This window comes from Salvelinus fontinalis, chromosome 26 (assembly GCF_029448725.1).
Source record: "Salvelinus fontinalis isolate EN_2023a chromosome 26, ASM2944872v1, whole genome shotgun sequence".
Lineage (NCBI taxonomy): Eukaryota > Metazoa > Chordata > Actinopteri > Salmoniformes > Salmonidae > Salvelinus > Salvelinus fontinalis.
Window position 1 is genome coordinate 47214415 of NC_074690.1, and position 72089 is coordinate 47286503.

The 72089-nt window shown below is 43.0% G+C and overlaps 2 protein-coding genes across 2 annotated transcripts; one reads left to right on the forward strand and one right to left on the reverse strand.

Annotated features, from left to right (window-relative positions):
* The first annotated feature begins 242 nt into the window (after positions 1-242).
* Positions 243-29357, forward strand: LOC129824480 (uncharacterized). Its single transcript, XM_055884184.1, has 3 exons — positions 243-2199; positions 8446-9284; positions 28591-29357. Exons 1-2 carry the CDS (start codon positions 523-525, stop codon positions 9184-9186), a joined length of 2418 nt encoding a protein of 805 aa, XP_055740159.1. The 5' UTR covers positions 243-522; the 3' UTR covers positions 9187-9284; positions 28591-29357.
* An 18472-nt stretch (positions 29358-47829) lies between these two features.
* On the reverse strand, positions 47830-55795 carry LOC129824481 (protein-lysine 6-oxidase-like). Its single transcript, XM_055884185.1, has 7 exons — positions 54607-55795; positions 54396-54504; positions 53931-54062; positions 51325-51481; positions 51057-51152; positions 50742-50857; positions 47830-48479 (listed from the first exon to the last, which is right to left on the reverse strand). Exons 1-7 carry the CDS (start codon positions 55580-55582, stop codon positions 48473-48475), a joined length of 1593 nt encoding a protein of 530 aa, XP_055740160.1. The 5' UTR covers positions 55583-55795; the 3' UTR covers positions 47830-48472.
* Between the last annotated feature and the right edge of the window lie 16294 nt (positions 55796-72089).

The following is a 72089-nucleotide window of genomic DNA, read 5'->3' on the forward strand; positions in this document are numbered from 1 at the left end:
GGAGGAGGGGAAGGGAGGAAACGGGAAATGCAAAGCCAAGTGAGGGAGAGCGACGGGAAGCCTGCAGCAGCAAATAAGACTGAGGAACGAAACAGGAGAGGTAAAGAGAGAGAAGGAGAGAGAGAGAGAAGGGATAGGGGGAGGGAGGGAGGTGGAAAAGAGGGGCCACGAGCAGGAGAGAGGGCTGCAGGGTGAAGGAGTGAGAGAAAAGTTAGAAAAGTGAGAGGGGGTCAGGGGAAAGAAAGAAAAGAGCATAGAGAAAAACAAATATAGGAGAGAAGGGGAAACAAGAGGCAGGAAGAAAGGGGGAGGGAAGTCTTAGGTAAGAAAAAAAGAGCAGAGCTGAAAAAAAGTTTTGTTTTGCGGTGGAGTCAGTCATAGATGAGGAAAACAGAGTGAGTGGATGGCTAGTTTGAAGTTGGAGAGCAGCGTGGAGGAGGAGGGGAGGAGAAGGAAACCAGTTGTTGTTTAAGGAGTTTTCCACAGCAGCATATACTCTAGACGGACTGTTTTCATTCTGACATGTACTCAGACAGCACACGGATGGGACACTATAGATTCATTCATCAAAACACAGATGACTACTGCTACTGCCTTCACTGTGTCCAATACGGACCCACGCTGTACCAGGGAGGACCAGGGGGGTACAGACCACCACCCACACACCCAGACCACCCACAGTTGGACCTCAGAGGAGACATCAGCCTTCCTCCTTTCCCTGTGGAGCCAGAGGATATAGAACCTGGACTAGAGAAGTGTGAGAGAGGAGGTGAAGGAAGAGATGGTGGAGGGGGAGAAGGTGGAGAAGGAGGAGAAGGAGAAGGTGAAGGAAGTGGTGCTAAAGCTGGAGCTGGATGGGGTGTAAGTGGTCACAGTGCCCCACAGAGGAGGCCAGTGTTCACCGGGCCGGGTCAGTACGGTCAACCTCAGCCAGGCCAGTTTAGCCCCAGCCACCCCTGGAACTACAACCCTGCCCAGTGGACCTGCCCAGCGGAGCCTGGCCTGGGTCTGAGATTCTACTCCCCTGTGAAAGAACAGTGTGGCTATGTAGGACAGGGTGGAGGTGGCGCTGCTGGGACAGGGACCGGGACACACCCCTTCAACAGCAGCAGAAACGCGTCAGCCTCATCACTCCCCCTGGACCTGGCACACACACAGTTCAGGGGTCAGCGGACCAAACACAGACAGGCTAGCTACAGCTACGGTCCTGAGAAACAGATCTGGGATCAGTCAAAATACAGGCTAGAAAGACAGGCTAGCTATAGTCCACAGGAGCAACAGAGACAGGCTAGTCTCGGTTTAGAAAAGCAGGTCTGGAGTCAGTCGAACCACAGGCTAGAAAGACAGAATAGCTTCAGTCCACAAGAAATACACAGCCAGGCTAGCTACATTTACAGTCCAGAAGACAAGCTGACACACCGACAGACTAGCTACGGTCCAGAACAACAGGTCTGGGGTCAGTTGAAACACAGACAGACTAGCTACAGCTACCATCCAGAGGAACAGGTCTGGGGATGTCCTGGAGATGAACACGATCATTTGGACAGGTGTGTACCGCTTGAACAAGGAGATTTACACCCTCACATGCCAAATGGACATAGTGGTGGTGGTGGTCCCAGCCCCAGGCATGTGTACTCTCAGGGCGTGGGAGATAGAACTAACTACCAGGAGAGGACTACTAGATTAAAGGCTGGGGGAGCTGTAGGTGGGGCAGGAGTGGACAGCTGTAATCAACGACATGTCCCTGCTGGCTCTGGCTCTGTTCAGAAGACTTTCTTTTCCACTGAAGTCCCCCAGAAACAGTTGGTCAGCCAGCCCAGGCAGAGGAGTCATTGTGGGCCTGGCCTTGGCCATAGAACCCCAAGTCATGGAGCTACTGGCCCAGTGCATGGAGCCACTATAGGCAGGGAAGAGAGATTCAACCAAAGAGCCAAACAGCCAGCAAGCCAGGGGATCAACCAGAACCAGGGAAGAGACCCAGACTCAGACCCCCAGAGACAGAGGGGGAAGCAGAAGGAAGGTCAGGGTTCAGTCCGGGAAAACCAGGGTTCGGTCTGGGAGAACCAGTGTCATGTCCGGGAAAACAAGGGTTCTGTCCAGCAGAAGGAGGGCTCGGTTCGGGAGCAGATCAGACAGGTGGTGTCAGACCTGGAGGGGGTCCTGGGTGGTCTCAAACAGGTCCACGTGGAGATGAAGGAGGTAAGAACCCTTTACTTTAGATAGCCTGGTTAATCCAGAAAAAATTGAATTGAAAGCATCCCAGTGTTGTCTATTATTTCATACTTTAGCTTGTCCATTGAGCTTTTGTCAATACTGTATGTTAACCTTGCAGTTAGTCTGGTCCCAGATCTGTGTGGGGCCATACTTGGGAACTTTTGCTTAGACCATGGTTTAAACCGTTGGTATGAAATGGCTTGCTGCTAGCTTTTCTCATAGACCAACCTGGCCAAATTAGCCCCGGCGCTAAGGACGGCCAGCTGATTAGATAATTATATCCGTTAACAAATTCCATCTCAGCCAATTAAAACTACTCCAGGAATCCACTGAGGTGAAGCCTAGCATCCTCCTGGCTTCACAACTTATGAAACGGATGCAGTAAAAGACACAAAATCTGATTGTGCTTTCCTGTCAATTCTGTTCCCCATGCTATTGATTGTGACTGGCCTAGCCTTAATAGACATTCAGATCAACAATAGAGCTATCATCATTGTCATGGATGTGCTATTAGCTGGGTTAACATATATCAGCACCATTCTTCTCCAATGTTGACATAGGCAAGCCTAGCCCACTATAGGCGAACGTTGCACGCATCCACACCAGATAGCGTCTTCCTTGCTTTAACCTATTGCATTTGGGACTTTGGTGTAGCCTACACTTCAAATATTTATAGGCCTATACTTATTGTGGTTGTATTGTGAATCAAATCAAAATCAAATCAAATGTTATTTGTCACATACACATGGTTAGCAGATGTTAATGCGAGTGTAGCGAAATGCTTGTGCTTCTAGTTCCGACAATGCCGTAATAACCAACGAGTAATCTAACCTAACAATTCCACAACTACTACCTTATACACACAAGTGTAAAGGGATAAAGAATATGTACATAAAGATATATGAATGAGTAATGGTACAGAACGGGATAGGTGCAGTAGATGGTATAGAGTACAGTATATACATATGAGATGAGTAATGTAGGGTATATAAACATAAAGTGGCATAGTTTAAAGTGGCTAGTGATACATGTATTACATAAAGATGGCAAGATGCAGTAGATGATATAGAGTACAGTATATACATATACATATACATATGAGATGAGGAATGTAGGGTATGTAAACATTATATTAAGTGCCATTGTTTAAAGTGGCTAGTGATACATTTTTACATAAATTTCCATCAATTTCCATTATTAAAGTGGCTGGAGTCGAGTCAGTATGTTGGCAGCGGCCACTAAATGTTAGTGGTGGCTGTTTAACAGTCTGATGGCCTTGAGATAGAAGCTGTTTTTCAGTCTCTCAGTCCCTGCTTTGATGCACCTGTACTGACCTCGCCTTCTGGATGATAACGGGGTGAACAGGCAGTGGCTCGGGTGGTTGTTGTCCTTGATGATCTTTATGGCCTTCCTGTGACATCGGGTGGTGTAGGTGTCCTGGAGGGCAGGTAGTTTGCCCCCGGTGATGCGTTGTGCAGACCTCACTACCCTCTGGAGAGCCTTACGGTTGTGGGCGGAGCAGTTGCTGTACCAGGCGGTGATACAGCCCGACAGGATGCTCTCGATTGTGCATCTGTAGAAGTTTGTGAGTACTGCGCCTTCTTCACAACGCTGTCTGTGTGGGTGGACCAATTCAGTTTGTCCGTGATGTGTACACCGAGGAACTTAAAACTTACTACCCTCTCCACTACTGTCCCGTCGATGTGGATAGGGGGGTGCTCCCTCTGCTGTTTCCTGAAGTCCACGATCATCTCCTTTGTTTTGTTGACGTTGAGTGTGAGGTTATTTTCCTGACACTACACTCCGAGGGCCCTCACCTCCTCCCTGTAGGCCGTCTTGTCGTTGTTGGTAATCAAGCCTACCACTGTAGTGTCGTCCGCAAACTTGATGATTGAGTTGGAGTAGTCGATGAACAGCATTCTCACATAGGTATTCCTCTTGTCCAGATGGGTTAGGGCAGTGTGCAGTGTGGTTGAGATTGCGTCGTCTGTTTACCTATTGGGTCGGTAAGCAAATTGGAGTGTGTCTAGGGTGTCAGGAGGTGATATGGTCCTTGACTAGTCTCTCAAAGCACTTCATGATGATGGAAGTGAGTGCTACGGGGCGGTAGTCGTTTAGCTCAGTTACCTTAGCTTTCTTGGGAACAGGAACAATGGTGGCCCTCTTAAAGCATGTGGGAACAGCAGACTGGGATAAGGATTGATTGAATATGTCCGTAAACACACCAGCCAGCTGGTCTGCGCATGCTCTGAGGACGCGGCTGGGAATGCCGTCTGGGCCTGCAGCCTTGCGAGGGTTAACACGTTTAAATGTTTTACTCACCTCGGCTGCAGTGAAGGAGAGCCCGCAGGTTTTTTTTAGCGGGCCGTGTCAGTGGCACTGTATTGTCCTCAAAGCGAGCAAAAAAGTTATTTAGTCTGTCTGGGAGCAAGACATCGAAGAACAGGCAACACGTATTAAATGAATAATATGAATTGAGCTTCTTGGAGTCACTCAGACCAAAACACAGGCTATAGTATAGGCCTAATACAGAAATATGAATCACTACAATGAATGTAGGTGAAGTTACATAAACGTATACACTTAATTGTACAAGGATTTATATGCATTTTGATAATCGGTGACTTCGTCACATTTGCACTATTTTTACTTGAAGACAAGCAGTGGAAGGTTTCTCCTTAAAAATAATCTTGCCCCAAATAGGATTCGAACTCACAGCCACCATGTGCCGACACCGTGGAGTAGATCACTTCAGTGATCACACCACCACTCCGGGTTAGCAGTATTGGGTAAATTTCTGCTATTTGACAACACCACAAGAGTCATTGCCTTTGACTTTTACAATGTCTGAATATAAAGTTACATGTTATATAATCCTCCTACTTTTTTCAGTCAAAGTACATGGATGTTTGTTAAATGGATGAGCAAAAACTTTGGTCATATACAGTATCAGTCAAAATTTTGTAGGGGTTTTCTTTATTTTTACTATTTTCCACATTGTTGAATAATAGTGAAGATATCACAACTATGAAATAACACATATGGAATCATGTAATAACCAAAAAAGTGTCAAGAAAATCTAAATATATTTTATATGTTAGATTCTTCAAAGTACCCACCCTTTGGCTTAATGACAGTTTTGCACACTCTTGGCATTCTCCTAACCAGCTTCATGAGGTACTCACCTGGAATGCATTTCAATTAACAGGTGTGCCTTGTTAAAAGTTAATTTGTGTAATTTCTTTCCTTGTTAATGTGTTTGAGCCAATCAGTTGTGTTGTGACAAGGTAGGGGTGGTATACAGAAAATAGTCCATATTATGGCAAGAACAGCTCAAATATGCAAAGAGAAACAACAGTCCATCATTACTTTAAGACATGAAGGTCAGTCAATACGGAAAATGTCAAGAACTTGAACTTTTCTTCAAGTGCAGTCGCAAAAACCATCAAGCTCTATGACGAAACTGGCTCTCATGAGGACCGCCACAGGAAAGGAAGACCCAGAGTTACCTCTGCTGCATATGATAAGTTCCTCCAGATACATATACATATACAAAAAATACATCTGTTTAACTTTGTAAAGTAAAGGTGTGTTTAGAATTATTTTTGTTGTATTAATGCTATTTAATCTCTCCTCAGACTAATATTATTCTGTTTGTCCTGTGGGTACCTTTGCCACTGTTCCACCCCTTGTGTATTGCGCTGTCATGGTGTATTTGTAACGCCTTCCAGGCGTTACCAGCCTCAGAAATTGAAGCCCAAATAAATGCTTCACAGACTTCAAGTAACAGACACATCTCAACATCAACTCTTCAGAGGAGACTGAGTGAATCAGGCCATCATGGTCAAATTGCTGCAAAGAAACCACTACTACAGGACACCAATCAGAAGAAGATACTTTCTTGGGCCAAGAAACATGAGCAATGGACATTAGACCGGTGGAAATCTGTCCTTTGGTATGATGAGTTCAAATTTGAGATTTGTGGTTCCAAATGCTGTCTTTGTGAGATGCAGAGTAGGTGAACGGATGATCTCCGCACGTGTGGTTCCCACCGTGAAGCATGGAGGAGGGGTGATTGTGTGGGGGTGCTTTGCTGGTGACGCTGTCTGTGAATTATTTAGAATTGAAGGCACACTTAACTGCCATGGCTAACACAGCATTCTGCAGTGATACGCCATCCAATCTGGTTTGCACTTAGTGGGACTATCATTTGTTTTTCAACAGGACAATGACCCAACACACCTCCTGGCTGTGTAAGGACTATTTGACCAAGAAGGAGAGAGATGGAGTGCTGCATCAGATAACCCTGCCTCCACAATCACCCGACCTCAACCCAATTGAGATGGTTTGGGATGAGTTGGACCGCAGAGTGAAGGAAAAACAGCCAACAAGTGCTCAGCATATGTGAGAACTCCTTCAAGACTGTTGGAAAAGCATTCCTCGTGAAGCTGGTTGAGAGAATGCCAAAAGTGTGCAAAGTGGTCATTAATGCAAAGGGATTTGCATTGTTAATTTTTTTGTTGCATTTTGATTTGTTAACACATTTTTGGTTACTACATGATTCCATATGTGTTATTTCATAGTGTTGATGTCTTCACTAATATTCTACAATGTAGAAAATAGTAAAAATAAAACCCCTTGAATGAGTAGGTGTGTCCAAACTTTTGACTGGTACTGTATGCAAAAGCCGTTTTGAATCTTGTATGATGTCAGGAGCCTAGTTAAGGAAGTATATTGTCACACTCCACTTAGACCATGGGTAACAAATTATACCAAGCAGTTAGCCACATGGGCAGATTGTTAAATCAACAATCTGCCTCTGGTGGCTAAATTGGATGGTGGCTCTACCATTTTAAGGTCTCTGATAGGTTGTTTCGTTATTTTGTTACAATATGTAGTTATCTGATCAGCTGGCCATTCTCAGCATCGTGTTGAAATTATTAAGCCTTATCATTTTGAGTTCTGTTCATCTAATTTTCCATTGACTGTACTTACAAGCCCTTAAAGTGTTCCAAAAACACATGTGATCTCACACTGAGTATACATTAAGAACACCTGCTCTTTCCATGACATAGACCGACCAGGTGAATCCATGTGAAAGCTATGATCCCTTATTGATGTTACTTGTTAAATCCACTTAAATTAGTGTAAATGAATGGGAGGAGACGGCTTAAAGAAGGATTTTTAAGCATTGTGACAATTGAGACATGAATTGTGTGTGTGTGTGTATGCCATTCAGAGGGTGAATGGGCAAGACAAAAGATTTAAGTGCCTTTGAATGAGGAATTGTAGTAGGTGTCAGGCGCACCGGTTTGTGTCAGGACATGTAACGCTGCTGGGTGCGTGCTCAACAGTTTCCCGTGTGTATCAAGAATGGTCCACCACCCAAAGGACATCAACTTATTATTAGGAAGGTGTTACTAATGTTTGGTATAATCAGTGTATGTGAAATGAATGTGATCACTTGTGAATTGTTATAAGAACATGTTGTTTTCACATGATTTCACACATTCATCTGTAAGTGAGGACCCAGCAATCATTTTGATGGATATGTTTTTAATGTGTTTATGATGAATTGTAATGAAAGAATGGTATGAGTAAAATAGACATAGCATGACAACAATAGTGAGAGGAGTTGACTGTAATGTACTCAGAGATCAGAGGACGAGGCTATGTAAACCTTAAGTCCAGGTATACATTTCAGCAGGGTCTATGCTTACATTGACATTTGAGATAAAGCAGACACAGATCAATGGATATCCTCTCTTTCTCTTTATGTAATGGTACATGCCATTTAAATTGCATTTGCATTCAGCTTTGTTGAAAAAAAGTACATTGCAGGCTGATATGGAACAAGATAGCGTTGCTTGTGTTTCACATCATTTCTTGTGGTTGCATTGATTTAAAGCTATTCACATTAACCTTTTGGCTAAAACCTGCCGCTGGAATTGGCAGAGACACAAGCAGCACTTTCAAGAGCCTGTCTTGAGACAAGTTCTGAATTATGGTTTGCTTTTATGGTGTCCATATGCAATAGGGCTGTAATATACTGTACCTTGTAAAAAACATTTTGAAAGCCTTTCATGGTAAAATAACTCTTAGCTCTTAAGCGGCAATCAACTGACATGTCATATCATAATGTAGTATAATGTAGTGTTCATTAATGTAGTATAATGTATTAATATACAGTGTTTTAGTAATGTAGTATATTGACTATGTATTGTCATTTAGGTGGTCGAACAGATTGATCTGCTGACAGCTAACATTGACCTGGAAGAGGGATCATGTAACAGTTCCCCTCATGGTGGTGACGCCCTCCCCAACCCCAGAGACTGCAGAGGAGTCCTGATGTATCATCAGAAGAATAGTACTGGAGAGCAGATGTATACCCACAAGATAAGGACTGTTGACCTGAAGACTAATGGAGACCAGGGATTACTGTACAGGGACCCTGACCATACTGTCACCATACAAACTACCTCTCCGTCCCATGTCCTCACCGCATCAGTCATCAAAACCAACCGGATTGGGGTCACAGCCCTGAGCCCACTGAGACCGAGCCTATCCAAAGACTCCAAACAGGAAAGACGGGGGCTCAACAAAGATCCTACTATACCTGGCCCTTCCAGAGACATAAACCATGTGACCCAGACCCCTGGGCTAGAACAGATCCCCTCCCTACCCCTACCCTTACGGACTCACACCCCTATCCCCACAGCCATGGTTGGATACAGTGTCCCGTCTCGTAGGAGCCAGAAACCGCCACTGTACCCCCACCCCAACGGACGGGTGGAGAGGCTTAATACGGGTCGGGCTCCACCACCCTACCCGGCCCAGTCAGCCCTGCCGGTCCTGCCCCACCTGGCCCAGCCACCCTACCCTACCCACCCTAACCACCCTGCCCTGCCTCCCAGTGCCCTGAAGACACCCCCATACCTGGAGAAAAGCAGACCGAGCTCCAGCATGGTGTGAGGGGACAGCCTCACTTCCGTGGGGGCCGGGAACATATAGGACAAGGACAGACCTACACTGAGAGGTAGTCTGAGAGGGACTGACCAGGACAGCTCGTGGTAAGTGTGTTTGTGTGTGTGTCTGCTTATGTTGTCACTCGGGTTCTGGTGATGGGGGAAAAACTCTATAAAGTTATATATTGGGATATTATTTTTTATTTATTAGTATTTTTTTACCACTTTTTCTCCCCAATTTCGTGGTATCCAATTGATAGTTACAGTCTTGTCCCATCGCTGCAACTCCTGTAAGGACTCGGGAGAGGCGAAGGTCGAGAGCCGTGCCTCCCCCGGAACACAAACCAGCGAAGCCGCACTGCTTCTTGACACAATGCACGCTTAACCCGGAAGCCAGCTGCACCATAGTGTTGGAGGAAACACTGTTCACTTGGCGACCGTGTCAGCGTGCATTGTGCCTGGCCCGCCACAGGAGTCGCTAGAGTGCGATGGGACAACAACATCCCTGCCGGCTAAACCCTCCCCTAACCCGGACGACGCTGGCCCAATTGTGCGCCGCCCCATTGGTCTCCCGGTCGCGGCCGGCTGCGACAAAGCCTGGACTCAAACCAGGTTCTCTAGCGGCACAGACAGCACTGCGATGCAGTGCCTTAAACCTCTGCGCCATTTGGGAGGCCTCTGGGATATTATTTTTGATGATAGATCGTATTGTTTTGACTATATCGCAATATAATTTTTGCACTAGATTGCTGTACCTGCACTAAAACTCCAGTATTTTTTCTTCATAGCTTGTTCTCCATCTTCTTTTTTAATAAAGGAGCCAATTAGTTTTCAGCACTTTTATTTCCATGAATGATCAAAACTCGTTTTATCATGGCTTTGTCTTCTCCCTCTGCAGCAGACATAGGTGAGCAATAAAACCACCGTATTGAATTGAAATACATATAGAATTGTGAGAATTGCAATAAATATCATATCGGCACTTAAGTATTGTGAGAATATCATATCGTGAGATCCCTGGCAATTCCAGCCCCAATGGGTTCCTTCCTAATGGTTCTGATTCATGACTTCAAAGAAATAGAGAGCAGGCAGCTCGTGGATTACACAACCTGGCTGCTGATGTACAGATGTAGGATCTTAATTTGATCACTTTCCTGCAAAGCAGGAAATGTAAAACTAGTAGTTTTGTTGAGATCTAAAAATGCTTCTGTAGTTTGTAATTCCCACTTGGAAATTTCCAACTTGATTTTCCCTTACCAAAAATGTATCAACCTCTACAAAACTGTAAATGTATTATAATCCACATAACACATAACTGGCTCAAATTAAGATCGTTCATCGATCCGATATATGTACGTGATGCATGTACGTCATGATGGTAGTATAACAATTTGATTATACAAAATAATATTTGAGCAGCTATATTTGTGAAAATGCCAGATGATTGCTTGTATGTGTGTGTGTGTGTATGTGTGTGTGCCTGTGTGTTTGTGTATCTGTGTGTCTGCTAATGTTGATGTCACATGAGTTCCCACTTCTCATTACCGGTATATCTTAGTCATCATGACTCAGAGAAGTGGAGAGTAGGCTGGAGTTGAATCATTTCTTGTAACCAGACACTGCCATCTGAGATTGATAGTGGAAACAAATGTCACTAAGTATTTATAGGATAACAGTCATGACTCAATATATATCTGAGCATTGTGGGACTACAAAATATCTCCCTGACACATTTATCTTACTATCATTCACAGAGATAATATTTATAAAGATTGTGTTACACATGAAAGATCTAATTGACCACCATCAAACATAAAAAATTAAGAATTCCAGAACACGTGCATTGTCTAAATTAGTAGATAATGTCCCAAAAAATACAATATTGTTCGATTTGGTAGCGTGAAAATTGCATACTTTTATAATTTTTAACACTTAACAACACCTGATATAATGCCATTCATCAAAGCCCTGGGTCGGTATATAACGCCCCCTGTAGGCCAATTGTGAAAATGCATGTAGGGTACTAGGGGTAACTAGCCCCCTCTAAGAATATTGTCTAGTTGCTGACACAAAAAAGCGACGTTTGGGGGAAAAAATTGGTATGTGGATGAAAGTCATGCTTAGTCAAATAAACTACAAAGGGAAATACATGGATACTGTTTACACTTTTTTTGTTATTTCATAAAAAGTAGATTTCTTTTCAAGTACCGGGGTAACTGCCCCCCTCCCCCCGGAGGTGCCAGTTACCCCGGTAGAAGATTATGGCATAGGATTTCACACAAGTGTGTTAAAAACCATTTCATTCTTTAGTAAGTAATACTTAAAAGCTAAGTACAGTTGTCTTATTTTAATTATTTAAATAAAATATGGGGGGGAAGTGGTGTTGCACATGTCACCATTAATATTCGCACTATGGGGAGATTTGATGTAAAGTCCCTCTTTTTAACTCACCTGCACATTAATTTTCTTTGTTCTTTCTTTGTTGTTAATTTTCGATACAATCCATTTTGTACAAATGCACTAAATATTATTTGAATAATGCAATATTTTAAATCCCAGCAGTCTTTAAAATGATATTCAGGAGCAAAAGGATTTCAATAGTTGGAATATAATATTGGAATGGAATATAACCAAAACCATTAAATCATTTTTGGAATATAACATTTCATACAATAACTTAACTAATTAACTCAGTGTAGCATTGATGTGGCAACTCTCTTATGCTCTGCTATTGCACATTTCTAAAATGTACATAGGTCCCAAATAAAGCTATCCCCAGTAAAATTGGAGCACACCTCATGAGCCCACCAATCCAGTCCCCACCTGTGACTGAAAACAGGGGGAGAGATGCCAATTGAAAAGCTCTCTTAAAAACATAGCTAGCTATCTACCTACATGACATAAAATGCTGTGTAAAATAGCTAAAAGGTTATAAAGTAATATTAACTGTGAAGCTATCAGTCACTAGTGGAAACATTTACAACTGCAATTAAGTTATGTTATCTTTTGAATGTATTTTACCTCAGACGATCTGATAGTAAGGTTGCTAGCTAGCACTCCTAGCAGCTTATGCTAACTAGCTAGCTGGCTAGGATTTTCTGCTACTGAAGTTGCTAGCTAGCAAGTTAGCATAAACTAGCAATAACTGGGCTAGTCATTTTCTAAAAGACAGGTAGAAACACATTCGTAACATTCGTAACACACTGGTCACTATGTGGCCCTTAGGGGGTGTATATCATGGCTCCCCCCCTCTCACTCTCCCCCTGGTAGAAACTACCATGCAGTATTGAGGGAGAGAGTCTACCACAGGGCTGCCCAACCTTCTTCCTGGATATCTACCGTCCTGTGGGTTTTCAGTTAAACCCTAATTTATCACACCTGATTCCACAAATCTTCTGCTCAACAAGACCTTTCTAGCTGAATCAGATATGCTAAATTAGGGTTGGACTGAAAACCTACAGGACAGTAGATCTCTAGGAAGAATGCTGGGCAGCCCTGGCATACCAGAACAAAGGCCTTCTCTTAGTTCAAAACTCCTAATCCCCAAAATGGGAGAATTAAACAATATTTCTACTTTTGAGAATGTGGGAATGGTCCGTGGACACTTGACTTCTAGTTGGTCCCAATCCCGGATCCGGGAGCACCCTCATCAGTAAAAAAGCTGACTAGCATAGCCTAGCATAGCGCCACAAGTAAATACTAGCATCTAAATATCATGAAATCACAAGTCCAAGACACCAGATGAAAGATACACATCTTGTGAATCCAGCCATCATTTCCGATTTTTTTAATGTTTTACAGGGAAAACACAATATGTATTTCTTTTAGCTAACCACCATAGCAAAAGACTCAACCGCATATTTTCACCATTTTTTTACCGCATAGGTAGCTATCACAAATTCGACCAAATAAAGATATAAATAGTCACTAACCAAGAAACAACTTCATCAGATGACAGTCTGATAACATATTTATTGTATAGCATTTGTTTTTTTTTCGAAAAATGTGCACATTTCAGGTATAAATCATAGTTTTACATTGCACATCACAAATCTAACCAAAGCAGCTAGAATAACTACAGAGACCAACGTGAAATACCTAAATACTCATCATAAAACATTTATGAAAAATACACGGTGTACAGCAAATTAAAGACAAACATCTTGTGAATCCAGACAATATTTCAGATTTTTTAAGTGTTTTACAGCGAAAACACAATATAGCCTTATATTAGCTTACTACAATAGCCTACCACACAACCGCATTCATTCAAGGCAACGTTAGCGATAGCGAATAAACCAGCAAAATATATACATTTTTTCACTAACCTTCTCAAACTTCATCAGATGACAGTCCTATAACATCATATTACACAATACATATATGGTTTGTTTGAAAATGTGCATATTTAGCGGTACAATTTGTGGTTGAACAATGTGAATACGTAGCCAAACTGCACAAAATTATCCGGATATATTTCTGACACTCACATCATCTAATCAAATAACTAATCATAAACTTTACTAAAAAATACAGGTTGGACAGAAAATGAAAGATACACTAGTTCTTAATGCAACCGCTGTGTTAGATTTTTAAAAATAACTTTAGTACGACATACAGCTTACGTTATAGCGAGACAGCGCCCAAAATCAGGGTGGAATATACGTCTAAACATTTTCGACAGAAATACGAAATAACATCATAAATGGTTCCTACTATTTGATGAGCTTCCATCAGAATCTTGTACAAGGTGTCCTTTTTCCAGAATAATCGTTGTTCGGTTGTAGAATGTCGTCTTCATCTGTCGATTTAGCTAACAAAACTGGCCATGCGGCACAGAAGTGGCCAACTCACCATAACGCATAACAAAGAAAATACCGAAAATCGCAATAAACTGATATAAACTGATATAAGTCGGTTTAATATAACTAGTTTATGATGTTTTTAACACATATATCAAATAAAATCAGAGCCGGATATATCTAACGTCTATAATGAAAGCTTTTCAGAACGCAATCCTGAGGTCCCTCTCGCGCCAAGCTGAACGGTGAAAAGACTAGACCCACCGTTCCAAGAGGTCTTGTTCGGCCTCAGATAGAGCTATACACCCCATTCCAACTCTCACTGCCTACTGACATCTAGTGGAAGGCGTATGCAGTGCATGTAGACCCATAGATTCCATGCAAATTAATAGGCTGACCCTGGAACAGAGCCCCCGATTTCAGATTTCTCACTTCCTGACAGGAAGTTTGCTGCAAAATGAGATATAATTCAAATGGTTTTAGAAACTAGAGAGTGTTTTCTATCCAATAGTAATAATAATATGCATATTGTACGAACAAGAATTGAGTACGAGGCAGTTTAATTTGGGAACGATTTTTTACAAAGTGAAAACAGCGCCCCCCCCTATTGAGAAAAGGTTTTAAGGGACAGTTATGATTGTGTGTTTCATTTGGTGATCTCACGAAGGACAGGAAACACACATAACTGTATCTTTTAAAGTGTACATTTTCCCAGCTGTCAGGTTTACATCTAAATATTGTGAAACATATGTGATTAAACATGAAACTATTTGTGAAAAGATGTAATGTCATGTTAACCTTCTAAATCAGAGTATGGCTTTTCATATAAAGATGAACTAGCCAGTGGCCACACCCCGTGAGCCCAGACATCACATTAGGCAGAGTACAGAGTATAAAACACCATCCTACAAAATATGCATTAAGTCAGAGAACGCCGGGACAGAGTCCCCACGTTGGAACGGCTAAAATTTTATAGGCCATCGGAGACCATACAGCTGTAGTTATGGCTACACTTCTGGAAATGGTTCAACTCTGAGACTATCGATCACTACAGAATAAGAGAAAATCTTAGACATATAATTACTGGTCTGCAGCTAGAAATTATGTAAGTCTAGAACGAGAATACCGACAACCGCCGAAGCATTGATTCTATAAGAACATTTCCGAATGGTACTCTGAAGTATCCATTCTAACCACCTACAACTACGAAAGACATTGTGACTTCTGGGAATGTTAACCAGAGACTCTGATGAACTCTACAGGACAAACAATTATTTTCTACGGAGAGACAACAACAACATACGGGCGTAAATATATACATTTAAATTATTCTCGAATAAGCGGCCATTCATGTGCAAAGGATTAGCATTTCAATAATTATAATTATCCACTTGGTGTAGTGAATCCGTTTTGTCTTTCTCGCTCTCTCAGTCCCCACCCTTTTCCCTCGTCTACCAAGCCGTCATATCGGATTTGTCCGCTGGGACTTTTTCTTTGTCGTCATGTAGTAACTCAAATATCTACTGTTTGTTTGTGATGTAATTCTGTGTCATTATTTAGTTTGCTAGTAAATAAATAATAAGCCAATTGCTGATTTATTATGGAAACTAGGGTTTGTGCAGATATCCAAGGGTTTGCGACGTTCAGTAATGAGAACTGATGCGGTATTAATAATAATTCATTAATAAGCGACTGTTTTGATAAGATATGAAAATATCTGAAGAGTCAATTCGGGAAATAGAGACTCAATAAAAAAATCTGTGGTGCCCCGACTTCCTAGTTGTCACGCCCTGACCTTAGTATTCTATGTTTTCTGTATTATTTTGTTCAGGTCAGGGTGTGACGAGGGGGGGTATGAATGTTTTGTATTGTCTAGGGTTTTTGTATGTCTAGGTGTCTGTGTAGTAATCTAGGCATATGTATGTCTATGGTGGCCTGAATTGGTTCCCAATCAGAGGCAGCTGTTTATCATTGTCTCTGATTGGGGATCCTATTTAGGTTGCCATTTTCCAGTTTGGTTTGTGGGTTATTGTCTATTAGTAGTTGCATGTCAGCACTCAGTGTTTATAGCGTCACGGTTTGTGTTTATTCTTCTTTAAAAGAAGAATGTATTCCAATCACGCTGCGCCTTGGTCTCCTCACTACGACGAACGTGACACTAGTTAATTCAAGTTTACATGATTAGTTTAATCATGTAATAATAATTACACATAGAGGATTGATTTGATAAAATAAATCTTCACATTTAACCCTTGTGTTGTCATAAGGCTAAAAAATGACCTGCCACTATGTTTAACAGCAGAGAAAACCACCTAAATTATATTTTTTCAACTTGAAATTTGATGACTTTTCCTAGAGTGACCCCAACATTAGAAAAAGTGAAACATCGCCTTTGTCCATATTTCCATGAAAGCTGTACACGACCAGGGTACAAAGATTGTCTTAGGGTCATTTTTGATCATCATTTGATCATCAAAATCATTTACACACCACAAAAACCACAAAGACACACACACACACACAATGAGAAATGTAGATTGTGTGCTACTGATTGAACAAAACTAAAACTTTCTTGTGCATGTGCAGCATCTCCCCTCCACGACCCCACACATAACATAAGTTCACAGACAAAATAAAAAAAAATTCAGACTAAATAAACATTTCTTGAAAGCATTGTTTACTAATGGGAAATGCAGTCAGAGGCTATGAAGGTGCTGCAGATGACAGTCCTCCCAGTTCTCTCTTTGCTGAAGCCATGAGTGCACGTTTCAGTGCCCAACAGGTCGTAGATCAGATTTTTTCAGATGTCCAGGAGGAACAAGAGAGCAATGATTTGGAAGAGGAGGAGGTATCTGAAGAAGAAAATGGGGAAGAATACAACCCAGAGCATGATGCATCATCTTCAGATGAAGAAGAAATCCCCCCAAGCTGAAAGAGAAACATTTTTGTCAAAGAACAGCTAAATAACATGGTCCTTGTCACCATATGACAACCAGGGCAGGATGGCAGCACAAATGTCATAAGGGTGACTCCAGGGACCACAAGACATGCAGTTGCCCATGCCCAGGACATTGCCTCAAAATTCTACATGTGCATCACACCAGCCATTGAAAAAGTCATCCTGGAGATGACACATTTGGAGGGTTTCCGTAAACATGGAGATAACTGGAAAAGGATGGATGAGATTGACCTTGGGCTGCTAATCTTAGCTAATCTTAGCGAGTGTGTATATGTCCCTAGGCGAGGCTACATGTAGTCTCTGGGATGCAGATAGTGGAGGGGGCGATTTTCTGTGCCACGATGCCACTGAAAGTCTTTCACACTTTCTCAAGAATGCTACGATTTGATAACTGTGAGTCAAGACCTGCAAGACGTGTGAATGACAAACTGGCAGCCATAAGAGGTCTGGGAGAAGTGGGTGGAGTGTCTGCCATACCTCTACAACCCTGGGCCTGAAGAAACAGGAACAGCAACTGGTTCCATTCAGAGTTACATTTTTAATTTCATATCTGTAATGTAAGTGATTTTCACTGTTCATTTTATTATGTATTGCTGTAATATCATTGATTTATGTGATTGTTTTCTGTGACACTGATACTAATTACTGATAGTAATCTCTTTTGTCAAAAGGTCGCTGTCCTTTCCAGCAGTATATGCCCAGCAAGCCAGCAAAGTATGGCATCAAGATATGGGTGGCCTGTGATGCACAATCCAGCTATGCTTGGAAGATGCAAGTCTACACAGGGATGCCGTTCAGTGGAGGCCCAGAGAAGAACCAGGGGATGCGGGTTGTGCTTGATGTGACAGATGGACTGAGGGGGCACAATGTCACATGTGACAATTTCTTCACCTCTTATGATCTTAGCCAGCAGCTCCTGAAGCGGAAGATCACAAGGTTGGCAGAGTTAGAAAGAACAAGCCTGAGCTCCCCCTGCACTCCTCGCAACAAGGGGGAGAGATGCCTTCTCATCAAAGTTTGCCTTCACCCCCACCACCACTCTAGTTTCTTTCCTCCCAAAGAGGAACAAGAATGTGGTCCTCCTGAGCACACTGCACAAAACGGCTAAGATCAATGATCGTGAGGGCAGGAAGCCAGCCATCATCCTGGACTACAACCACAACAAAGGAGGAGTGGACAACCTGGACAAGGATTGGAATTTACAGCATCAGGAGGATGACTGCCTGCTGGCCCCTGGTTATCTTCCATAACATCATTGATGTGTCCTCATACAATGCCTTCGTGATATGGAACAAGATCAACCCTACCTGGATGCCTGATAAGCGGAACAAGAGGAGGGTGTCCCTGGAGCAGCTGGGAAAGGCACCTATAACCCTACACATTCAAAGAAGGGAGCGCCTCCCCCGCACACCAGCCTCTGCAGCGCTTGTGAAAGCTGTTCAGGGGACTGAATCCTCTCCTGATCCACCTGAGGCTGCAGCTGGGGCAGGCTAGAGGAGGAGTTGCCAATTCTGCCCCCAAAGAATGACTGTAAAACAAATACTATGTGCTGCACATGTGAGAAATACATATGCAAAATCCATGAACACACACTTGCATACTGTCCTACATGTGCTAATTAGAGTTGACTGATTTATGTTCTTTGCGTTTTTGTTTTGCATCTATTACCTTATTTTATTATATTTATTGTTGTTATTTATACACCTTGCGTAGGGGCAATGGTTAAAAAAATGGGAGAATACTTTTATTTTGTAGTTGAATTTCTCATTGTACAGTATATAAGAATATATCACTATGTTGCCAAAAAAGTTCAAGACTGCTATTGTTTCCCTTCAATAAAATGCATTCAAAACTACTTTCTGCACATTTCTGCTACTTCTTAGGCTAGTGCTATCTCTTGCTAAAACATGTTTACACCTATGTTTACACCTATGCAGTACCTTTAGCAATAATAATAATAATTGTAAACCTCTACTTTAGTAAAGAAAGCCCAGATATTCACAAAGTTTGTGATGAATGACAGGTTGTTTCTTCATGCGAAATAGTTTTGTGGTTTAAAATTCAATTTAAGCGGCTTTATTTTAGGGGTAGAGCGAAGGCGGGTCATTTTTTAGTTACCCCCTAGTACCCTAACTTTATTGATGTTTTGGGTCAACGCTTCCCCTGTGTTTGGTTTACATGGCCCCTAAATAGCTTGAAAGTGTTGTATTGGTTTGGGGAACACATTCCATAAACCAACACCATAAGGCTTTTTTATTGAATTTTTACTTATGGTCGCAACTGATGAAAAACCATAAAAAATTGTAGTAATATTTTTATATTTTCACTGTCACGTGTGCTCCCTCTCCGGCCTCTAGATTACCAGGCTGCTCGTTATGGCGCACACCTGTCCCCATCATTACATGAATCAGCGCATAATGACACTCACCTGGACTCCATATACCTACCCTACATATGTCACTCCCTTTGGTCCCTTCCCAAGGCGTCATTGTGTCTGTTCTTGGGTCATGTCTGTGCGTTGTTTGTGTTACATGTTTGTTTAATTTATTTATAAAAAAACTCACTCCCTGAATTTGCTTCCTGACTCTCAGTGCACATCGTTACATTCACTTTCAAAGTTGTGTATTAAATACAAAGTCACTTTTTACACTTTTACACCCATGGAGCTGGTTGGCCATTTTGTAAAACTGTTATCCTAGAGTGTAATAAGTTAAATCTGTAATGACACTAAAGCTGGATATATTTATTTGAACATATCCTGGCTTTTTGTAAAGGTTTTGTGATCTTAACATAAAGGGATTTTGTTAAAATGGGTTATCTCTCTCCCTGCTGGACACCAGATTTCATGTCACATTTCTTAAAAGTGACATAGTATTTAAATAATATATGATTGTAAGCCGTATGAAACTTTGTATTTAATACACCACTTTAAAAGTGAAAATATCAACATTATACTGAGTTTTCTGATAGTTTTTCATAATTGTTGCGATCATGAAGGAAAAAACAAAGGCCATGTGCTGTTGGTTGATTGAATGTATTCCCCAAACCAATGCAAACATTTAAAGCTATTGTTGGGGCCATGTAGACCCAAAATGTCAATACAGGTAAATGCATACTCACAAAGGGTGCTACAGGCCAACCTGAGGCTTGGCTAAAATGGCAATATATGAGTTTTTTTTCAGCACGAAAAGTTATGTGTCAGTTTTCACGCTTCTATACCAAATTGAACAATTTTCTAGCTTATCAACTGGACTAAAAAGAAAAGAATGAGAAAGAAAGAGAGAGTGAGTGAAAGTGCCCTTTTGTGAAGATACTGTACTTCCCTCTTGTGCAGAATATGTGTAACTGCAATCAAAAAAAATTCTGGCACGTGCCTTGCGTCTGTGAGTTGGGCAAGCACAATCTGGTTTTAATCATAAAGCCTTTGGACAGATGTCAGAGCAGAAGGAGGCAAACCAAACACTAGCTTGTTATATTTGAGATGGTCACATAAACATGAGCAGTTCTAGACATTGTTCAACATGGCGAGAGTCAAAGACTGTGGGGATATAAAGAACAGCTTCCAGGGAGAAAAGGCCTGTGACTTCTGGTTAAAGCTTTGAAAATAGGCTTTGAAATAATGGAGAAGTAGATAGATTTTTTTGTAGAAATGGTTTCATGTAAATCGCTTGTAAGTACACAACTATGGTTATTTTCTACGCAATACAGTTTGCAGTGTTAAACTAACACTTACAGTAAAGAGTGAATTTTAACACCATCTCAGGCTACATATGGTGCTAGTCTACAGTGTAAAAAGTATTCTGATTATAGTGTTAATGTTGAGTGTTAACATAACACTCTGCAATGTAAAAAATGAACACTGCAGTACACTTGCCAGTGTTACTGAAATATAACACTATGGGGTAAGTAACACTCACAATGTTATTTATATTCAACACTAGTGTTGATCTAAAATTAACTCCTAACTCCGATAGTCATTATAGCCAAACAGTTCTATTTTTGTTTCAACAGACCAGAGGACATTTCTCCCAAAAGTACAATCTTTGTCCCCATGTGCAGTTGCAAACCATAGTCTGGCTTTTTTAATGGGGGTTTTGGAGCAGTGGCTTCTTCCTTGCTGAGCGGCCTTTCAGGTTATATCGATATAGGACTCGTTTTGCTGTGGATATAGAAACTTTTGTACCTGTTTCCTCCAACATCTTCACAAGGTCCTTTGCTGTTGTTCTGGGATTGATTTGCACTTTTCGCTCCGAAGTATGTTCTTCTCTAGGAGACAGAACGCGTCTCCTTCCTGAGCGGTATGACGGCTGTGTGGTCCCATGGTGTTTATACTTCAAATCAAATTTTATTTGTCACATACACATGGTTAGCAGATGTTAATGCTTGTGTAGCGAAATGCTTGTGCTTCTAGTTCCGACAATGCAGTAATAACCAACGAGTAATCTAACCTAACAATTCCACAACTACTACCTTATACATAAAGGGATAAAGAATATATACATAAAGATATATGAATGAGTGATGGTACAGAACGGCATAGGCGAGATGCAGTAGATGGTATCGAGTACAGTATATACATATGAGATGAGTAATGTAGGGTATGTAAACATAAAAGTGGCATAGTTTAAAGTGGCTAGTGATACATGTATTACATAAAGATGGAAAGATGCAGTAGATGATATAGAGTACAGTATATACATATACATTATATTAAGTGGCATTGTTTAAAGTGGCTAGTGATACATTTTTGATCCATTTCCATCAATTTCCATTATTAAAGTGAGCTGGATTTGGGTCAGTATGTTGGTAGCAGCCACTCAATGTTAGTGGTGGTTGTTTAACAGTCTGATGGCCTTGAGATAGAAGCTGTTTTTCAGTCTCTCAGTCCCTGCTTTGATGCACCTGTACTAACCTAGCGGGGTGAACAGGCAGTGGCTCGGGTGGTTGTTGTCCTTGATGATCTTTATGGCCTTCCTGTGACATCGGGTGGTGTAGGTGTCCTGGAGGGCAGGTAGTTTGCCCCCAGTGATGCATTGTGCAGACCTCACTACCCTCTGGAGAGCCTTATGGTTGTGGGCGGAGCAGTTGCTGTACCAGGCGGTGATACAGCCCGACAGGATGCTCTCGATTGTGCATCTGTAGAAGTTTGTGAGTACTTTTGGTGACAAGCCAAATTTCTTCAGCCTCCTGAGGTTGAAGAGGCGCTGCTGCGCCTTCTTCACAACGCTGTCTGTGTGGGTGGACCAATTCAGTTTGTCCGTGATGTGTACGCCGAGCAACTTAAAACTTACTACCCTATCCACTACTGTCCCGTCGATGTGGATAGGGGGGTGCTCCCTCTGCTGTTTCCTGAAGTCCACGATCATCTCCTTTGTTTTGTTGACGTTGAGTGTGAGGTTATTTTCCTGACACCACACTCCGAGGGCCCTCACCTCCTCCCTGTAGGCCGTCTCGTCATTGTTGGTAATCAAGCCTACCACTGGAGTGTCGTCCGCCAACTTGATGATTGAGTTGGATGGCCACGCAGTCATGGGTGAACAGGGAGTACAGGAGAGGGCTCAGAACGCACCCTTGTGGGGCCCCAGTGTTGAGGATCAGCAGGGTGGAGATGTTGTTACCTACCCTCACCACCTGGGGGCGGCCCGTCATGAATTTCAGTACCCAGTTGCACAGGGCGGGGTCGAGACCCAGGGTCTCGAGCTTGATGACGATTTTGGAGGGTACTATGGTGTTAAATGCTGAGCTGTAGTCGATGAACAGCATTCTCACATAGGTATTCCCCTTGTCCAGATGGGTTAGGGCAGTGTGCAGTGTGGTTGCGATTGCGTCATCTGTGGACCTATTGGGGCGGTAAGCAAATTGGAGTGGGTCTAGGGTGTCAGGTAGGGTGGAGGTGATATGGTCCTTGACTAGTCTCTCAAAGCACTTCATGATGACGGAAGTGAGTGCTACGGAGCGGTAGTCGGGAACAAGAACAATGGTGGCCCTCTTGAAGCATGTGGGAATAGCAGACTGGGATAAGGGTTGATTGAATATGTCCGTAAACACACCAGCCAGCTGGTCTGCGCATGCTCTGAGGACGCGGCTGGGGATGCTGTCTGGGCCTGCAGCCTTGCGAGGGTTAACACGTTTAAATGTTTTACTCACGTCGGCTGCAGTGAAGGAGAGTCCGCAGGTTTTGGTAGCGGGCCGTGTCAGTGGTACTGCATTGTCCTCAAAGCGAGCAAAGAAGTTATTTAGTCTGTCTGGGAGCAAGATATCCTGGTCCGCGACGGGGCTGGTTTTCTTTTTATAATCCTTGATTGACTGTAGACCCTGCCACATACCTCTTGTGTCTGAGCCGTTGAATTGCAACCCTACTTTGTCTTTATACAGACGCGTAGCTTGTTTGATTGCCTTGCGGAGGGAATAGCTACACTGTTTGTATTCGGTCATGTTTCCGGTCACCTTGCCCTTGTTAAAAGCAGTGGTTTGCGCTTTCAGTTTCGCGTGAATGCTGCCATCAATCCACGGTTTCTGGTTTGGGAATGTTTTAATAGTTGCTGTGGGTACGGCATCGCCGATGCACTTTCTAATGAACTCGCTCATCGAATCAGCGTATTCGTCAATGTTGTTGTTGGACGCAATGCGGAACATATCCCAATCCACGTGATCGAAGCAGTCTTGAAGCGTGGAATCAGATTGGTCGGACCAGCGTTGAACAGACCTGAGTGCGGGAGCTTCTTGTTTTAGTTTCTGTCTGTAGGCTGGAAGCAACAAAATGGAGTCGTCGTCAGCTTTTCCGAAAGGAGGGCGGTGAAGGGCCTTATATGCGTCGCGGAAGTTAGAATAACAATGGTCCAGGGTTTTACCAGCCCTGCAATCGATATGCTGATAGAATTTAGGGAGTCTTATTTTCAGATTAGCCTCGTTAACCTGTTGGGGATGGGGGCGCTGTTTAGACTATTTATGCTAATGTGGCTAATTTTTTAAACGGCTTCCCACAAAATCCTTGATCGTACAATATGCATATTATTATTATTATTGGATAGAAAATAGTCTATAGTTTCTATAGGAGTTGAAATTTTGTCTCTAAGTGGAACAGAGCCCATTCTACAGCAATTTCCCTGACATGGAGTCAGATTTGAGAAACGTTGGCCACTTTTCTGAAGTCATTTAAACGGGCACTGTCGTTGCTATGACTATACGGACACTTCTTACGTCTTCCCCTGGATGCCTTTACGTGATGACGATTCCAACGGGCTCGATTGCTCGTTCACAGGCCCTACAAATGAAAAAAACCTTTAGCTAGCAAGTCTTTTCTTGCTGCGTAACGCGCGTGGAAGACACCGACCCTCTCCTGTTCCAAGCCTTAGTTTAGCCTGTTATATTTCTCCGGTCATCTTTTCACTCGTTATAGGAGTTACAAACATCACAAAGTAGTTAATTTAAAGCGTTTTATAGCAATTTATATCCGTTTAGTGCGATTTTGGGACATTTATTTTTGCAACGATGTGAAAAGTTGGAAACGCTTTTCAGTTCATCCCGAACGTAGTTGACATTTCCACATGGCAAGAGGACAGCTTTCCACCAAAAGACGATTGCTCCCAAGAAAGGATCCTTTGCCCAAGATACTGATGGAAGAACAGCTCAAGGTAGGACATTTTTATTATGATAAATCGTGTTTCTGTCGAAACATTTTAGTGGCTTAGGACGCCATGTTTTTTGACGTAGCTTCGCTTGGCGCAAACTGTATTGAAAAGTAAGGATAAATTAAAAAATGTAATAACGCAATTGTATTAAGAATTAAATTGTCTATCAATCCCTGTCCACCCTATATTTTTTAGTCACGTTTATGAGTATTTATGTATAAGAGTAGATCACTGTCTAAGTGGCGCAAGGACGTTTTCTTTACCAGCTTGTCTACATTTCACATTGTCTAACCATGATTTTGGTGGCTAAATATAAACATTTTCGATCAAACTGTATATGCATGTTGTAATGTGATGTTACAGGAGTGTCATCGGAAGAATTCTGAGAAGGTTAGTGAAAAAATTAATATCTTTTGGCGATGTTGACTTTTATCGCTCACTTTGGCTAGAATCAATGCTGGGCTGCTAATTGCTATGTGCTAAGCTAATATAACGATTTATTGTGTTTTCGCTGTAAGACACTTAGAAAATCTGAAATATTGTCTGTATTCACAGGATCTGTGTCTTTCGATTCGTGTATGCTGTGTATTTTTACGAAATGTTTGATGATTAGTAGTTAGGTAAACACGTTGCTCATTGTAATTATTCTAGTCCATTTGTGATGGTGGGTGCAATTGTAAACTATGCCATATACCTGAAATATGCACTTTTTTCTAACAAAACCTATCCCATACCATAAATATGTTATCAGACTGTCATCTAATGAGTTTTTTTGTTGGTTAGGGGCTATAAATATCTTAGTTTAGCCGAATTGGTGATGGCTACTGGTGTTGGTGGACAAATAAAAGATGGTGGATTATGCTAATGTGTTTTTAGGTAATAGATGTACATCTTTACATATTGTGTCTTCCCTGTAAAACATTTTAAAAATCGGAAATGTTGACTGGATTCATAAGATCTGTGTCTTTCATTAGCTGTATTGGACTTTAATGTGTGAAAGTTAAATATTTTAAAAAAATATTTTTTTTGAATTTCGCGGCACTGGTTTTTCAGTGGGGGGGGGGGGGGGGTGCCGCTAGCGCCACGCTGATCCTAGACAGGTTAAAATCCCCAGCTACAATGAATGCAGCCTCAGGATATGTGGTTTCCAGTTTACATAGAGTCAAATAAAGTTTGACTCTGTGTCAAGTTTGACTCTTTGACTCAGTTTACATAGAGTCACTTGCATACTATTGTTTGTATAGATGAACGTAGAACCTTCAGGCTTTTGGAAATTGCTCCCAATGATGAACCAGACTTGTGGTCTACAATTATTATTTTTTTGATGTCTTGGCTGATTTCTTTTGATTTTCCCATGATGTCAGGCAAAGAGGCACTGAATTGGAAGGTAGGCCTTGAAATACATCCACAGGTACACCTCCAATTGACTGAAATAATGTCTATTAGACTGTCAGAAGCTTCTAAAGCCATGACATAATTTTCTGGAATTTTCCCAGCTGTTTAAAGGCACAGTCAACTTAGTGTATGTAAACTTCTGACCCACTGGAATTGTGATACAGTGTAAACAATTGTCAGTAAGTAAACAATTGTTGGAAAAATGACTTGTGTCATGCACAAAGTAGATGTCTGTGGAGTGGTTGTGGAGTGGTTGAGAAGCTAATTTTATTGACTCCAACCTAAGTGTATGTAAACTTCCGACTTCAACTGTGTATCATAAGGCCTTACTTTGATAGCCTAGCTTAACCCTAGTGTTAACAGTGTTAGGAATCTCCTGGTTTACATGCCACATCAAGCCTGCTAGTCACATTATGCTGGCTTGCAAAGTGGTCCTATTGGAATCTAACCAGAGTTAGAATATCCAACAGTTGGAATTTTAATCACAAGCAGCCTGCACTTAGAAGGACTGTCAGACCACTTAAACTGGAACAACCATTTCACTAACGGGTCCAAAAAAATCTAATTGACTAATTTGATTTGTTTAGAAAAATTAATGTTTATTTATCTTTGTGTAGTTTTTGATTAATTAATCAATGTACTGTAAGTGCAAAAACACAGATATGAAAAACAATCCCCCAAAATAGACTTGCAGTAAAGCATGCTGGGAAATATGATAATGATGAGTCTAACAAAAGTAGCTATTTGGACATAAATGATGGACATTATCGAACAAAACAAAGATTTATTGTGGAACTGGGATTCCTGGGAGTGCATTTTGATGAAGATCATCAAAGGTAAGTGAATGTTTGTAATGTTATTTCTGACTTCTGTTGACTGCACAATATGGCGGATATCTTTTTGTCTTGATTGGGCTCTGAGCGCCGTACTCAGATTATTGCATGGTTTGCTTTTTCCGTAAAGCTTTTTTGAAATCTGACACAGCGGTTGCATTAAGGAGAAGTGGATCTAAAATTCCATGTATAACACTTGTATCTTTGATCAACGTTTATTATGAGTATTTCTGGAAATTGATGTGGCTCTCTGCAAAATCACCAGATGTTTTTGGAACTACTGAACATAAAGCGCCAATGTATACTGAGATTTTTGGATATAAATATGAACTTTACTGAACAAAACATACATGTATTGTGTAACATGAAGTCCTATGAGTGTTATCTGATGAAGATCATCAAAGGTTAGTGATTAATTTTATCTCTATTTCTGCCTTTTGTGACTCCTGTCTTTGGCTGGAAAAATGGCTGTGTTTTTCTGTGACTTGGCGGTGACCTAACATAATCATTTGTGGTGCTTTCGCTGCAAAGCCTTTTTGAAATCGGACACTGTGGTGGGATTAACAACAAGATTACCTTTAAAATTGTATAAGATACTTGTATGTTTGAGGAATTTTAATTATGAGATTTCTGATTTCTGTTTGAATTTGGCGTCCTGCACTTTCACTGGCTGTTGTCATATAGATCCCGTTAACGGGATCGCAGCCATAAGAAGTTTTAACACCCCTTGACTTTTTCCACATTTTAGTGTTACAGCCTGAATTTAAAATTGATTAAATTGATATTTTTTGTCACTGGCCTACACACAATACCCCATAATGTCAAAGTGAAATTATGTTTAATAATTTTTACTAATTCATAAATAATGAAAGGCTGAAATATCTTGAGTCATTAAGTATTCAATCCCTTTCTTATGGCAAGCCGAAATAAGTTCAGGGAGTAAAAGTTTGCTTAACAAGTGACATAATAAGTTGCATGAACTCTGTGTGCATTAATAGTGTTTAACATGATTTTTTGAATGACTACCTCATCTCTGTACCCCCACACATACAATTGTCCCTTAGTCGAGCAGTGAATTTCAAACACAGATTCAACCACAAAGACCAGGAAGGTTTTCCAATCCCTCACAAAGAAGGGCACCTATTGGTAGATGGGTAAAAAAAAAAAGAAGCAGACATTGAATATCCGTTTGAGCATGGTGAAGTGATTAATTACACTTTGGATAGTACAACAATACACCCAGTCACCACAAAGATTACAGGCATCCTTCCTAACTCAGTTGCTGGAGAGGAAGATTTTTTTTCTCACAGAGTTTAATGGCTGTGATAAGAGAAACCTTGTTGTTACTCCATAATACTAACCTAAATGGCAGAGTGAAAAGAAGGAAGCCTGTCCAGAATATTCCAAAACATGCATTCTGTTTGCAATAAGGCACTAAAGTAAAACTGCAAGAATGTGGTTACGAAATTAACTTAATTAATTATAATTAACTTAACTATGTACTGAATACAAAGCATTATGTTTTGGGAAAATCCAACACAACACATCATTGAGTACCATTCTTTATATTTTCAAGCATTGTGGTGGTTGCATCATGTTATGGGTATGCTTGTCATCGGCAAGGACTAGGGGGTTGTCTAGGATAAAAAATAAACTTAATAAAGTTAAGCACAGGCAAAATTCTAGAGCAAAACCTGGTTTAGGCACTGTATATCATTAATTTAAATTACCATTGACCATTAGTTTTATTGTAGATTGCAATTTTAAGTGCTGTGTTGTTGTCTTCCTCAGGAGCCCTGACGTGGTGAAGAGGTGACTTCAGTCAGTGGTGGACACAGAGACAGAGCTTGGCCTGAAGATGGGGGTATTTCCAAGGGTGAACGCTCTAGACAGACAGGAGGGGAAGGGGATTCCACATTACAGAATGAGATGCACAGACCTGAGACACACAGTATGCAGCAAGCACTTCAACCTAACATATATAACTTAAAACAGCAAAAAGACACATTTCTGATACAAGTTGGACAATAAAGTAATATATTCATAACTCAACCCTACTTGAATTATACACCGAAGGTTATCAACCAAAGAATCTGTAGAAAAATGAGAATCGATGTTGGAAGTTATATGATTATACTATCTATATTCATGTTTATAAATGTTTATTTTAAAATGTTCATAGATATTAGAAAATTGTACTGTCCGAAACATCCAAATCGAAATACTTCATATTGACAACTGAATGTCTTACATTTGTTACATTTGTGTATGGATTAAAAGACTACAATGACCTAATAATGGACATTGATTTTGATTTGAAATGTTTTATGTTCTGTTATGGCACCAATGGTAGTCTGTCTCAGTATGTTTCCTCTCCACTTGACTCTCTGTATTTCATGGCACTAGGGTCTAAACTGCCTTTGACTACATCCCAAATTACACCCTATTCCCTATATAGTGCACTACTTTTGATCATAGCCCTATGATGGGAGTCATTTGGAACGCAACCTGTATGTCTCTTGCTGTCTTTATGCCATGGCACAGACTACTGTGTGTTGGAGCCGTCTGCACGTAGGCCTGCTAACCTCTCTGTATCTCTGTTTATTTAAGTCTTGTCTGAGAGTTTCACCAATTCTCTCCCAGATACTCCGCCCCTACTTTTAGGTTTCTACAGTACATCCCTCTGTCTGTGTCTCAATATCAGACCTGGGTTCAAATGCTACTTGCAATCTTTCAAATACTTCTTTAGCCATTTGCTCTAGCCTAGCTAAAGTCCCAGATGGACGGGTTTTACAGTTTTGAAACTATTCTGTTGGGCCCAGTAAGCCAGGCCAGCTCAATCAAGCACAGATACAGTGTTTGAAATGATTTCGAATAGTATTTGAATCCAAGTCTGCTCAGTGTCCAGCTCTCTCTGTGGTTTACAAACCCTGTTTCCTCCTGTCACTCCAGTCTCCTCCACCCTCACCACAGAACAGCTCTCTTTCTCCTCTGTTGACGTCAAGCCCTGTTGACCGATGACGAATGTACTGAGTGTGTACCACTACAAACTGTTAGTCACACCCGCAGGAACGCCACACGGCACAGTCGTTACGGGTCTCTGGCCGTGTCTCAAACTCTGTGTCCAAAATGGCACCCTATTTATTCCATATGTAGTGCACTCCTTTTGACCAGGGACACAGGCTCACTGTCCTGGAAAGAGTGATTGCGTGGTGATGGGGCGAGAGGGGTGAGGTTGTGAGTAGATGCTAAACCACTGAGGATTAGGGAGAGCCACAAGGTCAAAGACCCACAAGCATCTGTTCTAAGGTACCATAGCAGAGGTAGCCTACTTTTCGTCACTTGCGGGCAAACCTTTTGGATGTTCAAATTAGTTCGAAACTAATGTGCACTGTTCAACCACATTCTATATGGTTTTCTTATCATTCTAGCGCTTATGCAAAAACAGAATTACAATGTAGAAATCTTCCAAATAATACCTCTCATCCTATTCAATAGCTAAGCATGTTTGGGCATTAAGTTGCTCTCATACGTCAAAATTGTGTGACTTTTCTAGTTCTCCTCATCTTTTGCAATGTTTGACACAAATACATGATTTGATTTGTAAAGACAGGCCATGGAGGCCCAGTTCAGAATAAAACATTTACATCTCCTCTTTGAAGCCAAGTTGACTGACTTCTCTGCAGTGCTGGTACAGGATCTTGATGTGCTTGATCTAGATAATACCACAGACACATAAAGCCCCCGGAAGCTTTGAACAAATCACTCTACTTGGATCGCTCAGCCAAGGCTGTCTGCACACAGTATGTCTCCTCTATTCATCTCCTCAGACACATGGCACTAGCCGGGACGCTGTCGACTGTTGGCTGTGCCTCCTCTGTAAACAGTCAAAGGACTCTGGTATGTCTGACAGTGGCTGGAACCAAGAACAACACTACTCGACTGTCCTACTCCCAGATGGCGCCCTATTCCCTATAGTGCACTACTTTTGACCAGAGCCCAAAAAGCAGTGCACTACATAGGGAATAGGAATAGGGTGACATTTGGGACGCACACCTAGACTCTCTTCTATAACACCTACTGACACCTCCTGTTGGACTGTTGGCTGCTTCCACCCAGAACTAATACAGGATTAGGATGGATAGGCATACCAGCATACCCTATAAGCTATTAATACTGCAGGTGTGGATAACCAGGAAGGTATTCTTACTTCTTACTGTCGGCTGTGTCTGGTGTCTGGTGAGGTTCCAGACTTCCTGGGTAGTTCTGTGTTTCTGCCGGCTGGCCGGTCGGTCGGTCCGTCCGTCCGTCCGCCTGCCTTATAGGGTCAGTCCGGCTGTCCGACTGCCTGTCTTATAGGATATGTCTGTCTGTCTGTCCTGAACAGCAGCTGTGTGCTAAACCACAAGGTTTGACTATGGTATAGACTCTTCCACGTGTTGTTGTTTGTTTCACCTTGCATCTAGCCATTTAGTTCTGGAAACTAAGGCCATACTACACTGCTCAAAAAAATAAAGGGAACACTTAAACAACACAATGTAACTCCAAGTCAATCACACTTCTGTGAAATCAAACCGTCCACTTAGGAAGCAACACTGATTGACAATAAATGTCACATGCTGTTGTGCAAATGGAATAGACAAAAGGTGGAAATTATAGGCAATTAGCAAGACACCCCCCAAAACAGGAGTGATTCTGCAGGTGGTGACCACAGACCACTTCTCAGTTCCTATGCTTCCTGGCTGATGTTTTGGTCACTTTTGAATGCTGGCGGTGCTCTCACTCTAGTGGTAGCATGAGACGGAGTCTACAACCCACACAAGTGGCTCAGGTAGTGCAGTTCATCCAGGATGGCACATCAATGCGAACTGTGGCAAAAAGGTTTGCTGTGTCTGTCAGCGTAGTGTCCAGAGCATGCAGGCGCTACCAGGAGACAGGCCAGTACATCAGGAGACGTGGAGGAGGCCGTAGGAGGGCAACAACCCAGCAGCAGGACCGCTACCTCCGACTTTGTGCAAGGAGGTGCACTGCCAGAGCCCTGCAAAATGACCTCCAGCAGGCCACAAATGTGCATGTGTCAGCATATGGTCTCACAAGGGGTCTGAGGATCTCATCTCGGTACCTAATGGCAGTTAGGCTACCTCTGGCGAGCACATGGAGGGCTGTGCGGCCCCACAAAGAAATGCCACCCCACACCATGACTGACCCATCGCCAAACCGGTCATGCTGGAGGACGTTGCAGGCAGCAGAACGTTCTCCACGGCGTCTCCAGACTCTGTCACGTCTGTCACATGTGCTCATGTGCTCAGTGTGAACCTGCTTTCATCTGTGAAGAGCACAGGGCGCCAGTGGCGAATTTGCCAATCTTGGTGTTCTCTGGCAAATGCCAAACGTCCTGCACGGTGTTGGGCTGTAAGCACAACCCCCACCTGTGGACGTCGGGCCCTCATACCACCCTCATGGAGTCTGTTTCTGACCGTTTGAGCAGACACATGCACATTTGTGGCCTGCTGGAGGTCATTTTGCAGGGCTCTGGCAGTGCACCTCCTTGCACAAAGTTGGAGGTAGCAATCCTGCTGCTGGGTTGTTGCCCTCCTACGGCCTCCTCCACGTCTCCTGATGTACTGGCCTGTCTCCTGGTAGTGCCTGCATGCTCTGGACACTACGCTGACAGACACAGCAAACCTTTTTGCCACAGTTCGCATTGATGTGCCATCCTGGATGAACTGCACTACCTGAGCCACTTGTGTGGGTTGTAGACTCCGTCTCATGCTACCACTAGAGTGAGAGCACCGCCAGCATTCAAAAGTGACCAAAACATCAGCCAGGAAGCATAGGAACTGAGAAGTGGTGTGTGGTCACCACCTGCAGAATCACTCCTGTTTTGGGGAGTGTCTTGCTAATTGCCTATAATTTCCACCTTTTGTCTATTCCATTTGCACAACAGCATGTGACATTTATTGTCAATCAGTGTTGCTTCCTAAGTGGACAGTTTGATTTCACAGAAGTGTGATTGACTTGGAGTTACATTGTGTTTTTTAAGTGTTCCCTTTATTTTTTTGAGCAGTGTATTTTAACAGATTCTTTTTTTTAAAGGGAGGGAGCAAGCGAATAATTTATTTTATATGAAAGTGGACCCCTTATGTAAAATCCTATTACATTTAAATGTTAGTCATTTAGCAGACGCTCTTATCCAGAGAAACTTACATTAGTGCACTCATCTTAAGATAGCTAGGTGGGACAACAACATATTACAACCGTATAAAGTACATTTCCTTCATCAAAGTAGTTATCAACATAGCAACCTTTGTTCAAAACGTAGCGATCAAATCAAGATATTTTAGCTTCTGCGGAGACTAAAAGAGGCATCGTTCAGACATAATCCGGGAATAGGCTGTGTATCTCTATCCTGAAAGTTTGAGGACAATATTTTTGCTATAATCTTACAATTTTTCACTACTACTTTTCTCATTTTTATATAATAAAAAAAATGTATGGGCTAACTCCATTATTTAGTTTATTATAGGTCAAATTCAGTCATTTTTATCTCAATATCAACATATCTCTGGGTAACAATTAAAGGGGAATTTCACCCTGGCTTTGCCATGGCATACAATCATTACTATATTAATGTCACGCCCTGGCCTTAGTTATCTTTGTTTTCTTTATTATTTTAGTTAGGTCAGGGTGTGACATGGGGTCTGTTTTTGTCTAGTCTAGGATGTTTGTATTGTATAGGTTTTTTTGTAGAGTTCATGGGGTTGTGTTCAGTGTAGGTGTTTATGTAAGTCTATGGTTGCCTGGATTGGTTCTCAATCAGAGACAGCTGTCTATCGTTGTCTCTGATTGGGAGCCATATTTAAGGCAGCCATAGGCATTAGGTAGGTTGTGGGTAATTGTCTATGTGTAGTGTTTTGTGTCAGCACGATTTGTTTATATAGCGTCTTTGTTAGTTTGTAACATTGTTTGTTTCGTCTTCATTATTAAAGAAGATGTATTTATATCACGCTGCGCCTTGGTCTCCTCACTACGACGATCGTGACAATTAACAACATCAAGTTTTTGCCATAAAGATCAACATTATCCAAACCACAAGCTAGAACGAGCGCATTTTCATTTCACTGGTAGAATCGTGAAGTAGTTTAGACTTCAAATCAAAATTTATTTGTCAGATGCGCTGAATACAACAGGTGTAGTAGACCTTACGGTGAAATGCTTACTAACAAGCCCTTAACCAACAATGCAGTTTTTTGAAAAATAAGTGTTAAGTAAAAATAGATAAGTAAAAAATAACAAATAATTAAAGAGCAGCAGTAAAATAACAGTAGCGAGGCTATATACAGAAGTTACCGGTACAGAGTCAATGTGCGGGGGCACAGGTTAGTTGAGGTAATTGAGACAATATGTACATGTAGGTAGAGTTAAAGTGACTCTGCATAGATAATAAACAGAGAGTAGCAGCAGCGTAAAATAGTTGGTGGGGTGAGGGGGGTGGGAGGGACAATGCAAATAGTCTGGGTAGCCATTTTATTAGCTCTTCAGGAGTCTTATGGCTTGGGGGTAGAAGCTGTTAAGAAAGAAGCCTTTTGGACCTAGACTTGGCACTCCGGTACCGCTTGCCGTGCAGTAGCAGAGAGAACAGTTTATGACTAGGGTGGCTGGAGTCTTTGATAATTTTTAGGGACTTCCTTTGACACCGCCTGGTATAGAGGTCCTGGATGGCAGGAAGCTTGTCCCCTGTGATGTACTGGGCCGTACGCACTACACTCTGTAGTCGGAGGCCGAGCAGTTGCCATACCAGGCAGTGATGCAACCAGTCAGGATGCTCTCGATGGTGAAGCTGTAGAACTTTTTGAGGATTTGAGGACCCATACCAAATCTCTTCAGTCTCCTGAGGGGGAATATGCATTCAATCTGGCTGTGCTAATTACAAAAAAGCTTGTGTTAACTAAGGCCAGTGTGTGTCCTTGTTGATATACCACACATTGGTTGAGGCAACTTGCCATACATAGCACTAAGTGCCCTAGCCCATCAATACTACATACACTGTGCTGGGCTGTTCTGTGCCTGTGCATCTTCCACTTTATTAAACCACCTCAACTGGAATCCTACCTGTCTGTCGTCTTTGCCCATACCAGTATACAGGAGTGAATACATAAAGTAAAACCTAACCTAAAGAATATACAGTCCACCAAGTCCTCACTTACACACACTGTCAATCAATTTAGCCTATGCCATGGTTGTCACTGCTAGACTGTTGGGGCGGCAGGTAGCCTAGAGGTTAAAGCATTGGACTAGTAACCGCAAGGTTGCCAGATCAAATCCCTGAGCTGACAAGGTAAAATCAACTGTTCTGGCCAAGGCAGTTCACTATTCCTATGGTGTCATTGAAAATAAGAATGTGTTCTTAAATGACTTGCCTAGTAAAATAAAAAAATCAACTAATAGCTACTTTACCTTCAGCATAGCAAACATAAGCTAGCTAACGTTAGCGAATAAGAGTAACTCAATCTGGTAGCCATCTATTCCACCATTGTCTGGAAAACTCTCTGTTGCTAAAAATAGAATTGTCGATATAGCTAACTCACTCTAGGTGTGTTGGTAGTAATGATGAATGTGTATAAATAGTCTTTGGTTCTCAGCTCAATCTTGCTGCCAATTTAGTGATGCTAACTAGCTGACATTATTGCAATGTCCATGTTAGGTGTGCAAAGCTAGTCAAAGATCAATACAATTAGAGGGGTGGCCCAGAATTGAATTGGCCCAGAATCGGTGCCGGACTCGGAATCAAAATGAATGATTGAATCGGCCCAGAATCGGGTGTTGGACTCGGAATCAAAATGAATGATTGAATCGGCCCGGATCAAAATCAATGACTGCCCAGAATCGGCCCAAGTGCACCAGGCCGTTTCCGTCTACCGGAATTCAGCCGACTTTGCCGGAATCTTACCAGAATCCCCCAGAAGCGGCCCGGTGCAAATTTAAATAAATGTATACAAAATTACCCAATTTAGTAATTTTAAATATTACTATTATACATTTCATGCGTACAAATTATACCCATCCACCCCCCAAAAATGTGCCCGTGTCAGTGTGCATGCGCCTGGCCCGCTACAGCGCGATGGGACAAGGACATCCTCTCCTAACTCAGACGACGCTGGGCCAATTGTGCATCGCCTCATGGGTCTTTCGGTTGTTACCAGCACGGGTATCGAACTAGCATCTGTAGCAATGCAGTTTGCACAGTGTCTTAGACCGCTGCGCCACTCGGGAGGCTCCAGCCACAAAGTTTTTAATGCTTATCAATTGCTTTGCTCAAAGTATCAAAATAATAAAATACTATTTAATTTACATGTTAATTGTGTTTTTTGATCACAGAAACAATGAGAAAATATGGAAAAATAAATAAATAATGAAATGTTATATAAAGCAGCCCGTGCAAACATCTACCAGAGAGTAGCCCCAATCGGCCCGAGCCCCAATTAATACATTTGGGCCAGATAACTTACACCGGAATCGGCCCGAGCTCAATCCCCGCATCCTAGCCATAAGCAATACTGCCGTCGGCCGAGTCTGACTCTCAGCCGAGTGCCCGTACTCTCAGCTGCAATCGGCCCAGATCCACTGTGCTAGCTGGGTTGTATATTGTTGTATGTTTTGTTCTAGGTGGTACATAATCTGATTCCACCAGCATGTTTCCAACCCCAAGCTCTGCACAACGTGAAGGTAAGTTAGCAAAAATATTCACAAGCTGAAGGCTAAGATAGCTCGATTTACAGTACGCATAGCATAAATAGTGTAGTGTTTGTATGGGTTTGTGTTAGTGTTATGGGGTTACAGATGGTAGCCTGATGTCCACAGAGTACCTTCCAGACCATGTCATCAATTTAGTTTACCCCTTTTCTCTTTTTACCTTTTCTCTTTGTAAAACTATCTGGTGTCCTTGCTGAAAAATAGTCCCTGCTGGAGTCCCTGCTGAACAATACCCCAATGTGGCGGCATTTTGGGTACACAAGCATGAGGGAGGGGACACACCGTGCGATTATGGAGTACAACAAGTGGGACAAAAATGAGCAAGGGACACTGAAAGGTTTAAAATCAAGACAACAGTAATGACACAACCACCTCATTCTTATCTCTGCATATTCTAAAATTACAATACAAAGACAAAAATCCCCTGCTACTTTGATAAGAATTATCTGTCAAAGTTAATGGGTTGGGGGAGTTTTACAGGTAGGTCTTTGAGATTAGCAAGGAGTTTTTGGTTGTAGTTAGAGACAGTAAATGTATTGTTGTTTATTAGAACGATTCACAGCTGAGCTCTCTCAGTTTAGATGAATGCTGATGGGCTTTTATTTTATTTAGGGAGGCCAAATGCTCACTGGCTTCCCTTTCATTCAATGTTACGGGCGGCAACAATGTCATACTCTTTTCTGACCATCAGATAGATCAGACAGATACACTATACATACTGAGACAGAGGGACGCTGTTTCATTCAGCCTCTTAATTAATTGAAAGCAATGTATGAAACAGAGAGATGGGAAAGCCTTGGCATCAATAAATACATGCACCTGCACAACAATACATACTGTGTAAGAACTGCCTTCCCAGCCAATTCAATTTGTTGACTGATCTTGTCTAAAAAGCAGCTCCCAATGTCCCTAATTGTCCCTAAACAATACACTCTTCTGTCTCTATACACAGGTCGACACCTTTACAAAAAAAAAACCATGTTTCCCTACATCTCTTCCACAAAAAAGTGTAAAATGGTAACACAACAACCATATTCTGCAAGCGCTCAAACAGGTGGTGGTTAAGGTCTGCGAGCCCTACACCACTTCCGGCAGTCTTATCCAGCTTATCCAGCAGAGAGTACAAGACCATTCGTCAGAAGCACTCTTCTTCCACACACATATGGTAGACATTCAGATATATCCAAAGAATGTTTATCAAAGTCTAAAATACAGGGGAGTGTACAATATTTAATACTAACTCAAAAAGAGAACTGGGTATACAACAAGAATGTTATATGGTAAAAGTAACAAACAAAAAATACAGTATAAACAGTGTAATACAGTTCAGTGTGTCACAGGTGTAGTAAAATGCAGAGAAATGTAGCTACAGATTGTTACAACAGATGTCACGGCTTCCACCGAATGTGGCTCCTCTCCCTGTTCGGGCGGCGCTCGGCAGTCGTCGTCGCCGGTCTACTAGCTGCCACCGATCCCTTTTCTTTTCGTTTGGTTTTGTCTGTCTTGTTGCTCACCTGGTTCTAGTTTAGGTTATTAGTGGGGTATTTCATCTCACCCTACCCTCTTGGGTTCGTGCGGGATTGTTCGTGAGCTGTCAATTGTTTGGGTTGCGTTTTGGTTTGTTCTGTTAACAGGCTTTTTTTTCTGGACTGTGTTCCTGTCATTTTGTGGCTACTGTTGTGGTCCTGTTCCTGTTCTTTGGACTTGTAAATAAACGCCCTTTCTTGCAATTTGCTCTCTCCTGCGCCTGACTCCACACCCACCTCTCCTAGGGAGAACCTGACAGATAATGTGATTTAATCAAATATTTTTGGTATCCATTACTGGGAGTAACAGGACAGGTACTGTTTGATGTAGCACTGACAATTTTCGACCAACCTTAGCTTGGCGATGCTGTCTTCATCCTCGATTTGTGGAAACAGGAGTCTCAAAATGTCCGTGTCCAGTTACAGGAGGTCTGTTTGAATTTAGAAAATGCTCCATTATTAAAATAAACACTTTTTGTTTCAATCAAGAAATCATCTTATCTATTTCAAGTCTTCTCTCATTGATCGAGACAGGTGAGTGTCCATCCCAAAGTGCCGCATGTCATGATGACAGACACTTGTCTCGATCAATGAGAGATGACTTGAAATAGACAAGATGGCGGCATACACATTGTTGATTACTTCATGGACCAAAATAAGTATTTATTTTAATAACTGAGCAATTTTCTAAATTCAAACTAGTTGAACATACATGCATGTGCATAGGCATAGAGATTACTTTTAGAAAATATCTAGCCTAATAGAAATAAATATGGCATAATCCTCAACTTTTGCACAGTGACCAGTCCATTCCAAATGTACAGTTGAAGTTGGAAGTTTACATACACCTTAGCCAAATACATTTAAACTCAGTTTTTTACAATTCCTGATATTTAATCATAGTAAAATTCCCTGTCTTAGGTCAGTTAAGATCACCACTTTATTTTCAGAATGTGAAATGTCAGAATAATAGCAGAAGTTTACATACACTCAATTAGTATTTGGTAGCATTGCCTTTAAATTGTTTAATTTGGGTGAAACGTTTTGGGTACCCTTCCACAAGCTTCCCACATTAAGTTGGGTGAATTTTGGCCCATTCCTCCTGACAGAGCTGGTGTAACTTAGTCAGGTTTGTAGGCCTCCTTGCTCGCACATGCTTTTTCAGTTCTGCCCACACATTTTCTATAGAATTGAGGTCAGGGCTTTGTGATGGCCACTCCAATAACTTGACTTTGTAGTCCTTAAGCCATTTTTCCTTTGGAAGTATGCTTGGGGTCATTGTCCATTTGGACGACCCATTTGAGACCAAGCTTTAACTTCCTGATTGATGTCTTGAGATGTTGCTTCAATATATCCACATAATTTTACTTCCTCGTGATGCCATCTATTTTGTGAAGTGCACCAGTCCCTCTTGCAGCAAAGCACCCCCACAACATGATGCTGCCACCCCCGTGCTTCAAGGTTGGGATGGTGTTCTTCGGCTTGCAAGCCTCCCCCTTTTTCCTCCAAACATAACAATGGTCATTATGGCCAAACAGTTATATTTTTGTTTCATCAGGCCTGAGGACATTTCTCCAAAAAGTACAATCGTTGTCCCCATGTGCAGTTGCAAACCGTAGTCTGGCTTTTTTATGGCGGTTTTGGAGCAGTGGCTTCTTCCTTGCTGAGCGGCCTTTCAGGTTATGTCGATATAGGACTCATTTTACTGTGGATATAGAAATTTTTGTACCTGTTTCCTCCAGCATCTTCACAGGGTCCTTTGCTGTTGTTCTGGGATTGATTTGCACTTTTTGCACCAAAGTACATTCATCTCTAGGGGACAGAATGCGTCTCCTTCCTGAGCGGTATGACGGCTGCGTGGTCCCATGGTGTTTATACTTGCGTACTATTGTTTGTACAGATGAACGTGGTACCTTCAGGCTTCAGGCGTTTGGAAATTGCTCCCAAGGATGAACCAGACTTGTGGAGGTCAACACATTTTTTTCTGATGTCTTGCCTGATTTATTTTGATTTTCCCATGATGTCAAGCAAAGAGGCACTGAGTTTGAAGGTAGGCCTTGAAATACATCCACAGGTACACCTCCAATTGACTCCAATTATTATGTCAAAGTAACAACATCCGGTTTGGAGCGAGCGGTCGCATTTGCATTCGCTCTGCAGGTAGTATAAATTTTCATTTCATTTTCATTACATTTCATTATAGTACAACGGTTTAATTTGTCTAACCTTAGCAATTTCTTCTTAGCTAGCTACTTAGCCGTCTGTGTATAAAAGATAATTGCGTAATTATCGTATTCCGTCGTCTATCGTAGTCCACACTGCTATCTGCCCAGCAGCTAGCAAACGTCCACCGTCTACCGAATAGTAGTATAAACTTTTCATTACATTTCATTATAGTACAACGGTCTGATTTTCATTTTCACTACAGTACAACGGTTTGATTTGTTTGATCTTAGCTAGCTACATAGCCGTCTTTGCATCAAACATAATTGTGTAGTTATTGAGGTTCGCCAGCCAGCTATTTTCGCCCTAACGTAACGCAACGTAGCCAAACACTGCTAGCTAGCCAGCTTGCCACCGAATAGCAGCATTGTAGAAACGAGTGCATTACAACGGAACGACTTGATCAGTGTAGTGTTGGCTGACTACACAGTTGTCTTTGCTATCTTTGATTTGTATTTGTTCGATCTTAGCTAGCTACTTAGCTGGCTACATAGCCGTCTTTGTATCGGTGATAATTGTGTAGTTATCAAGGTTCGCTGAGGTTCGCTAGCCAGGTATTCTCGCCCTAACGTAACGTAGTCAACCCTGCTAGCTAGCCAGCTAGCCACCGATTAGCAGCACTGTAGAAACGATTACATTACAACGGAACGACTTGACTTGTGTAGTGTTAGCTAGCTACATAGTTTTCTTTGCTATCTTTTTATCTAAGATAATTGTGTAGCTTTGAGTAATTATCGGTTAGCTAGCCAGCTATTTTTCGCCTGCCGCGCTGCCGTCCTCCTACCTAGCCAACACTGCTAGCTAGCCAACTTCTACCGAATAGCAGCACTGTAGAAACTTACATTACAACGGAACGACTTGATTAGCGTAGTGTTAGCTAGTTGTCTTTGCTGTCCTTGTATCCATGATAATTGTGTAGTTTAGAGAAATTTAGTGAAATTGTCGAGGTTACCTAGCCAGCTTCACTTTCAACAACGTAGCCACTGCTAGCCAGGCTACTTCACCAGCCAGCAGTACTATATCATTTTAGTCAATAAGATCTTGTATTTTATTCTTAATTTTTGCAACGTAAGCTTAACTTTCTGAACATTCGAGACGTGTAGCCCACTTGTCATTCTAATCTCCTTTGCATTAGCGTAGCCTCTTCTGTAGCCTGTCAACCATGTGTCTGTCTATCCCTGTTCTCTCCTCTCTGCACAGACCATACAAACGCTTCACACCGCGTGGCCGCGCCCACCCTAACCTGGTGGTCCCAGCCCGCACGACCCACGTGGAGTTCCAGGTCTCCGGTAGCCTCTGGAACTGCCGATCTGCGGCCAACAAGGCAGAGCTCATCTCAGCCTATGCGTCCCTCCAGTCCCTCGACTTCCTGGCACTGACGGAAACATGGCTCACCACAGATAACACTGCTACTCCTACTGCTCTCTCTTCGTCTGCCCACGTGTTCTCGCACACCCCGAGACCTTCTGGTCAGCGGGGTGGTGGCACCGGGATCCTCATCTCTCCCAAGTGGTCATTCTCTCTTTCTCCCCTTACCCATCTGTCTATCGCCTCCTTTGAATTCCATGCTGTCACAGTTACCAGCCCTTTCAAGCTTAACATCCTTATCATTTATCGCCCTCCAGGTTCCCTTGGAGAGTTCATCAATGAGCTTGATGCCTTGATAAGCTCCTTTCCTGAGGACGGCTCACCTCTCACAGTTCTGGGTGACTTTAACCTCCCCATGTCTACCTTTGACTCATTCCTCTCTGCCTCCTTCTTTCCACTCCTCTCCTCTTTTGACCTCACCCTCTCACCTTCCCCCCCTACTCACAAGGCAGGCAATACGCTTGACCTCATCTTTACTAGATGCTGTTCTTCCACTAACCTCATTGCAACTCCCCTCCAAGTCTCCGACCACTACCTTGTATCCTTCTCCCTCTCGCTCTCATCCAACACTTCCCACACTGCCCCTACTCGGATGGTATCGCGCCGTCCCAACCTCCGCTCTCTCTCCCCCGCTACTCTCTCCTCTTCCATCCTATCATCTCTTCCCTCTGCCCAAACCTTCTCCAACCTATCTCCTGATTCTGCCTCCTCAACCCTCCTCTCCTCCCTTTCTGCATCCTTTGACTCTCTATGTCCCCTATCCTCCAGGCCGGCTCGGTCCTCCCCTCCCGCTCCGTGGCTCGACGACTCATTGCGAGCTCACAGAACAGGGCTCCGGGCAGCCGAGCGGAAATGGAGGAAAACTCGCCTCCCTGCGGACCTGGCATCCTTTCACTCCCTCCTCTCTACATTTTCCTCTTCTGTCTCTGCTGCTAAAGCCACTTTCTACCACTCTAAATTCCAAGCATCTGCCTCTAACCCTAGGAAGCTCTTTGCCACCTTCTCCTCCCTCCTGAATCCTCCTCCCCCTCCCCCCCCCCTCCTCCCTCTCTGCAGACGACTTCGTCAACCATTTTGAAAAGAAGGTCGACGACATCCGATCCTCGTTCGCTAAGTCAAACGACACCGCTGGTTCTGCTCACACTGCCCAACCCTGTGCTTTGACCTCTTTCTCCCCTCTCTCTCCAGATGAAATCTCGCGTCTTGTGACGGCCGGCCGCCCAACAACCTGCCCGCTTGACCCTATCCCCTCCTCTCTTCTCCAGACCATTTCCGGAGACCTTCTACCTTACCTCACCTCGCTCATCAACTCATCCTTGACCGCTGGCTACGTCCCTTCCGTCTTCAAGAGAGCGAGAGTTGCACCCCTTCTGAAAAAACCTACACTCGATCCCTCCGATGTCAACAACTACAGACCAGTATCCCTTCTTTCTTTTCTCTCCAAAACTCTTGAACGTGCCGTCCTTGGCCAGCTCTCCTGCTATCTCTCTCAGAATGACCTTCTTGATCCAAATCAGTCAGGTTTCAAGACTAGTCACTCAACTGAGACTGCTCTTCTCTGTATCACGGAGGCGCTCCGCACTGCTAAAGCTAACTCTCTCTCCTCTGCTCTCATCCTTCTAGACCTATCGGCTGCCTTCGATACTGTGAACCATCAGATCCTCCTCTCCACCCTCTCCGAGTTGGGCATCTCCGGCGCGGCCCACGCTTGGATTGCGTCCTACCTGACAGGTCGCTCCTACCAGGTGGCGTGGCGAGAATCTGTCTCCTCACCACGCGCTCTCACCACTGGTGTCCCCCAGGGCTCTGTTCTAGGCCCTCTCCTATTCTCGCTATACACCAAGTCACTTGGCTCTGTCATAACCTCACATGGTCTCTCCTATCATTGCTATGCAGACGACACACAATTAATCTTCTCCTTTCCCCCTTCTGATGACCAGGTGGCGAATCGCATCTCTGCATGTCTGGCAGACATATCAGTGTGGATGACGGATCACCACCTCAAGCTGAACCTCGGCAAGACGGAGCTGCTCTTCCTCCCGGGGAAGGACTGTCCGTTCCATGATCTCGCCATCACGGTTGACAACTACATTGTGTCCTCCTCCCAGAGCGCTAAGAACCTTGGCGTGATCCTGGACAACACCCTGTCGTTCTCCACCAACATCAAGGCGGTGGCCCGTTCCTGTAGGTTCATGCTCTACAACATCCGCAGAGTACGACCCTGCCTCACACAGGAAGCGGCGCAGGTCCTAATCCAGGCACTTGTCATCTCCCGTCTGGATTACTGCAACTCGCTGCTGGCTGGGCTCCCTGCCTGTGCCATTAAACCCCTACAACTCATCCAGAACGCCGCAGCCCGTCTGGTGTTCAACCTTCCCAAGTTCTCTCACGTCACCCCGCTCCTCCGCTCTCTCCACTGGCTTCCAGTTGAAGCTCGCATCCGCTACAAGACCATGGTGCTTGCCTACGGAGCTGTGAGGGGAACGGCACCTCAGTACCTTCAGGCTCTGATCAGGCCCTACACCCAAACAAGGGCACTGCGTTCATCCACCTCTGGCCTGCTCGCCTCCCTACCACTGAGGAAGTACAGTTCCCGCTCAGCCCAGTCAAAACTGTTCGCTGCTCTGGCCCCCCAATGGTGGAACAAACTCCCTCACGACGCCAGGACAGCGGAGTCAATCACCACCTTCCGGAGACACCTGAAACCCCACCTCTTCAAGGAATACCTAGGATAAAGCAATCCTTCTGCCCCCCCCCCCCCCTTAAAAGATCTGATGCACTATTGTAAAGTGGCTGTTCCACTGGATGTCATAAGGTGAATGCACCAATTTAGCAGTCGCTCTGGATAAGAGCGTCTGCTAAATGACTTAAATGTAAATGTAAATGTAATTAGACTATCAGAAGCTTCTAAAGCCATGACATCATTCTCTGGAATTTTCCAAGCTGTTTAAAGGCACAGTCAACTTAGTGTATGTAAACTTCTGACCCACTGGAATTGTGATACAGTGAATTATAAGTGAAATAATCTGTCAGTAAACAATTGTTGGAAAGATTACATGTGGCATGCACAAAGTAGAAGTCCTAACTGACTTGCCAAAACTATATTTTGTTAACAAGAAATTTGTGGAGTGGTTGAAAAACGAGTTTTAATGACTCCAACATAAGTGTATGTAAACTTCTGACTTCAATTGTACATATAAAACACAGGAAAATATACATTTTTTGACTACACTGGGCCTGTAAGATACTGTGTAATAATGGTTGGTTCCCAAGCAAGTCACAGCATAGAATGTGTGCAACCTACAAATAATGGTTTAGTGATTTTGTTAAATTAAGGGAGGGTAAACAATATAAGTGTTAAGTATTGTTACTCTCCCCACTTTAAATGCAAAGACTGGTGGGTGTCAATGAGTTTTGGTTTTTTTAAGCCACCAAACTTCAAACACAGACAGAATTCATCACCGGTCTTCCTCACACATTACTTTACTCAGAGGTGGATGAGGCGTGCGAGTGTATGTGTGACATGTCGTCTCCCGGTTTAGTAAGTCTTCCGAGCTAGTGTTCATTTAATTCTGTATGTTAGTGGGGATGTCTGCATGTCCCTGCCTGCCTGCCAGTTGTACGACATCGCTGTAGGATACCGGCCCATGGCCTTGCTGTATACTATGGCTGAACTGGACCCTCTCTCTGTCTGAGCTGTAGGATACCGGCCCATAGCCCTGCTGTATATTATGGCTGAACTCAGCTCTAATCCTCATCTCAATGCGATGACAGAGTAGCTGTGGAATGTCTCTGCTCAGTGCCTAAACCAACCTGCCTCGGCAGGCCAGCCCTGGACCCGGTCCCAAGCATGCATAGCACATTGCAGGACATCGCAGACCAGGAGCACTCTGTGTCTATACAACTGCATCCTGCCCCCGCCCCTTGCTCACACTGCCCATTTTTTTGTCAAATCTGACCTGCAAATATCCAGCCAACCCTTAACACCGATTCCACACAGACGCAGTCTGTGTTTGCCAGAGCATTTTTTTTGTGGATCAGCAGCATGGCTCATAGAGTAGCTAGCAAATTAATCTGAAATATATAGCTGCCAGTTAGCTAAGTAACGGGCTGTTCCTCATTGGAATTTGTTAAGCAACAGCAGCAGTTGCTAACTACACTACAGAAGAACAAGCGGAAAGCTCAGGCGCCTGTGTTAGCTTCTTTGAGCTTGTCAATGTTCTACTCTCTGTCTATTCCACCTGTATGTTGGCCCAATATGATGCCATGTCTCCCAATACGGAGTCTGTGTCACAACTTGCTTCATATGCGCTATACAGAGCATTACTTTTGACCAGACCCTCATGTGCCCTCATCAAAAGTAGTGCACTAGGCCTGTATAGGGAATTGGGTACCATTTGGGATACACACAAAAAGGATGTTTCCTTCCTGCCAAGTTGCGCCAACAATAGCTGGGTTGATGTGATTGTCTGAGGGATGTTAAGCAGAGGCTGCCAACCATCTCCATGTACTTTAGTTCCCCTTGAAAACCCTAGCCAGGAGAACCATTCAGATGTCTGAGCTGGGCGCTAGCATTCTTCTTCATGTTGCATGGCTCACAGCTGAGCAAACAGACACTATCTTCTCTTCAACATGGCATGTTTGAAATGACAGGCCCATCCAGAAAGGCACAGGCCCTCTCTAGAAGACCTGGCTGCCACTAGATGTGTAAGAAGCCAAGCACTGAGCATCTAATGTTCTTGTTCAAACAGTTGAAATGTTCAATCTTTGATGCTCTATTGAGTCTAGTCTACTGGCTTTTACTCAGATTGTCACTGACTGTCTGTAAATATTGGGCTGGAATTCCTAGACAGACGGGATGGAATGGAGTTGACTAAAGAGGAGGGGATTTTCCAGGCAGACAATTTCAATAACATAGACAATCTATGCTGGCACAGACACACCTTAGAGGCGTCCAGTGTAAAACAGCTCATTTGCTGTTCATTTTATATGTTCACTGTTCTTTCACAACAGAGTCTATGTCTGCTATGGTGACTTTAAATAGTGCAAATGCATGTTTTGTTCCCAAATTGGGTTATTTATTCAAAGTTAAATTTCTTTCAGTTACGAAATGTGTTATAACAAGTTTGGTACATGGTGAAATAACCAAGTCTTTCATTTCAGAATACACTTGATCTAAAAGGCTTGTAAAAAGAGCCTTTCTGTCAAAATGTGTCAGGAATAATGTACAAAAACCTTAATAACATTTAAGAGATGTGACCTCTACTCCTTAACCCTACCCTTTACCTCTTAACCCGATATAGGCCATGAGACTGCTACTAGAAGTCAAGGTGTGCTTGGTATTTACAAGCGGAGAGAGAAAAGGGCTTCATTCATCCCTCTGCATTGCGCGGTGCTTTAGTAGCCATGGCAGGGCGGTTTAACATCCTCTGGCCTCTGTCTTCACACAGCCCTGTCAGCAAGCAAACCGCTACAGATCACACTGCCACAGTAGAGCAGCTTGCACTGTTTGGTTCTCGGTGTGTTTGGTTCTCTCTAAGCCACAGGGCTTAGTATTTCAGCCAAGACTAAATCTGCACACACTCATCTCCACTCAGTACCAAGGTTGAGGTAAATTCCATTTCAATTCCAGTTAATTCAGAAAGTAAGCCAAATTTCAATTGCAATTTTTACTTATTGAAATGCTTTGTAGAGAATTGGAATTTCAGCGTACTTCCTAAATTGGCTGGAATTGAAATGGAATTGACCCCCAACCCTTCTCAGTACCAAGGTTTCCAGTCTCCATTCAACAGGTAGTTTCAATAGTTTTTCCTAGCCACCGTGCTTCTACACCTGCATTGCTTGCTGTTTGGGGTTTTAGGCTGGGTTTCTGTACAGCACTTCGAGATATTAGCTGATGTACGAAGGGCTATATAAAATAAACTTGATTGATTGATTGAGGTAAAAAGAGACAATTTCAGTCTATACATACTGCAGTATTTACAAAGCAGCATAAAAAAATACCTCATATCCCTTCTACACACTTTTTGTAACATATAGTTGTTATATTTATGATCAATCCCTTCCACAAAAATCTAACGGACACAAAGGTGCCCAATGGTTCATGCGACAAAAAGAATAGCCAGATGTGAACGTATTTTTTACATTCTCACTCTTCACCTTGTTTATTGTATCAACATTAACAAAAACGACAACAATTGGAATATTAACAGGTTTGAGCGGCATATAAACAACTTTTCATTGCAATTTAAAATAAAAAATGTCTTCATTCGCTCACACATGCATACACACTTACAAAGTGAATGGAAATATATTATTTCATTAATACTTAGCACATACAGGTCAGGCATTTGAAACGTATTAATTATGGCCACCAAGTGGTTAATCAACTGCATCTAACTATACAACTGCAGATCAAATATCAAAAAGCATAGTCTAATTCAAGCACAGTCCTTCTTCCATTCCATTTTCAAGATCATGCTAAATAATACAAAAATATTCCTCTTCTTCAACGGATAATGTCATATCGATTAAATACATTGTCATGTAATAATGCTCAGTAAATGCCTATGTTACAAAAGTTTTCGGTAAAAAAAATCCTCTTTTACAACTGATTTCCAAACATATAACACCCTAAATAACCCAAGGAACACATTAAGTTTCGAGGGGAATGCTGCACAATTTTATAAAAACGACTATCTACAACACCTACAACCGCAACAACTGGTTGAGATTGTTGTAGTTTACAGTACTTCAAGAGACAAGAGGAAAATACCTCAGAATCTTACATTCCAAGGAATGATTTAACCCCTGTGGAGATAGGAAGAGAGAGATGAACATTAAGAAACATTTTGTGTCTCAAATAATATTTACAGTGCATTTGGAAAGTATTCAGACCCCTTCCCATTTTCCACATTTTGTTAGGTTACAGCCTTATGTTACGAGTCCCGCCGAGGATGGTGCCTCTTCCCGTTCGGGCGGCGCTCGGCGGTCGTCGTCTCCGGTCTACTAGCTGCCACCGATCCCCTTTTCTGTTTTCCTTTTAGTTGGTCTAATTTGTTTCACCTGTTGTGTGTTTAGATTAGGGGTTATTTAAACCCAGTTTGCCCGCTCCCTTTTGTGCGGGCTTGTTTTTCTGTTTCGTGTTTGTGGTGTGTATTTGTGGATTTTTTGTGATTCAATTCACTTTGGACATTTCTCTTTACGCGCCCAGTGTTTAGTGTGGCGTCACCGGTTTTTAGGTGATTACTGTAAGGAAATAAATTCCACTCGTTGAAGAGATTCCTGCTCTCTGCACCTGACTCTTATTTCCACCACTGGAATTGTTACACCTTATTCTAAAATGGATTAAATAAAAAATGTTCATCATCAATCTACACACAATACCCCATAATGACAAAGAAAAAAATGATTTTTTTATTTTTTATTTTTTATTTAAATGTACCTTATTAAAATTAGTATTCAGACCCTTTGCTATGAGACTCGAAATTAAGCTCAGGTGCATCCTGTTTCCATTGATCAATCTTGAGATGTTTCTACAACTTGATTCGAGTCCACCTGTGGTGAATTCAATTGATTGGACATGATTTGGAAAGCCACACACCTTCTATAAAAGGTCCCACAGTTGACAGCTCAGAGCAAAAACCAAGCCGTGAGGTCGAAGGAATATTCCGTAGAGCTCCGAGACAGGATTGTGTCGAGGCACAGATCTGGGGAAGGGGTACCAAAAAAATCTCTGCAACATTTAAGGTCCCCAAGAACACAATGGTCTCTATCATTCTTAAATAGAAGAAGTTCGGAAATGGCCAGGGAGGTGACCAAGAACCTGATGGTCACTCTGACAGAGCTTCAGAGTTCCTCTGTGGAGATGGGAAAACCTTTCAGAAGGACAACCATCTCTGCTGCAGCACTCCACCAATCAGGCCTTTATGGTAGAGTGGCCAGACGGAAGCCACTCCTCAGTTAAAGGCACATGACAGCCGCTTTGAGTTTTCCAAAAGGGACCTAAAGGACTCTCAGACCATGAGAAACAAGATTCTCTGGTCTGATAAAACCAAGATTGAACTCTTTGGCCTGAATGCCAATCGTCACGTCTGGAGGAACCCTGGCACCATCCATACTGTGAAGCATGGTGGTGGCAGCATCATGTTGTGGGGATGCTTCTCAGCAGCAGGGACTGGGAGACTAGTCTGGATCAAGGGAAAGATGAACGGAGCAAAGTACAGAGAGATCCTTGATGAAAACCTGCTCCAGAGCGCTCAGGACCTCAGACTGGGACGAAGGTTCACCTTCCAACAGGACAACGACCCTAAGCACACAGCCAAGACAACGCAGTAGTGGCTTCAGGACAAGTCTCTGATGTTCTTGAGTGGCCCAGCCACCGCCTGGACTTGAACCCGATTTAAATTTCTGGAGAGACCTGAAAATAGCTGTGCAGCGACACTTCCAATCGAACCTGACAGAGCTTGAGAGGATCTGCAGAGAAGAATGGGAGAAACTCTCCAGTACAGGTGTGTCAAGCTTGTAGCGTCATACAACCGAAGACTTGAGGCTGTCATTGCTGCCAAAGGTGCTTCAACAAAGTACAAACAAAGAGTAAAGGGTCTGAATACTTAGGTGAATGGGATATTTCAGTTGTTTCTTTTTAATACATTTTCAAGAATGTTTAAAAACCTGTTTTTGCTTTGTCATTATGGGGTATTGTGTGTAGATTGATGAGGAATTAAAACACAACAACTATTGAATCCATTTTAGAATACGGCTGTAACGTAACAAAATGTGGAGAAAGTCAAGGGGTCTGAATACTTTACGGATGCACAGTATGCTACTTTACTCATTTTAATGCTATTACAATTACAAAAAACATCTATATTTGCCATCCAGACTCTATCTTCTGCACTTACATGCCCTTTGGGATGGTAAAAACTATGCAGGGCTGAGACATTGATATCTATGACGTCATGGCCAATCACAGAGAATATATGATTAAATTAGCCAATCATAGAAAAGATATGATATATTGGCCAATCACAGAGAATTTATGATATATTGGCCAACCACAGAGAATCTTACCTGGTTAGACGACAGTTCCGTGTTTGAACCTGAGTACCTGTGTATGTGACATCACATCTCACCACGTTGTTGGAATAGTCTGACTCTTGCACATGATAACTGGGGTTGACTGTGACCTAAGAAAATAAAGATTTGTGTGAACAACACTGCTTAGGTGAGATGGCCAAAGCACATACAGATCAGGCTAAAAGAAAATGCATTTAAAGTTAATCATTACCAAACAGAGAGTTCCTGTTGTAAGCTTTAGACAAAATCAAATCAAATGTTTTATTTGTCAATTACAATCCAGAGACAATAATCATATAATGTAGCTACCCTCAGGACGTAGTTTCCTGTAGGAACATCAGTGATGTCGATCCACTGACAGTCAATATTCGCAGCATATGTATCATGACATCCTGGACTCAGCCCCTGTTCAACACAAAACACAGTTATAACAAAATGTGGATCATATTCACCTTTTGTTACATCAGCAGGGTCCCTAAGCACTTTGTGCAGTACCCGTACCATACGTACCTGTGTATGGGCTGCAATTGTGGATTCAGAAAATGGTATGATGTTGTGTTTGTAGTGCAGTACTCACCTGCGTATGTGCTGTGCATGCGTAGCGGCGTCTGAATCCAGCATCACAGCCCGTGTCCTCCAGACAAAAACTGGCCTTGTGTCCCTCTGCCACCTTCCTTCCTGTTGTGACCTCTAACAGGTCATAGTTACTGAAGGCATCCATACTGTGGTAGTGCCTGGGGCAGGAGAAAGGAGGGAGTTTTTACACGTCTACCATCGTTGTGCAGTAAAACCATGAAAAGTAGTGCGCCTAAGCTGAAATCTGCTGTTTAGAGGGTGTTTGAATGTAATCCCAATGTAACCGTTATGATACACAGAATGCATTTCAAAACAGAATGGATGTACTCTGAAACACCCAAAGTGGTTCTTCTTATTTTTAAGAAAGTGTTGTGAAAACACTATTTGGTGTTTCAGTTCATGTAAAAAGGCAGGATCAAAACACAAACAGAATATTTTGTCAGACTGTGTCTCTCATTCAATCATTTATGCTATTGGTTTACAGCATACATATTGATTGATGATTTTCATTCAATATCTTGATTAACATTTTAAAGAAGACACTGGGTCTCCTGCTTGTCAAAACACCGCCCGAGTCAATCAGCCATTCTTCAGGACAAAATGGTTGTGCTTAACCACCCTTGTTACCCTGAGCACATGGGGCCCGATTCAAGCTTGAGATAAGTAGACTTAACATGGACTCAATGAAATATGGATTTAAGTCCATGTTAGATCAACTTATCTTAAGCCTGAATAGGGCCTTTGGAGAATTTTTGGGGGGTGAAATTCCACCTTCATTTTTTCTGTGCTTTGTTTAGACATATTAAAAACAGGAGGAGAAAGAAAAGGAGTGAAAGTTGGACAGGCGGAAGTGGGAAATTAACCCTGACTGCTGGGGGAGTAAGACGACAGATTTCTATGGAATTTGACCCACACAGCCACGTACTGTGTGAGGAACTTAGGCCCCAATATCAGAACCAAAATGTGAACTTCAAACATTGTGCTGCCGTACTATTCAGAATTCACCCAGTCTGATGCATGGAGGTGGACAGAGGGCATGCATGGCAGGTGTGACCTCTAGCAAACTCTATGGTCAAGTATAAAGACGGCCCTTCAAAAACCCAGACAGGTGAGAGCACACCAAACACGCAGAGGAAACTCTCCAAAACAATCTAAGAAAGTATGTAAATGAAAATGTGACTACAAAATGTTAGCACAAGTGATGGGAAACTGAGGCTTTCGGAAGGCTTCGGCACTTTCACCAAATTGTGACGAAAAAACTGGTCATTACTCTGAACTTCATTATCTGTTCACAATGCACATTAGTGACTTCTGCTGGTCAGCAATAAATAGCAGCATGTGATTATCAGAGACAGTTTTTTCTCCTTTGTTTTCATGAAAACTCCTTCACTTAAGGCCCCCAAAAGGCTAGGACCGGCTCTGATTGCATGTGTGGGTATGGATTTGGGTACGTAGACCCGTGAGCCACTGTGACACCACATGATGAGTTCGGATTTTGTGGCCCCCACCCCCATCAAACTTGCCCATCCCTGCATTAGCATAATGGATGACTGGTAGATCATATTGAGCCATGGGCTGGTTTGTATATGTGCTAACACATTTTGTATAAGTAGGTTTCCATTGACCCAGGTTTATTCGACAAAATAATTAAATAAATAATGATTGCGGAATAATTCTGAAGGTACGCTGGGAATGTGATGTCATCACATTACTATAAAGCTCCACTCCAAATTTAATTTGAAATGCATACTGCTTTCAAGATCTATTTTTCCACTATAAAAATGTTTCTTTGCAGGACAAGGATTGTCAAGACTTCAAGAATGCCTGAATTGCTTCCTCTTGCTTTTCTGGTTGGCTGTATGCAAGTTTCATCATCCAATTATTTCAGATTTACAGTTGTGTAAGTTTCACCATTGTACGGGCCCTGGTGATACGTTGGCACATGAGAAAGACTAGAATATGGCAAATATTTGTCAAATCTTACATTCTTTCCATGCTGCCTTTTGCGGGTTATCTGAGACATGAAACAGATAGGTGGAAGGGCCTACAGGATCTCGGGAATGTATTAATTAATGTGCAAATAGTTTAAGTGGATAATGGAAATACTCCAACCACTTTGTTTTTATTCAACACACTTTTTTTGGGGTGTGACACCATTACGCCCAACAATTTTTATCGACACAAGACAGTTCAATGGAAACGCACCGTAGCAGGCAATTGTCGCATCTGTTTTTCAACTTTCTAAATGTCGACAAAAAAATCATTGTAAAAGTTAATGGAAACGTAGCTACGGCCTGTATTTCTTTTCCATGAATGTTAAATATAATGTCACATTTCCGGTGATTTTGAAGAATATTGAAGAATACATGTTTACACCTACAGTTTAGTTACAATGATTAAGAAACTACACAAGACAAACAAAACGATCACAGATAACACAAAAAATACAGCAGCAGATTGTTACATTTACACATAGGTTATTCCTCTAACAGCACAAGAACTTGTATTGCCTGTCAGGAGTGACTAATTCCTATGGAATGAGGGAGACCTGAGAAATGGAGCTAGTTATTTCTACTTCCTATATGCAATTTACTTGGATTTACTTACTGGTGACAGCTGTGCCATTCCCACTGGTGTCTTGGTTTGACCGGAAGGAAGTCAGTGGTGCCTTGATTCTTGACCTTCTGGGGGAAGCGGAGCAGTACTCTGTAGTCTATGTCCCTGGCTGTGCTCGCTGACCTGGGAGAGACCACATATGGAAAGATACATTAACTGTCATCCTATCAGATCGTGTAAAAATTTGCAATGGTCAAAGTTAGTACATTTGACGTGTATTGGCTGTAGAAAACAACAGTAGCTAAGTGAGATCCTCTTTGTTGCTTATTGAGTCACACATTACCAATTGAAGGCATTATTTACATTACCCACACATAACTGCAGGAATTTAAGAGACAATGGGAAAATTTAGATTTTTTTCTGAAAGTGTATGTATTGTGGATTAAGAGATATACAGAACATATAATATAAAATAAATTGCACACAAAGCCAGTTGCATAGGCGCTTATAACTTACCTTGCCAAACAGTTCTCCTCAGCTGCACAGCGCAGCGAGTACATCTGCATTCGCTGGATGTAGGCACCAGCCTGGATGGAATACGGGTCTGGGACGAGGTCTGGGAGCCCTTGGGAATGATATAAAGCATTAAATATGGCTTTATAATCGCTTATAACGATTTCACCAGGAACATTTAAAATTATACACATGCGACAATTAGCATACTCACCATTCTGGAAATATCTGGTTCCGTATCCAGTGCCAGGAGCTGGCGCCGGGGGACGCCGCGTGCGCACTACCGGCGTTCTGCCTCTGGAGGGGTACATGTTGTAGAAAACGGAATTCCGGTGGTTTTTAAAAGGGTTCCTAGGATCGTCCGAGACCATGTCCTCGCCATTACTCGCTGCCTCGATCGACGTCTCAGCACTGTAATCGGGTCTGGGTACTGGAGGAGCATCCCTGCCGTTGGGGACGACATAACCTGAGTTGGAATGTTCCGTTTGTGCGGTTTGCCTGGAGATGGATGCTCCCGGCTCAGCGCGTATCTGTTGGTATTCTCCACCCGGCACTGCCTCGCTTCCCCGGGGTGGAGAGGCATGAACCCCCGAGCGAGCATCCCCGGTAGCATCCTGAGTGACTTGCGTTCCTCTCCTCGGTATCCCGCTACCGGAGAACTCGGGGAGCAGCGCGGGGACTGATGCGTTGACTCGGTATGTGTACTCTGGAGAGTAGCGCCGTGCGCCAGGGGACCCCACCACTCCCGCTCGGTATGGAACCTCAGGTTGCTGTCTGGCGCCTGAGTGCCGCCGAGCATTGGACACCACGTACTGCCCATTGTCATGTCCTAGAGCTACAGATCCAGGATCTAGAACATTGTTGGTTTGGTTCCGTAAATGTTCCGCGCCTAAATTCGATTCCACTCGTCCAGATCTTATGTGAGCCACTCTGCCTTCCCGCGTTCCAGGCTGCGTCTGGCCGGTGCCATCCCTCCTAGTGCTCACGTATACCGTGGACTGGCTCCTCGGGCGCGCCAGTGGTTGATACTCTGAACCGGTGCTCATTAGACTGTACACCTGACCGTTATTCTCCCACTGAATCCTCTGCCGCCAAGGCCCCACTCGCTCACGCGGTGGCTGCTGCTGTCCAGTAATAAGATGAGCTAGTCCTTGGAGAAGGTAAAAGAGCAAAACCGACCATTTCGCCATAACTGTTAATTTAAACGTACTAAACCCACTCTAAAACCCACTACGACATTAAACAATAGGCCTGCTCTATGACACGTAGGCCTATTTTGCAGAGAATCGGTTAAGGTGGGTATGTGGAGTAGATCAAAGTTCTGAGGAGGAGCGCGCGCACTATCCGTTTTAATGAGTAGTCCTACGCAGCATAGCCTGGCAGTTTTCTCTGCGTGCGGCGCTATTGACAGTTGGAGAGAAGAAGAAAATTGGAATTCTCAGACATTTTATGAAAATGGGCTAGTTTATTTACGCATGCACAGAAAGCCTGAGGTTCTAGAGAAACGCGTTTAACTCTTTCCTCCCTGTGAAGTTCAGTTACACAAGGCGTATACTGTACTGTAGCTTACACAAGCATTGAGCTTACTCAGCGAACTTTACGCAGTGGTGTCGTTTGGGGTCATCTGAATAGTAACGTCATTTTCTTGTGTTGCTCATGATCAATTTGGGCAATATTTCAATAAAATTGATACAAATACAATGAAGTGTTTTATGTGTCACTGATTTCCGCATTTTAATACATTTGGCAAATGTTTTTCGTAAAAATGAGCAAATAGCTAGCTACCCATTATAAGAAAGAAGAATTGCACTCAACAACATAAAAGTTTGTAATTACTGTCCCTCTCTTCTAAAGTAAGAAATATAAATTGTTCAAACTCATTACCACATGCTAAATAATGAAAATTGCTTGAGGAGAGACTAGGCCTATATATTAAATTACTACTTCCTTGCTTTTATACACTATACCCTTCTTCAGTGAATATTGATTGTTCAATCATAAAATAGGCCTAACCAACTTGTCTACATATATTTCATTGTGAACAACACAGTGGGCTAATATACATATATATCCAAGTGCTGACATTTCCAAACCCTCTCTCATCCCTCTGTCTGTCTGTACACACAAACAAGCCCTGGTATGGGAGAGCAGGCCATGGGGTGGCAGTGTAAATCTGTGTTTGAGACACTTGTCAGGACATGCTGTCACAGAGTTTCTGTTAGGCTACAATGTCCAGTTGCATTGAAACATTGTCACAATTCGACCTTGGACTTTCCATATTGCTATTCATAATACAGCGTCTAATGACACATGAAGTTAGTATTGAAATAGAATCAAATCAATCACACATATTCTGTTAATTTTGCTTGAGGCAGACATACTCACTACTCACATACTCATAAAGTTGATACCGGGGTCTGTGGACACATTCATATGTGTAAAATATTTTGACATGGCAGGCTACATCAGATCAATTGAATCGAATATCTCCTACAAAATGTGATTATTGGTCAGTTGACACCTTGGAGAGACCAGGAGAAGTCAGTGTGCGAACGCACGCGTAAGGGCATTTTATAGGCTGCTGGCCCAATAGCATGCTTTCTGGCAAAATACATCTGTTGCAGAATGTGCCGCTGAGGAGAACAGTTTGGCGAGGTAAGCTGTAGGTGTCCATGCAACTGGCTTTGTGCGCTATGTTTTCACAGTATATGCTCTTTATATATCTTCATCCACAATACATACATTTTCAGAAATAATTTCTGCATTATCCCATTGTCTCGTAGATTCAGAGTGTTTAATAGTCACATGTACAGGGTTGCAGGTATGATTGCAGAGTACAGTGAAAATCTTAGGATCGGTGTCCATAGGGGGAGTAGCAGGGGGGGGGGGGGGGACAGGTAGCTGACTAGTGGTGGCTAATCAGCAGCCTGATGGTCTGAAAATTGAAGCTATTGGCCAGTCTTTCAGTTTTTGCCATGATGCTTCTGTACTGCCCGTATCTGAGTGATTGAAGCTGGGAGAACAGGACATGGTTTAAATGGGGACAGGACGAATTTCTGCATTATCCTGACTTTTAAGAATCGCTGTCATGCCTTCTTCACCACTGTGTCCTTGTGGTTTGACCATTTCAACTTCTCTGAGATGTGTATGCGAATTTGAAGTTATTGACCATCTCTTCGGCCAACAGAATATCACACTCAATTCGTGCAAATATGAACAAAAAGTATTTCAGCAGATTTCGTTAATTTTTGTGTGGCTTAATTCATGTGAAAAGACACACATTTCTGTGTGACTTCATTCATGGGAAACTACATTTTTGGGAGGCAAACTTCAGAACAATCTTTTGAAAGTTATTATAGCAATGCATGATGGGCAATGGTGTTCTACACTGCCTTTTTTAACGTAGTTTTTATTTTTTATTAATGCCAATACTGTTTTTCTATGCTTGTTTTCGCTTAATACTTTGGGATACTGGTGCACTTGTAGTCAGAAAGGCCATTTTTTTCGTGTAGGTAGGCCTACACAATTTTCTTCATAACACATTTCATATTTTGTTGTGCCTAGATTGCACCAGTTTTTCATGTACATTACACGATTTCTTTCACAATTAATTTTATACAAGGTTATGTGGAATTTTATGAGGGTTGTCAGATTGGAGAAAAATATTAACATTTTTGTGGGTATTGTTGAAAGTTGGGTAATGGGGATACAATTTTATGATGGGAAATTATAATACACACCATAATACACACACACAAACACTTACACACACTCACTTTGTTTGTAATGTATTGATTTTATAGCCAACTCTTGACTTTTGTACGAATAGTTTTTAAAATAAAAGATTTGTATCTAGTTGTCCCATATTCATTATCTTTGTAGATTGCATGTTTCAATAATGACTAACAGGGTTAAATAGTTGTAAATCTCTGCTTGATTTAGCTTTTGGTATTATTTGGCATTTTAATACATATTCTGTATTTCCACTGAAGAAAGCAGTAATTAATCAACACACTACTGTAAATAAATGGACACTACCTGTTATAAAGCGGAAATTGTTCTCCGTAAATACAGTACCAGTCAAAAGTCTGGACACACCTACTCATTCAAGGATTTTTCTTTATTTTTACTATTTTCTACATTGTAGAATAACAGTGAAGACATCAAAACTATGAAATAACACATATGGAATCATGTAGTAACCAAAAAAGTGTTAAACAAATCCAAATATATTTTAGATTTTAGATTCTTCAAAGTAGCCTTGATGACAGCTTTGCACACTTTTGGCATTCTCTCAATCAGCTTCACCTGGAATGCTTTTCCAACAGTCTTGAAGGAGGTCCCGATATATCTGACCCGTTTCAGGACACTAGGCATATGTTGCAAGTCACGACATCACAGGAGAGCCGTTTGAACATAAAACTGTTTTTTTTCAATAACAAACTTTTATTCCATCCGTAAATACGAATGAAGTTCTTAAATTACGAGCCTAGTTGGTTTAGCCAAAGAAAAAGTCAGGAACCTTCCCGCTAGCCATGATTGGCTGAGATAATGAGTGGGCTAGACATGCCAGAGATGAGTTTCAGATTGGTCTGCGGTGTAGCATCTTGTGTCTGTAAAATGAGCTGCTCGTTATGCATATATAATCCTATCTACTGCAGTTTTTTCGAAAGATATAACGTTAGCCATGGAGAACTGCAAATATGTTGCTCCTGCTCTCAATAACATTGCTGCCTTGAATTTATCAGGCGCTATCTACAAAGGTCAGTTGGAAAAAGTTGTGATGGACTACTTTCTGGAGGACGATCGTGACTCTGAAAATAAATCAGATGATGAGGAAATCCCTTATTTAGGTAAAAACATTTTCATTGAAGAAGACATTGTAGAGTTTTCTGATGACAGTGATAGGGAATAAAAGGCGATCAACAGTTTTGTCACGGAAGATTTTGACCGAGTTTTTAAATCAGTGGAATGTCTGGTAGAAGCAGAGTATGATATGGAGATTAGTAGAATTCTGCCGTTTGATTGCAAATGCATAGGTAGTCAAATAGAGGCTGTTGTATGAAACACATCTCCGGATTACATCTTCAAACTAAGGACAACCATGGCATCCGTGACAGAGAGGGAGAAAGATCTGATGATTCTTATGGGTCAGTGTGAACCAGAGTGACTTGGCAAGCTGTGCAAACTAAACGGAAACAACACAGTACGTCTTATTTAATTAAGCAAGCTGTGCAAACTAAACGGAAACAACACATTACATCTTATTTAATTAAGCAAGCTGTGCAAACTAAACGGAAACAACACAGTACGTCTTATTTAATTAAAGGGGTTGCAGTCTGCCGTGAAGCCTTCATCCATGTATATGGGTAAGAGCCTAGCTACAGTTTCAGATATTATACGTTTCTAATTTTGTCAGAAAGTTGTTTTCATGGCAAGTTAAAGCTTGCTGTTAGCTGGCTGGCTTGCTAGCTAACATTGAACCTATTTGGATAACTTTAGTTAGCTATGCCAATCGGTTTATATTGCTAGTACTCTATGGATTGGGATTATTGTTAAATTGTTTAGCTAGCTAGCTAACGTTATTAACGTTACATGTCTAAACAAAAGACGCCAAGTTAAAGCTTGCTGTTAGCTAGCTGATGTTAGCTGAGGTTAGATGGCTGGCTTGCAAGCTAACATTACGTGTAAGAACTGTGTGTATTGATGTTGTATCAGAATGCCATTTTTATCTATTGTATAATAATACTAACAAATATTTGCATCTGGAATTTGTCTTTCACCATCAGCAGAACACTGCGGAAATACGTTTTGTACATATTTGCACAAATTGAGTGTGAGATTGTATGTGTTACTGTAAATAATGCCTTTAATTGGACATTTGTGACTCACTAGGCAACATAAACAGGATTTCCCTTAGCTACTACTGTTTTGTATTGCTAAATAAACGCAAAACTTACTCATTTTGACAATTGCTAAATTTGAGCATCCCCCCTCTTGACAGCGGAGAGAAAAATTTACATTTTAGAGTTAATTTCCTGCAATTCTACACAATTTGCTGTGGGGCATAGCCAAAATGTTGCCGTTTTAAATCAAGTTTTCTGCAATTCTACTCATTTTTCCAAGGGGTGGAGAGACAAACATGCTATTTTTAAATGATATCTGAGTGAGAGTAAGTAACAAAATCAATTGGGGCCCCAGTCAGTAATTCGACCATGATTATTACAAGTTTGATAGTTGGCTAGACTAATTTACCAATCTAAAAAATGTTAGCTGACATGGACTTAATTGAATGATTGTCAGTGACTGACATACATTGAGCTCCAAAAAGTATCGGGACAGTGACACTTTTGTTGTTGTTTTGGCTCTTTACTCCAGCACTTTAATTTTGAAACGATATTGTCACGTTCCTGACCTGTTTTCTGTTGTTTTGTATGGGTTTAGTTGGTCAGGGCGTGAGTTGGGGTGGGCATTCTATGTGTTGTGTTTCTATGTTGGGTTTAATGTGTTGCCTGATATGGTTCTCAAGTAGAGGCAGGTGTTTGACGTTTCCTCTGATTGAGAACCATATTAAGGTAGGCTGTTCTCACTGTTTGTTTGTGGGTGATTGTCTTCCGTGTCTGTGTATGTCGCACCACACGGGACTGTTTCGTTGTCGTTCGTGTATGTAGTCTGTTCCTGTTTGTGCGTTCTTCGTGTTATTATGTAAGTTCCGTGTTCAGGTCTGTCTACGTCGTTTTGTTGTTTTATAGTTTATTCAAGTGTTCATCGAGTTTCGTCTTGTTAAAATAAAATATTATGGATTCAACCTACGCTGCATTTTGGCCCGACCCTTACTCCTCCTCCTCGTCCGAGGAGGAGGCATTAGACGAGCGTTACAGATACAATGAGTATGAGGTTAAAGTGTAGACGGTCAGCTTCAATGTGAGGGTATTTTCATCCATAGACATTTTAGCAAATTTGTTGAAAATTAAATACAGAAATATCTACATAAGTAGTCACACCCCTGAGTCAATACTTTGTAAAAGCACCTTTGGCACCGATTACAGATGTGAGTCTTTCTGGGTAAGTCTCTATGTGCATTCCACTACCTAGATTGTGCAACATTTGCCAATTTTTCTATTCAAAATTCCTGAAGCTCTGTCAAATTTGTTGTTTATCATTTCTAGACAACCATTTTCAGATCTTGCCATAGATTTTCAAGTAGATTTTAAGTTAAAACTGTAACTCGGTCACTCTGGAACATTCATTGTCTTGGTAAGCAATTCCCGTGTAAATTTGGCCTTGTGTTTTTGGTTACCTTCCTGCTGAAAGGTGTATTAACCTCCCAGTGTCTGGAGAAAAGCTTACTGAACCAGGTTATCCTCTGAAATTTTTCTTCACCCCACCCCCCCATTCCGTTTCTCTTTCATCCTGAAAAACTCCCCAGTCTTTAACGATTACAAGCATACCCATAACATAATGCTGCCACCACTATGCTTGAAAATATAGAGAGTAGTACTCAGTAATGTGTTGTGTTGGATTTGCCCCAACATAACACTTCGTATTCAGGACAAAAAGGTAATTGCTTTGCCAATTTTTTTTCAGTATTACTTTAGTGCCATGTTGCAAACAAGATGAATGTTTTGGATTTTTTAAAATCTGTAAATTTTTCCTTCTTTTCACTCTGTCATTTAGATTAATATTGTGGAGTAAGTACAATGTTGATCCATCATCAGTTTTCTCTTATCACAAAGTATTACAAGATGGCATAGCAGTCAGACGTCCTCTGTCCTCGTCTTGTCGTGTCCCGTGTGTATATATACACTGCTCAAAAAAATAAAGGGAACACTTAAACAACACAATGTAACTCCAAGTCAATCACACTTCTGTGAAATCAAACTGTCCACTTAGGAAGCAACACTGATTGACAATAAATTTCACATGCCTTGGTGCAAATGGAATCAGCTATCATTTAGCTCGAAAAGCTATCGCCAGTTTTGTACAACGCGACTCAGACCAGAGCATACCGGACCTATTTTCTCTCCATATCCCCGGATTTCTACCTCAAGCTCTGGACATTTACACCTGGATCTTGCAGCTAGCTAGCTGCTATCTGAGTGACTGTTGGCTAACATCGGTCCCGGAGCTAGCCAGCTGAAGAGCTCCATCAGCCATTCCTGGGCTACAATCACCTATCCGGACCCGTTTTACTGCCGATGCGGAGCCCCACCTGGCCTTCACGACTGGACTACCGACGTTATCTGCCCGAGGGAGTTATCCAACTGGCCCCTCCGTCACGACGTAACCTAAACGCCCATCTGCGGCCCGCTAATCGTTAGCTGTCTTATCTGCTGCTATCTGAATAGGTCTATCGGACAATTTTCTTTGGCTTTCTATAACTATAACTATTTTGACAATTGGATTGGTCCCCTCTGCCACACGATGCCCCACTAATCTACCGACGGAAATGTACGAGGTGGCTAAAAACAGACCTCCATCTTCTGCCAGCTTGCTACCCATGGCCCGGCGAGCTGTCTGAATTGCCATGACCCCAACCAACCTCACTACTCACTGGACCCTTATGATCACTCGGCTAAGCATGCCTCTCCTTAATGTCAATATGCCTTGTCCATTGCTGTTCTGGTTAGTGTTTATTTGCTTAATTCACTGTAGAGCCTCTAGCTCTGCTCATTACACCTTATCCAACCTTTCAGTTCCACCACCCACACATGCGATGACATCACCTGGCTTCAATGATGTTTCTAGAGACAATATCTCTCTCATCATCACTCAATGCCTAGGTTTACCTCCACTGTATTCACATCCTACCATACCTTTGTCTGTACATTATACCTTGAAGCTATTTTATCGCCCCCAGAAACCTGCTCCTTTTACTCTCTGTTCCAGACGTCCTAGACGACCAATTCTCATAGCTTTTAGCCGTACCCTTATCCTACTCCTCCTCCTCCTCTGTTCCTCTGATGATGTAGGGGTGAATCCAGGCACTGCAGTGCCTATCTCCACTCCTATTCCCTAGGCGCTCTCTTTTTTTTTTTTTTTTAATTTTATCCCATTTTCTCCCCAATTTTCGTGGTATCCAATCGCTAGTAATTACTATCTTGTCTCATCGCTACAACTCCCGTAGGGGCTCGGGAGAGACGAAGGTCGAAAGCCATGCGTCCTCCGAAGCACAACCCAACCAAGCCGCACTGCTTCTTAACACAGCGCGCCTCCAACCCGGAAGCCAGCTGCACCAATGTGTCGGAGGAAACACCGTGTACCTGGCCCCCTTGGTTAGCGCGCACTGCGCCCGGCCCGCCACAGGAGTCGCTGGAGCGCGATGAGACAAGGATATCCCTACCGGCCAAACCCTCCCTAACCCGGACGACGCTATGCCAATTGTGCGTCGCCCCACGAACCTCCCGGTCGCGGCCGGCTGCAACAGAGCCTGGGCGCGAACCCAGAGACTCATCAAAAGAGAGCGCCTAGAGGGGCCTCCCGGGTGGCGCAGTGGTCTAGGGCACTGCATCGCAGTGCTAACTGCGCCACCCGGGAGGCCCCTCTAGGCGCTCTCTTTTGATGACTTCTGTAACCGTAATAGCCTTGGTTTCATGCATGTTAACATTAGAAGCCTGCTCCCTAAGTTTGTTTCATTCACTGCTTTAGCACACTCTGCCAACTCGGATGTCCTAGCCATGTCTGAATCCAAAAACTCTGAAATCTCCATCCCTAACTACAACATTTTCAGACAAGATAGAACTGCCAAAGGGGGCGGTGTTGCAATCTACTGCAGAGATAGCCTGCAGAGTTCTGTTCTACTATCCAGGTCTGTTCCCAAACAATTTGAACTTCTACTTTTAAAAATCCACCCCTCTAAAAACAAGTCTCTCGCCGTTGCCGCCTGCTATAGACCACCCTCTGCCCCCAGGTGTGCTCTGGACACCATATGTGAACTGATTGCCCCCCATCTATCTTCAGAGCTCGTGCTGCTAGGTGACCTAAACTTGCATATGCTTAACACCCCAGCCATCCTACATTCTAAGCTTGATGCCCTCAATCTCACACAAATTATCAGTGAACCCACCAGGTACCACCCCAAACCCGTAAACACGGGCACCCTCATAGATATCATCCTAACCAACTTGCCCTCTAAATACACCTCTGCTGTTTTCAACCAAGATCTCAGCGATCACTGCCTCATTGCCTGTAATCCGTAATGGGTCAGCGGTCAAACGACCTCCACTCATCACTGTCAAACGCTCCCTGAAACACTTCAGCGAGCAGGCCTTTCTAATCTACCTGGCCTGGGTATCCTGGAAGGATATTGACCTCATCCCATCAGAAATTTTGAACCAGGAACAGATATAGCCCTTGGTTCTCTCCAGACCTGACTGCCCTTAACCAACACAAAAACATCCTGTGGCGTTCTGCATTAGCATTGAACAGCCCCCGTGATATGCAACTTTTCAGGGAAGTTAGAAACCAATATACACATATACACAGGCAGTTAGAAAAGCCAAGGCTAGCTTTTTCAAGCAGAAATTTGCTTCCTGCAACACAAACTCAAAAAAGTTTTGGGACACTGTAAAGTCCATGGAGAATAAGAGCACCTCCTCCCAGCTGCCCACTGCACTGAGGATAAGAAACTCTGTCACCACCGATAAATCCACTATAATTGAGAATTTCAATAAGCATTTTTCTACGGTTGGCCATGCTTTCCACCTGGCTACCCCTACCCCGGTCGACAGCACTGCATCCCCCACAGCAACTCACCCAAGCCTTCCCCATTTCTCCTTCTCTCAAATCCAGTCAGCTGATGTTCTGAAAGAGCTGCAAAATCTGGGCCCCTACAAATCAGCCGGGCTAGACAATCTGGACCCTTTCTTTCTAAAATTATCTGCCGAAATTGTTGCAACCCCTATTACTAGCCTGTTCAACCTCTCCTTCGTGTCGCCTGAGATTCCCAAAGATTGGAAAGCAGCTGCGGTCATCCCCCTCTTCAAAGGGGGAGACACTCTTGACCCAAACTGCTACAGACCTATATCTATCCTACCTTGCGATTCTAAGGTCTTCGAAAGCCAAGTCAACAAACAGATTAGAGACCATTTCGAATCCCACCGCACCTTCTCCGCTATGCAATCTGGTTTCAGAGCTGGTCATGGGTGCACCTCAGCCACGCTCAAGGTCCTAAACGATATCTTAACCGCCATCGATAAGAAACAATACTGTGCAGCCGTATTCATTGACCTGGCCAAGGCTTTCGACTCTGTCAATCACCACATCCTCATCGGCAGACTCAATAGCCTTGGTTTCTCAAATGATTGCCTCGCCTTGTTCACCAACTACTTCTCTGATAGAGTTCAGTGTGTCAAATCGGAGGGCCTGTTGTCCGGGCGTCTGGCAGTCTCTATGGGGGTGCCACAGGGTTCAATTCTTGGGCCGGCCCTCTTCTCTGTATACATCAATGATGTCGCTCTTGCTGCTGGTGAGTCTCTGATCCACCTCTACGCATACGACACCGTTCTGTATCCTTCTGGCCCTTCTTTGGACACTGTGTTAACAACCCTCCAGACGAGCTTCAATGCCATACAACTCTCCTTCCGTGGCCTCCAACTGCTCTTAAATACAAGTAAAACTAAATGCATGCTCTTCAACCGATCGCTGCCTGCACCTGCCCCATCCTTCACTCATGCTCCCAAACATACCCTCGTAAAACTGACCATCCTACCGATCCTCGACTTCGGCGATGTCATTTACAAAATAGCCTCCAATACCCTACTCAATAAATTGGATGCAGTCTATCACAGTGACATCTGTTTTGTCACCAAAGCCCCATATACTACCCACCACTGCGACCTGTATGCTCTCGTTGGCTGGCCCTCGCTTCATACTCGTCGCCAAACCCACTGGCTCCAGGTCATCTACAAGACCCTGCTAGGTAAAGTCCACCCTTATCCCAGCTTGCTGGTCACCATAGCAGCACCCACCTGTAGCACGCGCTCCAGCAGGTATATCTCTCTGGTCACCCCCAAAGCCAATTCCTCCTTTGGCCGCCTCTCCTTCCAGTTCTCTGCTGCCATTGATTGGAACGAACTACAAAAATCTCTGAAACTGGAAACACTTATCTCCCTCACTAGCTTTAAGCACCAGCTGTAAGATCAGCTCACAGATTACGGCACCTGTACATAGCCCATCTATAATTTAGCCCAAACAACTACCTCTTCTCCTACTGTATTTTTTTATTTATTTATTTTGCTCCTTTGCACCCCATTATTTCTATTTTCCACATTCTTCCACTGCAAATCTACCATTCCAGTGTTTTACTTGCTATATTGTATTTACTTCGCCACCATGGCCTTTTTTTGCCTTTACCTCCCTTATCTCACCTCATTTGTTCACATTGTATATAGACTTATTTTTCTACTGTATTATTGACTGTATGTTTGTTTTACTCTGTGTTGTTGTATGTGTCGGACTGCTTTGCTTTATCTTGGCCAGGTCGCAATTGTAAATGAGAACTTGTTCTCAACTTGCCTACCTGGTTAAATAAAGGTTAAATTAAAAATTAAAAAAATTAAAAACAGCCATTAAACTCTGTGGTGCCTGGGAAAATGTTGATCCCGCAGTCATAGGGTCAGTGCAGAGGAAGTGAAGTGGCCCTAGAGGTCCTGGTACTCCACAGGAATGGCGGAGAAGTCCGGTGCATCTTCCAAGCCCACAGAAAGACGTCCTGGGGCAGGCTGCGCTGACTTTGGACAATGGGCATGGCAAAACGGGCCAATGATTGCACCAGCAGCCCAGTCTATTAGGGGATTGTGTTGCTGGAGCCAAGAGAATCGCAATACCACGGGAACCTGAGGAGACTTAATAAGCATAAATTGGATAGCCTCACTGTGGTTCCCTGACCCACGTAGCTTGATGGGAGTGGTATTGTGGGTGACCCGGCTTATAGAGCACCTGTCCAGCACTCTAACGTCCATGGGAATGGAGAGGGGCTGAGTGGGGATGACCAGCTCGGACGCCAGGGTACTGTCCAAAAAACTCATCTGCCCCAGAGTCAATGAGTACCCAGAGAGATTTCGACTGGTTCCCCAACAGCAGGATCGCATAGAAAGGGATGTGAGTAAGGGGACAGGAAAAGTTCTCCGCATGCCCCCCCAGAGTACTCACCCCTACCGGTGAGCCTGGAGGACACGAAATTACCAGTAGTCTCGCAATACAGGCAACTCTTTGTGTGAATCCGGTGTAGACGTTCTGCTGGTGACAGTCTAGCTCTGCCTAGTTGCATTGGCTCGGGAAGAGGTGAATCGGCAGACTTCGGAAACTCTCGGGGGAACTCGGGTAGCCTCGTGTCCTCTCGACAACGGAGACGTCAGGGACTGACGCATCCCGGAGGCAAGATGGAATCCTTGGGTGAGCGAGTGGAGTCGGACCTCCTCTCCTTCCTACATTCCCTTAGCCGCCTATCGATCTGGATGGTCACGGCATTGAGTGAGTCAAGATCTGTTGAAAGTACCCGGGCTGCTAATTCGTCCTTTACTTTCGCAGATAATCTGTGCAGGAATGTGTCGAACAGCGCTTCTCTCAGCTGCCAACGTGCGGAAATTCACAGCTTAGTCTGCGGGAGTCTTGCCGAAGCTAGAGTAACTTCCGGGTAGCCTCTCTCCCAGACAATGAAGAATCTTCTTTACCTCTGCCACGAACTTCTCCAGACTGAAGCATACGGCCAACTGTTGTTCCCACATGACCATAACCCAGGTGAGAGCCCTCCCGGACATCAGCGTGTTCAGGCACACTATCTTTGTGCGGTCCAAGGGGAAGGAGGAGGGCTGCAGCTCGATGATGAGAGAACACTGCACGAGGTTCCCGACTCGCCAGCAAACCATTCCGGGGAGATAAGTGGGGTTCTTGAGAAACCAGGGTGGCTAGGGAAGCCGTGCTGCTAACAGCTGGGTTTCTAAGGGGCTGGGAGTTTACTGTCGTGGAAGGCTGCTTGACAGACAACCCACAGAATTTCTCCAGCAATGTGTTCAATGCACGGTCATGGCGTTCGGCCAAGGTCTGGAACCCTTCCATAAGCCCACAAAGCAACTCCTCGTGTCTTCCAATAGTGGCTCCTTGGGAGGAGACAGCGTTGTCGAGCTGGTCCGAGTCTGCTGGGTCTGTCATGGCCAGTTTACACTATCACGCCTCAGGAGAAGACCCAGATGCAGACAGTTTCAAAGTAACAAAAGCTTATTACAACAACTGGGGGGCAGGCAAACGACATGTCAAGGGCAGTCAGTAATCCAGAGCAGAGTCAGAAATGTACAGAACGGCAGTCAGTCTCAGGGTCAGGGCAGGCAGAATGGTCAAAAAAAAAAAGCTAGAAAACAGGAACTAGAGAAAGACAGGAGCATGGGGAAAACGCTGGTAGGCTTGATGAAACAAAACGAACTGGCAAAAGACAAACCGAGAACTCAGGTATGGGATAATGAGGAAGATGGGCGACACCTGGAGGGGGGTGGAGACAAGGACAAAAGACAAAGACAGGTGAAACAGATCAGTTTTCTTAAAACTGCATTGTTGGTTAAGGGCTTGTGAGTAAGCATGTATCGGTAAGGTTAATCGTATTCTGTGCATGTGATGATTAACATTTGATTTGATATTGTCATTAAAACATTGTTGATTGGTTGACAAGATTAACTCTGCTCATTGGTCAACCATGCGTGGCAGCCACTCAAAACCTCAGCTTGTTTCATCTCGAGTGCCGAGCCAGTGGCGCCTCTCACGGGAGCCAGCACGACGAACTGCTTGCTTGCGTTTTGCCGCCCGCCACCCTTCTCCCATTGAAGTCTATGACGGCCCATATAGAGCATACAGCAGCAACTTGCCACGTGCCGCTTTGGCCGCCAAGACTGGCTTGCTTGTAGGCATGCTGGCAGCATAGAGCAACACGCATCAAGAATTCAGCCTAGTTTGTATGAAGGTCTGGTTATTAAATGGTTAAATAGTTTAATTCATCTTTATTTCATTACTTTATTCACAGGTAAATAATTTAAACTTTAAAAAATGATTAATACAAATTTATTTAATTGGTTATTTGCATATGATAGGCAGATTTTTAAAAATACCTTATCGACACCTTGACACCGAATGAAATGTCTTCCCGCTAATATTTCCACACATCTCCATTTCATCATGAATCGCAAACAGGAAACTCTTGGCCATTGGCATGTATTCATGGATGTCAAGGGAAACCAGGCTTCCACAAATATTTGACCCCAAAAAATAAATAATAATAATAAATATTTTGTCTTTATGTGTCTTCATAACTGTCTGTCAATTCGCAAGTGGCAGAATCTCACCTGAGAAATCATCCGAGTGAGGGAGACAGCACCCCTCTGTCTCAGTATGTGTTGCCGATGTATCTGAAGCTGTCTGGAACAAAAGAGTATGACATGGTCCTCCCGAGTGGCACAGCGGTCCAAGGCACTGCATCGCAGTGTTTCGGCGTTACTACAGCCTGGGGTTCGGCTGTGTCATAACCAGCCGTGACCGGGAGACCCACTGGGTGGTGCACAATTGGCCTGTCCGGGTTAGGAGAGGGTTTGGCCGGGGGGCTTTACTGGGCTCATCGCACTCTAGCGACTCCTTGTGGTGGGCCGGGCGCCTGAAGGCTGACTTCGGTAGACAGTTGAAAGGTGTTTCCTCTGACAGTGGTGCAGCTGGCTTTCGGGTTAAGCGAGCGGGTGTTAAGAAGTGAGGTTTGGCGGGTTATGTTTTGAAGGACGCATAACTCAATCTTAGCCTCTGTCGAGCCAGTTGGGGAGTTGCATCGATGAGACAAGATTGTAATCACAAAATTTGGGAGAAAAAGGGGCTAAAAAAAAAGTATGGCTGGTTTGAATTTGGCTTCACACCATTCAAATCACATCTTAAGCAACACATCCTTATTGTCAGAAAAACGTGTCTGTTTCTGGTCTGCTTGTGTTAATGTCCTGCAGTAGCTGGCTTGCTAAATCAATCATTTCCTATGCCATGGATAGAGTTGGGAATTTGGACTTGTGGTTTTTGACTTCATTCTCTGTACAGGCCATTGATTATGACGGTGATTGTAATCTAACCATAAATTCATATATTGTGCCACTGGCCTGAGATGATTGAAGTTGAATATGTCGCCTAAATGTAGCTTAGTAGGCTCACGTTAACTAGCTAGCTAACTTAGCTGGTTCATTGTTGCTCATGCAAAGAAGTTAGGATAGCAAGCATTTTAGCTAGGTAGTCTATGACAACAAAAACTAATAGCGTACTGTATGACAGAGCCATAGACCGTTTTGCCAACATGAAAGAGAGGATGGCATTGGCGTTTAAATAGTCTACAAGTAGGGTGAGTCAACGTGTTCTTATTTTTACTTGCGCGTACACACACACACACACACACACACACACACACACACACACACACACACACACACACACACACACACACACACACACACACACACACAGAGACACAGAAATCAGTACCATGGAAAGCCACATGACATTTAGCAACATTGATTTGACTAAATTGTTTGTTTTCAGGGTATTAAACTATGCATATACTGTATAGCCTTGCTGATTTGATGATTTTTAAAGGTTTAGGTTGTAATGGTGCTGAATTAGCGGAGTCAGTGCTCCTGTTATCTTTGTGCTGAGTTGCGGTAACTCTGTGGTTGTAAATCAGTAGTTGTTTAGTAAACTGTCTAACATTAACTTGTTTGACCATGCTGATGCTCATGTAACTGTTTGTTACATGCAACATTTGCTTTGTGGATTTCACCGAACAGATGTTGCTCTCCGGTTTTGGGAGGAAACAAACGTGTAGTTTAATTTATTCCGCCACTGTGTGACTATTGTCTTTTTGTTGTCTCGGCCTTATTGTATATCACAGTTGAGTATGAACTAATGGGTTGTAGAGCAAACAAAGCAAATATCACAACATAGGTAGTAACATAGCTTATTTACTGGGTTGGCTTCCTCAGGGATTTTACCCATGCACTGCTACTGCCCCTGGCTATTGTACCAATCTATCAACGGTGGAACCTGCGGTGACAACGTCTATGTGTGTTCATCCCATGCTGATGTCACGCGGCTGGTATGGAGTGTACTATCATCTGGTGCAGATTGGGTTCAAGTCCGGGCTCTGGTTGGGTCACTGAATCTTCACCCCAGTCTGAGGTCCTGAGCGCTCAGGAGCAGGTTTACGTCAAGCGTATCTCTGTACTTTGCTCTATTCATGTTTCCCTCGACCCTGACTAGTCTCCCAGACTCTGCCACTGAAAAACATCCCCACAGCATGATGATGCCACCACCATGCTTCACCGTAGGGATGGTGCCAGCTTTCCTCCAGACGTGACACCAAAGAGTTCAAACTTGGTTTCATCAGACCAGAGAATTACATTTACATTACATTTAAGTCATTTAGCAGACGCTCTTATCCAGAGCGACTTACAAATTGGTGCATTCACCTTATGATATCCAGTGGAACAACCACTTTACAATAGTGCATCTAACTCTTTTAAGGGGGGGGGTTAGAAGAATTACTTTATCCTATCCTAGGTATTCCTTAAAGAGGTGGGGTTTCAGGTGTCTCCGGAAGGTGGTGATTGACTCCGCTGACCTGGCGTCGTGAGGGAGTTTGTTCCACCATTGGGGTGCCAGAGCAGCGAACAGTTTTGACTGGGCTGAGCG

Bases quoted from the DNA above. Each gene is read 5' to 3' on its own strand.
- LOC129824480 (XM_055884184.1), top strand. From the start codon at position 523: ATGTACTCAGACAGCACACGGATGGGACACTATAGATTCATTCATCAA. The intron at 2,200-8,445 runs GTAAGAACCCTT...ATTGTCATTTAG, and splicing joins TCCACGTGGAGATGAAGGAG to GTGGTCGAACAGATTGATCT.
- LOC129824481 (XM_055884185.1), bottom strand. From the start codon at position 55,582: ATGGCGAAATGGTCGGTTTTGCTCTTTTACCTTCTCCAAGGACTAGCT. The intron at 54,063-54,395 runs GTAAGTTATAAG...GGTCTCTCCCAG, and splicing joins GAGGAGAACTGTTTGGCAAG to GTCAGCGAGCACAGCCAGGG. The intron at 51,482-53,930 runs GTAAGTAAATCC...CTCCTGCCCCAG, and splicing joins GAATGGCACAGCTGTCACCA to GCACTACCACAGTATGGATG.